This window comes from Monodelphis domestica, chromosome X (genome assembly GCF_027887165.1).
Source record: "Monodelphis domestica isolate mMonDom1 chromosome X, mMonDom1.pri, whole genome shotgun sequence".
Lineage (NCBI taxonomy): Eukaryota > Metazoa > Chordata > Mammalia > Didelphimorphia > Didelphidae > Monodelphis > Monodelphis domestica.
In genome coordinates this window covers 38,697,536-38,768,479 of record NC_077235.1, presented here as the reverse complement: position 1 = coordinate 38,768,479, position 70,944 = coordinate 38,697,536, and the positions used below count along the sequence as shown (strand labels likewise).

At 44.2% G+C, this 70,944-nt stretch overlaps 2 protein-coding genes and 1 long non-coding RNA gene across 4 annotated transcripts; 1 reads left to right on the top strand and 2 right to left on the bottom strand.

Moving 5' to 3' along the window:
• Window positions 1–3,359: 3,359 nt before the first annotated feature.
• On the bottom strand, window positions 3,360–4,913 carry LOC130456179 (nucleolar protein 58-like). The gene is made up of 2 exons (XM_056809799.1): window positions 4,586–4,913; window positions 3,360–3,910 (listed from the first exon to the last, which is right to left on the bottom strand). Exon 2 carries the CDS (start codon window positions 3,877–3,879, stop codon window positions 3,382–3,384), a length of 498 nt encoding a protein of 165 aa, XP_056665777.1. The 5' UTR covers window positions 3,880–3,910; window positions 4,586–4,913; the 3' UTR covers window positions 3,360–3,381.
• A 12,170-nt stretch (window positions 4,914–17,083) lies between these two features.
• Window positions 17,084–18,455, bottom strand: LOC130456096 (GATA zinc finger domain-containing protein 10-like). 2 transcript variants are annotated; one of them, XM_056808837.1, is made up of 3 exons: window positions 18,310–18,455; window positions 18,074–18,234; window positions 17,084–17,611 (listed from the first exon to the last, which is right to left on the bottom strand). In XM_056808837.1, the coding sequence occupies exons 2-3, from the start codon at window positions 18,179–18,181 to the stop codon at window positions 17,105–17,107; spliced, it is 615 nt and encodes a 204-aa protein (XP_056664815.1). In that variant the 5' UTR covers window positions 18,182–18,234; window positions 18,310–18,455; the 3' UTR covers window positions 17,084–17,104. The 2 variants fall into 2 exon arrangements, with proteins under 2 accessions (XP_056664815.1, XP_056664816.1); XM_056808838.1 differs by having other exon boundaries at window positions 18,140–18,234.
• Window positions 18,456–22,020: 3,565 nt separating this feature from the next.
• Window positions 22,021–57,589, top strand: LOC103105948 (uncharacterized). The gene is made up of 11 exons (XR_008914622.1): window positions 22,021–22,435; window positions 22,935–23,008; window positions 23,708–23,778; window positions 24,269–24,339; window positions 25,022–25,092; window positions 25,590–25,663; window positions 26,382–28,603; window positions 29,049–37,657; window positions 52,291–52,355; window positions 52,531–52,634; window positions 57,360–57,589. It is a non-coding gene; the product is annotated as an uncharacterized LOC103105948 (long non-coding RNA).
• Window positions 57,590–70,944: the final 13,355 nt, after the last annotated feature.

Genomic DNA, 70,944 nt, shown 5'->3' with positions numbered 1-70,944 from the left:
GTGTGGTGTGTGTGTGGTGTATGGTGTGTATTTGTGTGTTCTGTGTTGCGGTATAGGGGTATGGTGTGGAGGGTATGTGTGTGGGGTGTATGGATGTGTGTCTGGGGTGGGTAGGGTGTGTGTATGTGGGGGGTTGTTAAGTGTGTGTGTGGTGTGTGTTGCTTGTGTATGTGTGGGGGTGTCTGGTTGTGTGTTCTGGCCCTCATCCCCCCCTACAAATGGGGTGTGTGCAGCGTCTGCCCTCTGCGATCCTTGGCCGGAGGAGAGATCTCTGGCTGTCCTCCTGTAGGTGCGGCCTAAGCCATGGGCCACCCCCAGAGCCTGTTTCAGCTTCCTCCTCTGGAGAACGGAGATCCGGAGAGCACCTACCTTGCAGTAGGGTGGCATGGCGGACGGAGAGAGATAGGAATAGGAAAGGGCTTAACAAGCCTTAAAGCCCTTCTAAGTGCTAGCTGGGCTGGTGAGGATCAGAAGTAGCTAATGCGGGCTGCGCTGCCTGCACTGCTCGCAGTGCCCCCGAACCTGATGGAAATGCCATTAGGAGAGGTTCCACACAAGGCAGACACCCCGAACACGCACAGACAGCGCCGCAGGTAAAGCCAAGTCACTCCCAGCCCCCTGGGGTCCCTGCATTTGCCTCGGGGCCCCATCTCCCTCTCCCTCTCTCTGTGGTGAACAGCACTGATGAGAGTGATGGCTGTGGTGCTAGCAGCTCCAGAAGCCCCTTTGGTGGAGCAGGGGGCTAGGCGAAGCTCAGAAAACTTCCCACCCAGACTAGTATAGGGCGAGGATTGGAGGCCCTTACGCAGTCACGTGGTTCTGTTCAGTGCCGCTGAGGACAGAGGAGAGCGCTCTCTCATCCAGTATGGACACAATTGAAAGAGGCAAAGCCTATGAATGGGCAGAAGCAAAGGTATCCTAATTAGGGATAAAGCCTTTGGGAGCAAGTTTTAAAAATTAACATTTGGAAGTGCAACTGGCTCGCTCTCTCTCTGTCTCTCTGTCTCTCTGTCTCTCTCTCTCCCTCCCTCTCTCCTTCCCTATCTCTTTCTTTCTCTTCCTCCTTCCCCCACCCCTTTCCCCTTTCCCCTTCCCTCTCTCCCTCTCCCTCTTTCTCTCTCTCTCTCTCTCTCTCTCTCTCTCTCTCTCTCTCTCTCTCTCTCTCTCTCTCTCTCTCCCTCCCTCTCTCTCTCCCTCTCTCTTCTTCTCCATCTCCCTCTCTCTCCCTCTCTCTCTCCCTCCCTCTCTCTCTCCCTCTCTCTTCTTCTCCATCTCCCTCTCTCTCCTTCTTCCTCTCCCTCCCTCCCTCCCCCCACATCTCTCTCCCTCCTTTTCTCTCTCTCTGCCTCTGTGTCTCTCTCTTTCTGTCTCTGTCTCCCTTTCTCCCTGTCAATCTCTCGCTCCCTCTCTCTCCTTCAGCTGCTGAGGTCCTCCTGGCTTCTTTGGCTTCTTTCTTTCCTTTTAGTTTTTTAATCTGATTTTTTCTCAGTTTCATTTCTGAATCACACAGAAACAAAACCAGTTCGTGTCTGTTTGGGAGAATGGTCCTACTGGTCAAGCATGTTGAAGAAGTGGGCCCCTGAAGAAGGGGGTAGATGAAACTCTGCCATCTGTTCCCAGTTCGTCGGATATGCCCACCACTTGGTTGGCCTGCATCGTGTGTCAGCCATAAGTGTTCAGGCTTATAGTTGTGTGTGAGAATTCCCTTCACAAGTACAAAATGGAGGCAGCTTGCTAAGATCTGTTGAGGGACTGTATGAGAAGGTATGTGGGGGGCACCATTATTGGAGATCTTCAAGCTAAGGCAGGATGGGCACCCATTTCTGTCTGTTCCTTCTCAACAAGGCCAGGTTGCATTCTGCTCACTAATCTTTGCTTCAAAGGATGTATGATTTATGAGGAATAAAGTGGTCTCAACCAATCGGCCATTGTCATCCCTTAGACTTTTGTCAAGAGTCCAAAGGTACCTTTGCTGCCATGCAGCCCAAACCCCTCCCCAGAGCAGGAACCCCTTTTGGACCCTTCCTAGGAGGTCGGCCCCCTGCTTAAAATAGCTCACCTCCCATTCCCCCCTTATCCACAGGGCTCCTCTGGCTGCCAAATATGCACTTGTTGCATTTGTTCTTTGGGGAAATAGCAGATGACTATGTGTCACTCCCCTCCCATGTTTTGACAGACATGGCATTTTCTTTTCTTGAAATTGATAATCACTCGAGCCCCTGTAAGTGATATGAGGCGGCTGTAATCACAGATGTCCTTTATCCTTCTCATTTCCCAGAATAGTATCATTGATCAGGTTTCATCACGAACCAGTTACTGTTGAGCCTTTGTGTTTTCAAAGCCTCATTATTCAAAGAGAGCCCATCTGCATTCTCTAAACTCAGATTTTCACCAAGTGCCTGGATTTGTTAGATCCGAGCTCATTTCATTTGTTTGGATCCCCACATAGATTTGGGGCTCTGAGTTTCAGGTTGAGACTCGCAGCTGTCTCTGGACTCCCAGCCTTTTTCCTCACATACAGTGGATAGAACATGATATTTGAAGTCAGGAAGGCCTGAATTCAAACCTTGTCTCAGACACTTGTGAGCTGTATGTGACAGGTGGGAATTCAGTGCTCCAGAGAGAGAGGAATAATAGTAAAGGAAGTAGAGGCAGACTCATTAGCAGTCCCTGGCTGTGACTGGCCCACTGAGCCCTTTCCAAGGCCTTCACGAATCAGATTCTGCTACAGAAAGTAGGCCAGCAGGCAAGGCCAGGGAAAGAAGCTGGCATGTCAAGTCATGCCTTTACAGGGATACCACTTTTCTCTATAATTTGGGTCCCTTTTCTTTCTCATCTCAAATTATAAAATATAGATGCTTGCTAAGAAAGTGTCTTTTCTTGTTGCCTTGCCCCTTGTCTTAGGCCCATGTGGGGCCCAGGACAAGGTCAGGCATTGTAGTTACCAATTACATTTGAAAGGAAGTTTGCAGGCAGGGACTGTTTCTGCCTCCTGTGGTAGCCCCAGCACTTAGCCCATCATCTGGTACAAAGTAGGCCATTACTAGGTGCTTGATCACCTGACTGCCCACCCAGCAAGCCAACATACCACAGACACTGATCTTGTCCCTCAGAACTGACACCTCTTATTCAGTATTTCTTTAAAAAAGGGCTTTCACTGGGAAAGATGACCAGATTTCTGCAGGGGTGTGTGTGTGTGTGTGTGTGTGTGTGTGTGTGTGTGTGTGTGTGTGTGTGTGTGTGTGTGTGTGTGTGTGTGTGTGTATGTGTTGGGAATAGCCTAAAATTCCCTTAATCTAAGAAATAGTAAACCCGCCCCCCCGCCCCCCCCCAGGGAAAAAATCCACTGGGCCTAAGCAGACATTTCACTACCCCTTCATTTTATTGTCCATCCATAGAAGCTTGGCTACAGATAGACAAAAGGCAATGAATTCCCAGAAGCTTTTCATTTGTTCTGCCAGTTTCTGCTGTGGTGACCAATGGGGTTTTCATCTCCTTCCTCTCTGCCTCTTTCAGCTCCATCTTCTCCTTCATTTCCTCTTTCTCTTTTGCCTCCTCTTTTGCCTCTTCTACCTTCTCCTTCTTCCTCTCCTCCTCTTCTTCCTTCTCTGCTTCTTTCTTTACCTTCTCTTTTCCCCTCTCCTCCTCCTTGACTTCCTTCCCTTCGACCTTCTCTTCCTTTTCTTTTTCCTCCTTTTTCTTTTTCTCCTCCTTCTCCTCCTCCTCCCTCTCCTCCTCCTCCTCCTTCTCCTCCTCCTTCTTCTTCTTCTCCTCCTTCTCCTCCTCCTCCTCCTTCATCTTCATCTTCATCTTCATCTTCATCTTCTTCTCCTTCTTCTGATTCTTCTTCTTCTTCTCCTTTTTCTTTCTCTTCTTCATTTCCTTCTCTGCCTTCTTGCTGTCTCGGAACCTAGTATTGGGAGGTAAACCTGGAGTCCAGATTTTTATGGCAGGCCCCTACCCCCATGCTAGTGTATGAACACGGGACATGTCAAATAGAGGAGTACCCATGAAAGTTGGCTAGGTTGGAGCATTCTACACTATCGCCACCAGGTCCAGCTTCACTTAAGATATGAATGAAGCACTTACTTTTGGTTTCCTTGATAGCTGTACTCCTCTACATTGGTACTCCCAGAAGCCCAACCTGTCCAACTTTCATGGGTCTTTAGTGTTTATCATGGGTCCTTACCATTTATAATCTGTGAGAGGTGATTGTGCAGAGCCTCTCTGAATAGCCCCCACATAGGGTAGACGTCACCTGAAAGATGACAGCCCTCAAGATGACCTGTTTGACATTCTGGCTGGCTATGACTAAACCATAATGAGTCCACTGAACTGCTTGATTTAAAGTCTTGGGCAACTCATTCCTCAGTTGACCCAAGGAATTGCTAGGTACCACCCCCCCTCCACCCAAGCTGAGTTCATCAGCAAACAAAAGATTCCAGAGAATAGATAAGGTCCCTCTACTACATAGGGTCTCCTGCACAGCCTGGTGTATGGGAACCAATTGCTCCACTGGGAGCTTCTGGGACAATACACAGATCAACCCCCTACCTGCCTGTAATCTTCTATGCCCCAAACCTACCATAACAGTAAAAAATATGGAGGTCAGATGAATCCGGATTACAGCAACACATAGTCGTAAGATGTTGAGTTTGGCCCAGAGCATCTGGAATAAGCAGTATGCCAGGAACACTAGACATGAGACAGCTGATATTTCCCATGGATCTGGCTCCATTTGGTTGGACAGGAAATGTGGGCTCTTAGGCTATTCACTGCCCACAGTTTGGTTTGTGATCGTCCCACCTAGACTTCAGCTTCCGACTCATACAAGTCAGATATATAGAACTGCCTCACTAGTAAACATTCTGGGCAGTTGCCTGACAACCAATGACTTCACAAAGGGCTGATATAACAGAAAAATCAGCTAGCCATCTGTAATTGCTTTTAGGAGTAGTTATGGGGATGGCTTTAGAAATGGACTTTCTTGTTTTGTGAGATCATCTGTTGTTTATTTTTGTTGTTAGGATGCAATATAGTCAGACCTGAGATCTCTTCTTGGAAATTCTAATGATAATTTATTGAAGACAATACATTGAACATAATATAAAAACATACCAACATCAGACTCTAACATATTTTTAGGGTAAAACCTTTCTTTTCCTCTGCTGTCATGATATGTTCATCCCAAATTGGCAAATCATTCAGTAGGGTCACAGATCTGTTAGAGGTCATCTTTATTTAAGCAGGTTGTCACATTGGCCAAGAACCAATCTGAGCAACCCCCAAACAGGAGACAGCTTAGCTGAAAGCCAGAAGCCCCCAATATGACCTGAGAGACATTCTGGCAGGCAATGGCTAGGTCTCAATGAGCTCATTGAATAGAACAATATAAATAAAGCCTTGCCAATTCATTCCTCAGTTGCTCCAGCAGCCCCTGGGTCCCCCTCCAAGCTTCTCCTGATAGGTAGGAACTTGAGAGATGTATTGGGTCAAAGGTCCCAACAAACTGATGGAATTGACTTGCTACAAAACTCTAACCAGTGTGTGACCCAAATTAGCATTTTAGCCCTCACAAGAAACCGGAGTGCCTTATCTACCTAGGTTGTTTCTATTAGGAGGCAGTGCAGTGGAGTAGAGAAAGTGTTAGCCCCAGTAATATGTTCATGAAGTGCCAGGAAAATAAAGCATGATCTTTTGGCATTTCCTATCTACAGTACTAATATAAACCAATAAGGAAATCCCTGTGACATTCTCTCTCTCTCTCTCTTTCTCTTTCTTCTTCTTCTTCTTCTTCTTCTTCTTCTTCTTCTTCTTCTTCTTCTTCTTCTTCTTCTTCTTCTTCTTCTACTTCTTCTACTTCTTCTTCTTCTTCTCTCTCCCTCTCTCCACCCTCCATCCCTCCTCAGTATCTCTCTCTCTGTCACTGTCTTCTCTCTGTCTCTTTATTCAGTTTATTGAGAATAGTTTAAATAATTTCTCAAAGCTAGCTTATAGATAGATTTAACTTAGACAGGAACACCTACAATTTCAAGGCCCTCAAGGCCTTGTAACAGATGCTACATAGGAAAGGCTTTATGGTACAGAATTCTTGATTTGGATTTTGTTGCCTTAACCAATCTTCTTGGCACTGGGGAAAAGAAATGAAAAAACAACATAAAACTGCTAGCCCAGATTTGTGGTTTTGAATAAATAACTAGGGCTGGAAACTGGACCATGGGTACCAGGCTAAATCCCATAAAGCCTCAGGGCACATATAAAGGGATTTTAGACTTGGGGGTTTGGAATTTTAGCCAAGTTACTGTGTGAAAATCAAATAGTCCTCATAGGGACTGGTTGACAAAAGTTTAACAGTATGTGAGGTTCCTTCCCCCTCCCCAAACCAACAACATAGGGCTGTTAACATTTTAAAGAAACAATCACAAAAAGGAAAAAAAAAGTAATCACTTGAAGCCAAAACAGCCTAGGCCCACTTTGGGCAATAAATCAAGTGAATGACTTGGTATTCTGTGGCAAAATTTATTCTTTATTCTTATTAAGTTACTTTTGGGGATGCCTCAAAGATTTAATTTAATCCTCCTTTTTATTCTTGAAGCCAATGGAAACTGATTTGCCTTATTGATTAGAAGCATTAGCTTCATTCTGCCCTTTTGGGTGGGAGAGGCAGAGCCTGTTCTATTCTCTCTCCAGTTTTTTGCTCTTCTTCCAGGCCTACAGTTATGGCATGCAAAAAGACAATACCATCTTCACCTCCTACTCACCTGGCTTCTCTTTTTCCTATGCCTACCTATCCCTTGTCTCCAGCTTTCTGGCTCATCCAACCCACCCCATGGCCAAAATCTGTTATCTAATGGGAAAAGAGAGCCCTGGGTCAGTTGGGGATTAAAGCATTTGGTATATGTTGATAGCCTTGGCTATGTATACAAAGCTAATGTGAGCAGAATATTGAATATGTGAAACACAGTGGACCTAATTCATACAAATGGCCAGTCTGGCTAGGTCAAGGCCAAGCTAAATATTTAACCCAGTGAAGAAAAGGTAGAGACTCTGGGCCTGCATGATCTTCATAATTATCTAAAACTTTGTTTTTGTTCCCCATATAAGCAGTGTCTAGCTGTGTCTAATTATATATCACCATCTTACCAAGAGGAATTCTTCTTAATTGAAATGAAGATTTTTATGGGATGAAATTTAAATGGAAACTATTTGTTTATGCATAGTTCACATTTTTAGGCATCTTCACTGCCATTCCAGTGACATAGGTAGAAAGACTTGGCGTTTATGAGCCCATCCATTGTTGGTGATAGTTCTGTCCACCAGTGCAGAAGAAGACCATAGGCCATCTCATTCTGTGTGATTCTTCCTTGTAACCTGTGATAAATCCTCCAGAGGATCCAGCTAAGGGGCTGAAGACATCTCTAGTGTTTCTTTAACTTCCCATGTCTACCTCTTTCTCGCCCTATGAGTGGCCCATCTCCTTTCTTTGTCACAAATCTCTTGATCCATCTGTAGCTTAGGCCACTTCTTTTCACTAGGAAGAGAAAGCAGTTTTTCCTGCAAAATAGCTGGTAAAGAAAAGAAGGATTCAGTAGAAATTCCAAAAAGCTGATTTCTTACAGATTTAAAATTAATAGTAACTTATATCCATATGAACTTGCTAATACATTTATTTGATCTTTGGAATTCTGCTGTAATTAGTGGATGGAGAAATAGTAGGAAACAGACAGCTATGAGAGTCCCAGGTAATTTCCATCTTCCTGTGAAATGTTACTTCTCAGCACATGTTATTATTGGCCAACTAATGAAGGACAATATTTTGTTTGGGATTTGTGTTCTGAATTTGCCCTCCAATGAGTAAATACCCACTGAAGTTGGCAGAACCACTTGGCTCAGAAAAATGTGGGTAACTTGCTCATGATGGGTGTTTTCAAAGGATACTTGAATGAACCCTATTGGTGTGTTTTTAAAATGCCTAAGTTTCCTTTACCCTTCTCAGTGGAAAATGTTGCAGTTCCCACCTACTGCTGCTTCTCAGACCTAGGCCAAGCTAGTCAAAGCTAAGATCTCCTGACCCTCCAATATATGCTGCTCTACATCTCAGGGGCCAGAAGAGAGGGGAGAAAATGGGTGACTTGACAGAGCTGAATGGTACACGTATCCTCATTTCCTCATGCCATTGCTTGTTTATCTGTTATCTGTGAGCCAAACAGAAACAGACTTAAGAAGTGTGCAGCCCTTGTTCTCTTCTTGGAGAAATAGAATTTGATTATTTTTCTCTCATTTTGTATTCTTAAATAGCGATTTTTAGACATATGAAAGCTTTTGTAACATGTAAAGACACTAAACATTAATCATTTGAAAAGATTACTAGACTTGATATTAGAGAGACTTGGGTTCACTCCAGCACTTGCTTTCAGTATGATTTGGGGCAAATAATTTTTCCTCGCCGAGACTCCATCAGTTTAATGGGGATGCTGCATACTTCTGCATTTTGTGAATTGCCAGTCGATGTAAAGAACTGTTCTATCCAAAGCATTGCTATATTCTGGGTGTGAATTTCAGAGTAGATCTATGATTTGGTAAGTTACAGGACCTTCCAATAAAGAACTCCCTCTAGCTATGCCATTAGCACCTTATGATTTAGTCTTTAAGACAGGCCTAACCCTATGGGGTCAAACTCAAATAGAAAGGAGGCCCCTAAACCATACAGAAAGATCCCTGCAAGCTACAAAGTGCCTTAGAAGACCACATTATCCACATTCTGTTGTTTTTTATTTATTTTGTTAAATATTGCCCAGTGAAGGCCACATGTAGGCCCATGGGCCATGTTTGACACCTCTAGCCTAGAAAACTGAGATATTAATCTACTTGCCTAGGTCACAGAGCTAATATGTATCAGAGGTAAGATCTGCACCCAGGTCTTCCTGTTGTCGATTCACTCTGCCATATTGCCTAATACATTTCTATAGGTGTCCGTGTGTGTAATGGCATTCCATGCACATACATTTATTTTGGCAAATGCCTACATGGGAGTTATTGTATGTGGTACACATGACATGGCGTGGCATGTGTATGTACTCCTTGTTATAGCACACTCATATATAGACATACACACAAAATCATCTGGGTATGCATATGAGTATAGATATATGGGGAGTTATTGTGTCAGAGTATGTTATAGCATAGACATTACCCAGAGAGAAAAAGATAGGCCATACAATGGCAAGTAAATATGTGTGTATGCTATGGCATATGTACACACAGAAGCCATCCCTCATACTTCTTTTCAAATCTATATGAATCATTTGCAGATTATCTGATTAAGTTCTCCCTAGAATATTTGAGGGAGCTGACTGCCAAAACCCCGAAAGACTCTTTATTCCCCAATGAATTTAACTAATTTAAGATGTGGGGGGAGACTGTGCAGTTACTAGACCCTGTGCTTAGGCAGAGACTCCATACAAAGGTCTCCCTCCAGTATATTGCTTTAGCCATCTAAACCCAGAGGCTCCATGGCCCTTGTACCATTTCTTCAGTTAATCTCTCATTGTTAGGCACTGGCCCCAGAGGCTTCTGTTAGGTTGCCTTGGAAACCCTGAAACAGAATTCTGTGTAGTGTCACAGACTGGTCTCAAGGATCAGCAGAGGAATTCTCTGGAAGCCTAGAGAAACTAGAGTTTCCAAGAGGATCATGGGAACCCCTGTTCACAAAGTAGCAGCCACCTAGTAGCCATCCTGTCATAAAGTAAAGAATTCAATATTATCTTGGGTCAAAACAAGCACTTTCAGAAGTCTACCTAGTCCAATAATGGGATGGATATTGGAAGAGATTAGAAAATATAAATCAATGGATGTCACATTATTCATCTTTGGCTTATAGGTTAGGCTAGCCTAGAACTTTTAGCCAGATTGAAACTACTGGAACAACACACATGTGCACAGACAAGCGCATCCCTGTAGACATCCATCTCTGCACATATCCTTATTCTGTGTCATGGAGATATCTCAATATCAGCATATCCCACACAGAATTTATACACACGTTCTCTTGCTGTCTCTGTCATTAGAGTATAACCTCCTCCTGGGAGGGAACTGTTTCATCCGTGTCTCCCCAATGCGTAGCATGTTGCCTCGAACACACTAAGCATTTAAATCTCAAATTGTTAGTGAATGAAAACTTTAGGAAGTAGATTTTCTCACAGAGCTTCCAGCTAACAAGAGTCGTAACATAAAACTTACCAAGGCTTTATTTTTGTCCAAGTTGAATGCTACTTATCATATCATAATGGAAAGGATGATCCTACTTGCATATATCCAAACTATTGGAAAGTATCATAATGGCATGGCCACTGCAACAGTCAGTAGCAAGCCTTACTTAACACCTGGGGAATAGCTGGCTTCCCCGGATAACACTAATGCTGCTTTAATGTACAGGTTCATTTGCACAACATTAAAGAAGATGATGACACAAGGTTAGAAAAACTAGTAGAAGGGAAAAATGGAAAACAAGACCATAGAAAGCCAAGTAAGAAACAATATCAGGAGCAGTTTTAGATGATACCAGGACAACAAAAAGATATTGTATTTCTCTGAAATTTGATTATTATGATTAGAGACAATGGAATCCTTGCATTTGAACTCTAATGCCTCGCTGTCCTCCCTATCCTGGGCAAGGGTGGGACAGAATCACGGAATTTCAGAGTTGGCAGGAGGCTTGGCATCCATCCAGTCTGAAAAAGCCATACCAGAAAAAGAATCATCACTCTAACACATGTGATAAGTGGTTAAATGAGTCTTTGCTTGAAACCTGATTGTAAACCTTTTGTTGCCTCCCAAGGCACTCCATTCCACCAATGTGATAGATATAAATCATTAGCATTACCATTGTACCTAATACCATAACAGCAACAGTAATAATGATAACTAGTATATAGCACTTTACACATGTTTCATTCTGGGGGATAGATGCATCTACAGATGAGGAAACTGAGTCTACCTGAGGCTAAGTGATTTGTCCAGGATCACACAGCTACTTAGTATCTGAGATTTTTTTGAACTTAGGTATTTCTGATTCCCGGTCTTATGCTCTATTACACTGGCACCACCTAGCTGGAGGATTTCATGTCCTGGCTGGGATCAAGTATCCTCCAAACCAGGCATATGCTCTAGTATGGGCATAAAATTTAGTCACTTCCTCTGTCCTCTGTTAGGTGTTGCCTACAGGTAAAATAGGCCTGAATTTAGAGACTCTCATGTTGGAAAAGTTACTAACATCAACTCCGTTGAGGGGAATATGTAAGATTTGGGGGGTGCCAAATTTAAGAAGCAAGAGGGAATGCCTAACTGAGAAGCTAGGGCAGGAGCTGAGGGGGGGCACTTGAGAATAACCCACTCATACTGGGCATCCTTACATCTTGATCATAACATTTCTGTAACACTCTAAGTAAGGTCTGTGAAGCTCTTCACATAAATTACGTCATTTGATCCTTATACAACCCCCTTAGACCTGAAAAGTTAAATGATTCTGCCTGTTTTACACATGAGACAAAATAAGGCTCAAAGGAAAGTTGAATGGCTTGCTCAGGGTCATAGAAGTATCGGAGAAAGGGTTGGGGGTGAGGAATGTGGCACATCACTGCTTTAGCTGCCATGTAAATGGAACTCCGGTGTATGGAGGTGCTTTCTAACTAGATCATAATTTCAGGATCTGGGGAGTGGAGCACAAGCTCAGACAGGTTTTCAAGACAGACCCAGTGATGAAATATCTTATCAGAGCCCCAACTATGTTGGGAGTTGGCTCTGTAATGTGAATTGTTCATCTACTGTCACTCTCTTAGACTTTCTATGAAGTCATAAAGGCATTACAATCTTCCTGATGGAGGGTACCCCCCCAACAAAATTCCTGCTTCTGGAAGGTGTCTCAGATGAGGAAAATGAGGCCCAAAGAGAGTGTCAGAGTTGCCTAGCCATGATCTCAGTCCTAAATGAATTAAGACTCAAACTCATGTTTCCTGACATCTTAGTAGTTTCTATTCTGTAGGCCATGTTACCTCTCATAATTTTGCCATCAAACCTACTTTAGCCACAATTGGCATGTCCCAACTCCTTTATCACTCTCCCTTCACCCCATCTTCCTTCTTCCCCCTGGCCACAAGGGAACACCAGAGGTCTCTGACATACTCTAGGCATATCCACAGTTGTCCTGTATTAATCCACACTGGAAAGCAGGAGAGAAAGGGTGAAAAGGAATCCTCTTCTTCAACCTAATCTATAATTAAATAAATTAGGATAATTGTAAGAACTTGGGATGCCAGGAAACTCAACTAGACCCCGGCTTGACTTTCTGGATACTCTTATGAGAAATGCCCTACAGTAGGGCATGAGGACAGAGGAAACTTTGCTTGATAGTGATGTTTATTCATATGCACATGTGGTCATTTTAAAGAATGAAACATAGACAGAATGGCCCTGCAGGTTGTCCTTTTATCTCTAGATGACAAGGCTGAAATGAGACCCTTAGGCTCTGCTGAGCAGAGTTGGGCTTAGCTCAGGCCTTAGGTCCTCATCTAGTTCCAGACCCAGCTGACAGTGGCACAGAAGAAGGCCAGGATGTGGTATATCTGGACCAGGATGCCCACACAGGACTCCTACACACCATCCTTCAGAACAGCTCCTTTCCTGTTTGCAGGCAAAATATACTACACCATGCTGAAACTGATTGCAAAGATGGAGAGGCAGTAGGGATCCATGACCAGTGAGAGGCCTTCTTCCATAGCATTTTGATTTTCCTCCTCAAGGCTCTGGAGTGAGAAAGGCCAGGCTGTCTGTGAAATAATTGCCAACTTCTAAGGTTTGGGTCCTAGGGGACATCAATCACCCTCTTGGTTGGAGGAAGTAGCTGAACCCTTTCATAGTATCCAAGCTTTTTTTAGCAGACAAGGCTGGTTTCAGCCTACCATCATGCTGCTGAATCGATAATGAATTACTGAAATAAGCAATCCTACAGCTTTTCTTACTGGTGATGGAAAATGGGTCCCTCCTCTTGAACTACCCCTCTCTCATTTCTGTCTCCCTTTAATTCTCAGACTAGACCTAGGCACTTACAACACTGGCACAGCCTTTCCCTAAACATTCATTGCCAGGCATCTTTGAATTTCTGTTCAGTCTGCCCTTCATAACAATAGTTTCATCTCCAAAGCCCTTGTGATATGATTCAGAAGGACTTTGGAGGCATCTACCTAGTGTTGTGAGATTACCATGACAAAATGGAACATCATTAGTATTGCTCTTTTCTGCCCCTCCTCGTTCTGACCCTTAGAACCTATATGAATTTAGGCAATCACTTCACTCATCTCTTTGGACCTCAGTTTCTTCAAATGTAAAATGAGCAGCTTGTTAATGAATTGAAATCCTTTCTGAAAAAATGGCCAAGTGTTTGGGAGATTTCCTTCAAGATTGTGATTTATTGCCATTCTATTATTATTATTATTATTTTATCTTACAAGTATAGACCAGCAATAGACATTTCACTTGGTTTGGGGATTATTATTTGTCATGAAATATTTGATCTTTCACATTTCTTGGAGTTATTCAGCTAGAAGTTAGATTTTCTGATGAAATGATTTCCCCCCCCCCTTCATTTTCCTTTTAAAAAAAGACCAACAGACTGTAGATAAAAATTACTGACTGTAGATAAAAAATACTTTCTGTTAATGGATTATACTCGAGGTTTGGAGAAAAGGGATCTTCAGAGACCTGAGGTTACCCTTCTCTCAAAGCTGTCTTAGGAAAAAACCAACTTGTTCATGTTGGCATCTCTCCACCCCCTACCTTTTTTAGATCAACTTTAATGGTAGATTTTGCTTTTACATTGTACTCATTTCCCATATATACTTCTGATTGTTGCAATATCCCTCTCTTTGCAAGAGTATCTCCTGGGAGATGCTGAAAGGAACAACTGGGGGTGTAACATTTTTAATAACTTGCACTTTCATTGACAAGTCCTCTGGCTGGTTGGGAGATATGGAGCTTGGCTTTGAAGTGTGTCAAGGCAGCTAGGTGGCTCAGTGGATCGAGAACCAGGCCTAGAGACAAGAGGTCCTTGGGTTCGAATCTGTCCTCAAATATTTCCTCACTGTGTGACTCTGGGCAAGTCATTTAAGCCCAGTTACCTAGCCTTCTACCTTGGAACCAATGCTTAGTATCAATTTTAAGATAGAAAGGAGAGAGAGAGAGAGAGAGAGAGAGAGAGAGAGAGAGAGAGAGAGAGAGAGAGAGAGAGAGAGAGAGAGAGAGAATGGAAGCCTCCTAGTATGTGTTGAGAGGCTTACTTGGAGCAAGGTCCAGCCCCTAGAAACCCTCTGGTCCCAATAAGAATAAATGGCTTGATGGCCATAAAGGCTGATGACAGTTCACACAGCAGGATATTTTCCCCTTTTTGGAATCCAATCATTCACTATCCCTGCCTCCTTCTCCCTCCCCCAGCCATGTCCTATCAATTTTATGAGTAGTAGACACTGATGACAGATCCATCCTAGGCAGTTCCTTGTGCCACTTCCAGCTTCCAGGTCACTACTTTGCCTTAAATCACTTGCAATTTTTCCATCAGAGATTTAAACCTTGCTCATGGACTTATACGTTGTGTCTTTGCCTTTCCCCCTCTGTGAGTGATGCTTTGGGCTGTCTGCATTTTAATCCCCTTTGATTTTTTGTTTTTAAAAGAGATCAAGATGGCCCTCCATACACCCCGTCCAGGTGTCCAGGTTAGTGGTGGAGTCATTCAGCCCAGTCGTGTGCTTAAACTTAAAATAAAGGTTTTAGGAAGGTGGTGGGAAGTAGGGCTTTCTGTCTTGTCTCTATATTTATTCAGATGCACAGTATGGAAGACAAAGGAAATGGGATAGATTATCAAGAAGTTCCCTAATTTTGTAAATTGGGAGGAGATAATCTCAGTCCCTTTGAAATTTGCTGGCCCAGAATCTCAGATGGTAGCACTCAGGACCAGATTCCAGGGCATTGAGAAGTAAGTGAAGGGGTTTAATGGGGGAAGTCCTGATTTTAACACTATTATTACATCGTGTATGAGAGGAACTTCACTTTACTTAATGGGCCCTTGACTAACCCAGTTTCTCCAGTTTCAAAAGGAAGGGAAGAGTTAAATGGAACCTTGAGGAGATATCTTCCTACATGAACATTCTGTAAGGGGATAGAAGGCTCTTTAAAAGTCTGGCAGTTAAACAATCCCCTTAGGTCACTGTGGTGGTGGGGGAGGGTCAGGGCAGAGGAAGTGAGCTGCCTATAACAGAATAAAATTAGTTTGGGTTGGTTTTTTGCAGACCTCTCGGCCTCTCTGGGCAAGCAACTGAAGAGACCAAGAGAGAACAAAGCCTGAGGAGTTAATAACATAATAAATTCAGGATGGGAGAAAAGCAGGATCTTAGGGGACCCTCAACTCACAGACTATTCTCTCTACTCTTTCCATTGCCCCATCCAATGCAACTTGAAAAAAAATCTTCATTAAGTGCTTACTGTGTTCCAGCTGGTTGTGCCAGGGAACACATGGCACCCATTGGTTCCCTGAGCTGCTTTGTGTCCAAGGAAGGTGCTTCTACCATACAGATGTAATGATTAGATCCTAATGGGAATCAGGAAGACCAGGAAGGACTGAATCCTATGGCAGACACAATGACTGGACAAATCACCTCCTTAGTCTCTTCTAGTCTTAGTTGCTTTATCTTAAAAAAATGATTTGCAGTAACTGCCCCTCCCTACTCTGCCTTCATTGTGAGACACAAAGGAGTGGCTAGCTTAGAAAATGCTTCCACACATCTTACCACCATGGTTTATGAATGTCATGTCAGTATGTGTTGTTTTCCCTGAGTGAGGGGATGGGGGCAAGCACCACATAAACACAGGGCAGCATAAGAATAGAAAGTCAGAAGCATGGGGGCAAAGCCTTACTTGAGGGATATCTTGAGAGGGGGAAGAACACTTTTGGGGGCAGTATGAGGATGGGGTAGGGTGGCATCTGATAGGGATTTAAAGGGAGAGGTGAGTTCTAGAAGGGGGACATTCCAGGAACAAGAAAAGTAAGCCTGGTACCTAGACTGGTGCCAAGCTCTACATCTTGCCAATGCTGACTGTCATCATCTGGACTTGGGAGGCCATTCTATAGTCTGACTCTGGGAGCCCAAAGAAATGCCCACTTTCTGGGTGTTAGGCTTCAGACATTGTTGGTAGTGATCACCAGACAAAGGAGTTAGATAGGACTACCTAGGTAGTCCTTAAAAATCCTTGGGAAAGTCTCCCTTGGTTTCCAGATTTAAAGTCAACCTTGATCTCCTATGAAGTCAGTTATTCATTTGCTGTCATGCCACTGGGTGTGTTCCTGATATCTCCCCATATACATACATACAATAGGATTTGTGCATACATGGCAGACATGGGATCCAGCTAGGCTAGAACAACATGAATATGACTGAAATTAGGCACCTCGGTCAATCATGTGACCATTGGGAATAGGTCAGAGTAGTCAGTCACTGAAAGAAGTTTGGGGCATTGGGACCAGGATAACCTAACCTATCATGGCTTTGTTTTGAGATAGGACCTCTCTTCCCTCCTTTTACCCAGTTCTTAAAGCTGTTGAAGTATATCATGTGACCCTCATCATCTTTTAGACCTGGGAAGGGTCCATAGCATATCTAACCCATGACATTTTGTCAGACTGGACACTCTCTTGGGTGTCACACAAAACTCCATAGCACTATGCCCCAGTTTAGGCACCTTCCCTATGAATCTTCTCCTGAATCTCCCTTAGCAGGAAGCACCCCCTTAATCTCTCATATGAACTTTTCAATCCTAAGAAAAGGGATTCCTCTGACCACTATACCCATTTAACTACCTCCCATTGTCTAGAGCAATTCAAAGTCCAATATGAAGTGTGAAAAGACATTTTTCATTACCAGGAGGGCCAATAAGGGAAGGCTATGTGGACTTAGGGGGCATTTTCATTTGGGATTGAAAGGATCTTGGGTTACTCTAGTGGTCTCTCAACTAGGAAATAAACATCACAAGGAGTCTCAGGGCCATTTCACACCTGGTCACTTTATTTGGTGACTTCAAAGTACAGGAGGGCAATGTATATCAAGAATATCACAAAGGTGGCCACACAGATGTTACGGATTTGTAGGTAGTGGTCTTGCCTGGGGGCCTGAATGGTCTCCCTCCTTTTCACTCTGTCTATCATCCTGCTGCTTATTGGTATCCGAGTGGTGTGAATGTTATTGTACCTAGGTCTGATGTTCGAAGCCTGGAAAGTATGGTTTGTGATGGGATAGGCCTGAAAACGTCTCAGACGATGGAATGAATCTGGCTCAAAGTTGTATTCATGTTGCTGCTGCTGGTGTTGTTGCTGCTGCTCCTCCTGTGGTTGTGGCTGTTCTGGCTGTTGGTCTGGTGACTGTGGATGCCGAGGCTGCCACCGAGGCTGCTGCCACTGTAGCTGCGGCTGTTCTCCCCGCTCCAGCTCGTGTTGGTGATCCCCATGCTGCCTCTGCCGGATGTTATAGTTAGGTAGCCTTGGAAAATGAGGTTCAGCAGGGTTGCCTGGAAACTGAAATAGATTGGGTTCCGCTGGATTGATGTGGAAAAGCTGGATTGCCCAGTTTGGGGGAGAAAGTCTCCGCCGGAATCTGATACCATTTAGGTACTGATGACGCCCGGGACTCCAGGCCCTCCGTTGAAAATTATTTTCCCCGAGCCCCATCTGCTGTAGGCATCTCATCAGCTTAGCCCAGAACTTGTACAGGTGTATCATAATCAAGATAAAGAATAGGAGACAAATTATGGCCTTTAACACTATCTCATAACGGTTTTCTTGGTGAAAGAAGACCAGGCCATAATAGGCCCATTGTGTCCCATTAAGTATAGATAGTAAACGTTCATGTCTCAGGTTTCTTAAAAGATGGAAAATGAAACCTCGAGCCAAGGGAAGCACAATGTTAATAGTTGTTACAATACAGGTCTTCATCTTAAGTAGTATTTGGCACAGGGCCCATTGGGTGGGGTTAAATACCTGAGAAGAGAAATTCTGAGCTAAGGTAGATATCAATTCTCTGTTAGTTTGGAAAAAGTTGGAAACCTGAGCAGCCAAGATGTGCAGATGGTTGTAAACCGTGTCCATGATTCTCAGCAGGGTCGGCAGCAGCGTGATGTCAAATCTTCAAACCACAGGATCTAAAACAAAGAATAGAATCATGAATACTAGGCAAGGTAATGTGTGAGAAAGCCAAGGACTCAATGGAACATCACCTTTTGGCCAGGTGGAGGGCCTGGCTCCAGAGCTTCAGAGACCAAGGTCTGATCTCTAGCAGGGGCAAGGCGAGACTGTGGATAGCAACTCAGGAACCCCCAATGAATATAGCCTCAGTGATGTGCTAACAATGGGTGACATCACAAACTCTTGGGAGTGAGGTCATCGCAGGAGGAGGCATTTGTTGCCTTTCATAAAAGAGGTAAATGGCCTATGACCTTTGTGTCTTGTTATTTGGTACTTCCTCATTCTGGTTATCAGTTTATTTTTGTACAGTTGTTTTCCTCTGTAAAACAAGGGTCAGAAAACCAGATGATGAGGAAGATTATTTTGGACTGTAATATTCTCTAGTTCACTATCTTAAACCAAGCACACCCTTTGTTTGCCCCTGAAGTTGCCCCTCCTGACTTCTCCATTTATGTTTGGGGAATACCATTCCTCTAGTCCTCCACCCTTTACTTCTAGGTACCAAATCCTGTGGTTTCCCCTGCTAGAGCCTGGCTTACCTAAATCTCCCCATTCTTTCTTCCCCTCCCTTTATGTCCTACAATATTCTCCCTACCTATACAATGGGCAAAAGGTGTAGACAACATAGTCAGGGAAATAAAAGGTGATGTGCAAGAAAAGTGAGGGGAGAAGAAGATTTCAGGGAGAAAGTAAAAGAGAGACACAGAAAAAAGGAGAGTGAGAGATGGATGTAGGCAGGTGTGATGCAGGAAGAGAGGTGGGGGAGAGAAAGAACAAGGAAGGGAAATGGGGAAGAGAGAAGAATAGAAGAGTAGGACAGATGAAAAGTGGGGAAGACAATGAGTGGGAGAGAGACTTGGGGGGAGAAACAGTGTGAGAGGAGAAGAAAGAGAAGGAGAGTTCAGGGAGCAGAGGGAGAGATGAAGGATTAGAAAAGGGTAGGTAGGGACAAAAAGAGGTTGAGGGGGAGAGAGGGAGGTAGAAGAGAGAGAGAGAGAGAGAGAGAGAGAGAGAGAGAGAGAGAGAGAGAGAGAGAGAGAGAGAGAGAGAGAGAAGAGAACAACAAAGGTACTACCAGTGAGGGACAGATCAGTGAAGCCACTTGGTGAGTGGGAAAAGGGTTGGTGTATTTGAATACTGCAAATGGCCCATCTTCCCTCAAATGGGGAAGAAGGAAGAGTCTGGATATTGGAAGTATTGGTCTGGACTTCTCTCCTTCAAGATGCTAGAACACATCAAAGGAATAATAGAAACTACTGGTTACAAAAGGGCTGTGGAAACAATTAGCTTCACTAAGCACAGGTCCTTAAAAAGTAGCTCTTCCCTCCCAGGATTCCTTCAAGGCCCTGCTAAAATCTGAACTTCTACATTAACTTTTTATCAATGTAATTATCAATCCTTAGTATCATAATCTATGCAATATGCTACATTGATGACATTATAGGGAGACATGTCCATGAGAGTGGGTGAGGGAAGAGACAAAGAAGAGAAGAGGAAGAAAGTGGGGGAAGAGGGAAAGGGAGAGAGAGATGGAGGGGAGAGGAAGAGAAACATGAAGAGGGAGAGAGAAACAGAGAGAGATTGAGAAAATCAGCTAGGACCCAGTGAATTCAAGTCACTAGGTCTCCCTTAGCTCTTATCTAAGGGTAATAAATAAAGGAATAGGAAGATGGAACAGGCAAGACATTGCCAGCCAGGGGTGAATCAGTGAAAGCCCTTGGTGAGTGGGAAAGGGGGCCCTCTCCTACAATACTTCACCTGGCCCATTTTTCCTAAAAGGAGAAGATGGAAGAGAAGAGTCATTATATAAATCAGGGGACTTGATTTGTTTTTCTACCAAGATTCTGCAACACCATGATACAGGGGCCAAAAGAAGGGTGAGCAACATTAGCTTCATTAAGAAGAGGTCAGACCACAGTATACCTGCCCTCCCTGGCTTCCTTCAGGTCTCCACTGATGTTCTACAGGAGGTTTTCATCCCTGTGATTATCCATCATCAGTGTTATATCCTATGCAATTTAACTGCCTTTGTGCTATTATAGGAGACATTGGCATTTGAGTGGTGGTGAGAGATGAAGAAAAATAACTGGGAGTGAAGGAGAGGTGGATGACATTTGAGGGAAAGAAGTTAGAAGGAAGAGAGACAGAGGAGAGAGAGAGAGAGAGAGAGAGAGAGAGAGAGAGAGAGAGAGAGAGAGAGAGAGAGAGAGAGAGAGAGAAGCGAGCTACAGACTAGCTCTGACCTTCTTGGCTTCATTCAAGGTCCTGCTAAATTCAGGAAGTTTTCATCCTTATGATTATTAATCTTCAATCTTATAATCTATTCAACTTACTATCTTTTTACATTGTAGGAGACACTTCTATGAGAGTGGAGTGGGGAAGAGGGAGGGAGAGACAGACATACTGTCAGAGAGAGAGATACTGGGGATAAGAGAGATGGGTAAGCAGGAAGAGGGGAAGATAGTGGAAGAGAAACTATGACAAGAAAGAGTATGAGTGGGTAAGAGGAGGAGAAAGAAGAAAGAGAGAGAAGTACAAGTTTAAGGGAGAGGGAAAGAGAAGGGGAGACCAGAGGATAAGAGAGATGGTAGCAAAAAGAGGGAACAATAAGACAGGGAGAGGGAGAAGGAGGGAGAAGAGGGAGAGAGAGAGAGAGGAACAGAGAGAGAGAGAATCTAACAGGACTCAATGAATTGAAGTGACTAGATCTCCATGAGCTCTCTCTTCAGGGTAATGAAAGAATATGAAGATGGAACAGCCAAGTCAATGCCAGACAGAGATGGATCAGTGAAAGATCTTAGTGAGTGGGAAAGGGGGCCCTCTACTACAATACTTCCCATGGCCCATTTTTCTTAAAAGAGGAAGATGGAAGAGTAGAGTCATTATAAATCTGGGGAGCTGATTTGTTTTTCTACCAAGATTCAGAAATACTGTGATTCAGAGACCAAAAGGAAGTTGAGCATCCTTAGCTTCATTAAGCAGAGGTCAGACCAGAGTATCCCTGCCCTCCCTGACTTCCTTCAGATCCCTACTAAAATTTCATCATGTACAGGAAGTTTGCATCATCCCTGTGATTATCCATCATCAGTGTTATATCCTATGGAACTTAACTGTCTTTGTGCCATTATAGAATATATTTGTATTGTGGAGCAGGGCAGAACAGAGACCACTGGAAGGGAAGGAAAAGGGGGAAGACAGTGGAGGAAGAGAGTTTAAGAGGAGGAGAGAGGGAGAAGGAGGGAGAGAGAGAGAGAGAAAACACCAGTGATTTCTCATCACCAGACCTGGGTGAACTCTCTTCTCAAGTTACTGAAAGAAGAATAGGCAGAATGTACAGCCAAGGCACTACCAGTGAGGGATGGATCAGTGAAGCCACTTGGTGAGTGGGAAAGGGGGTGGTGTATTGGAATACTACAAATGGCCATTTTCCCTCAAATGGAAAAGGAAGAATCTGTATATTAAAAACCAACTGGCTGGACTTCCCACTCCCTCAGAATTCTAGAGCACATAAAGGAAGTTATGGAAACTACTGGTCACACAGGGTGGGTGAGCATAGTGACGTTCAACTTGCACAGGTCATGACAGACTAGCTCTGCCTTTCATAGATTCATTCCACGTCCTCCTATTAAATTCAGGAAGTTTTCATCCTTGTGATTATTAATCTTATAATCTATTCAACTTACTACCTTTTTACATTGTAGGAGACACTTGTATGAGAGTGGGGGAGAAGTGGGAGGGAGAGACAGACATACTATGAGAGAGAGAGAGAGAGAGAGAGAGAGAGAGAGAGGAGAGAGATGGGTAAGCAGAAAGAATGGGAAGATAGTTGAAGAGAAACTGTGACAAGAAAGAGTATGAGTGGGTAAGAGGAGGAGAAGGAAGAAGAAAGAAAGAAAAAAAGGAGTTTAAGGGGGAAGGAAAAAGAAGGGGAGACCAGAGGATGAGAAAGATATTAGAGAAAAGAGGGAGCAGAGAGAGAGGGAGAGGGAGATGGGGGAAGAGAGGGAAGGAGAGAGGAACAGAGAGAGAAAATGTAACAGGACTCAGTGAATTCAAGTGACTAGATCTCCATGAGCTCTATTTTCTGGGTAATGAAAGAATAGGAAGATGGAACAGCCAAGTCATTGCCAGCCAAGGGTAGATCAGTGCAAGACTTTGGTGAGTGGGAAAGGTGGCCCTCCACTACAATACTTCACCTGGCCCATTTTTCCTAAAAGAACAAGATATAAGAGTAGGGTCATTATAAATCTGGGGGGATGATTTGTTTTTCTACCAAGATTCAGGAGCACTGTGATCCAGGGGCCAAAAGGAGGGTGAGCATCCTTAGCTTTATTAAGGAAATGCCACACCAGAGGGCCCCTGCCCTCCCTGGCTTCCTTCAGGTCCCTACTAAAATCTCATCTTCTACAGGAAGTTTGCATCATCCCTGTGATTATCCATCATCAGTGTTATATCCTATGCAACCTAACTGTCTTTGTGCCATTATAGAAGGCATTTATGTTGTGGAATGGGGCAGGACAGAGACCATTGGGAGGGAAGGAAAAGGGAAAAGACAGTGGAGGAAGAGAGTTTAAGAGGAAGAGAGGGAGAAGGAGGGAGAGAGACAGAGTACACCAGTGATTTCTCATCACCAGACCTGGGTGAACTCTCTTCTCAGGTTACTGAAAGAAGAATAGGAAGAATGTACAGCCAAGGCACTACCAGTGAGGGATGAATCAGTGAAGCCACTTGGTGAGTGGGAAAGGGGTTGGTGTATTGGAATACTGCAAATGGCCCATTTTCCCTCAAATGTGGAAGAAAAAGTGTCTAGATATTAAAACAATTCCCTGGACTTCCTTCTCCCTCAGGACTCGAGAGCACATAAAGATAGTAATGGAAACTACTGGTCACACAGGGTGGGTGAGCATAGTGAGCTTCAACATGCACAGGTCATGACAGACAAGTTCTGCCTTTCTTAGCCTCATTCAAGGTCCTGCTACTATTAAATTCAGGACGTTTTCATCCTTATTATTAATTTTCAATCTTACAATCTATTCAACTTATTAACTTTTTACGTTTTAAGAGACACTTGTATAAGAGTGGAGGGGGAAGAGGGAGGGAGAGACAAACATATCAGTGAGAGTGGGAATGAGAGAGCTGCATGAGCAGAAAGAAGGGAAAGATAGTGGAAGAGAAACTATGACATGAAATAGTATGAGTTGGGTATGAGGAGGAGAAGGAAGAAGAAAGAAAGAGAAATAGGAGTTTAAGGGAGAGGGAAAATGAAGGGGAGACCAGAGGATAAGAGAGATAGTAGAGAAAAGAGGGAGCAGTGAGAGAGGGAGAGGGAGAAGGGGGGAAGAGTAGGAGGGAGAGAGGACCACAGAGAGAGAGAATATAACAGGACTCAGTGAATTCAAGTGACTAGATCTCAATGAATTATCTTTTCAGGGAATTGAAATAATAGGAAGATGGAACAGCCAAGTAATTGCCAGCCAGGGATGGATTAGTGCAAGGCTTTGGTGAGTGGAAAAGGGGGCCCTCCACTATAATACTGGACCTGGCCCATTTTTCCAAATAGGAGAAGATAGAAGAGTAGAGTGATAAAAGAGAGTGGTTGATTTTTCTACCAAGATTCTGGGACACCTTGATCCAGGGGCCAATAGGTGGGTGAGCATCCTTAGTTTCATTAAGAGGTCAGACAAGAGTATCCCTGTTGTCCCTGGCTTCCTTCAGGTCCCTACTAAAATCTCATCTACTACAGGAAGATTGCATCAATCCCTGTGATTATCCATCATCAGTGCTATATCCTATGCAACTTAACTGTCTTTGTGCCATTATAGAAGACATTTGTACTGGGGAGTGGGGCAGGACAGAGACCATTGGGAGGGAAGGAAAAGGGGAAAGACAGAGGAGGAAGAGAGGTTAAGAGGAAGAGAGAGGGAGAAGGAGAGAGAGACAGAGAGCACTAGTGATTTCTCATCACCAGACCTGGGTGAACTCTCTTCTTAGGTTACTGAAAGAAAAGGCAGAATGTACAGCCAAGGCACTACCAGTGAGGGATGGATCAGTGAAGCCACTTGGTGAGTGGGAAAAGGGGTGGTGTATTTGAATACAACAAATGGACATTTTCCTTCAAATGAAGAAGAAGGAAGAGTCTGGATGTTAAAAACCAATTAGCTGGACTTCCCACTCCCTCACAATTCTAGAGCACATAAAGGTAGTTATGGAAACTACTGGTCACACAGGGCCTGGGTGAGCATAGTGAGCTTCATTGATTACAGGTCATGACAGACTAGCTCTGACCTTCTTGGCTTCATTCAAGGTCCTGCTAAATTCAGGAAGTTTTTTTCCTTGTGATTACTAATCTTTAATTTTACAATCTATTTAACTTAGTATCTTTTTACAATATAGTAGACACTTGTATGAGAGTGGAGGGGGGAAGAGGGAGAGAGAGAGAGAGTTTGTGGGGGATGAGAGAGCTGGGTAAGCAGGAAGAAGGGGAAGATAGTGGAAGAGAAACTATGACAAGAAAAAGATGAGTGGGTAAAAGGAGGAAAAGGAAGAAGAAATAGAGAGAGAAATAGTTTAAGGGAAAAAGAAGGGGAGACCAGAGGATAAGAGAGATAGTACAGAAGAGATTGAGCAATGAGAGAGGGAGAGGGAGAAGGGGTAAAGAGAGAGAGGGAGAGAGAAATAGAGAGAGAGAATCTAACAGGACTCAATCAATTCAAGTGACTAGATCTCCATGAGCTCTCTTTTCAGGGTAATGAAAGAATAGGAAGATGGAACAGCCAAGTCATTGCCAGCAATAAGTGGATCAGTGCAAGGCTTTGGTGAGTGGGAAAGGGGGACTTCACTACAATACTTCAGCTGGCCCATTTTTCCTAAAAGGAGAAGATAGAAGAGTAGAGTCTTTATAAATCTGGGGGACTGATTTATTTTTCTACCAAGATTCAGGAACACTGTGATCCAGGGGCCAAAAGGAGGGTGAGCATCCTTAGCTTCATTAAGGAGATGCCACACCAGAGGGTCCCTGCCCTCCCTGGCTTCCTTCAGGTCCCTACTAAAATCTCATCTACAGGAAGTTTGCATCATCCCTGTGATTATCCATCATCAGTGTTATATCCTATGCAACTTAACTGTCTTTATGCCATTATAGAAGACATTTGTACTGGGGAGTGGGGCAGGACAGAGACCATTGGGAGGGAAGGAAAAGGGGAAAGACAGTGGAGGGAGAGAGTTTAAGAGGAAGAGAGAGGGGGAAGGAGGGAGAGAGAGAGAGAACAACAGTGATTTCTCATCAACAGACTTGGGTGAACTCTCTTCTCAGGTTACTGAAAAAAGAATAGGAAGAAAGGACAACCATGGCATTACCAGTGAGGGATGGATCAGTGAAGCCACTTGGTGAGTGGGAAAACGGGTGGTGTATTTGAATACAACAAATGGACATTTTCCCTCAAATGAAGAAGAAGGAAGAGTCTGGATGTTAAAAACCAATTAGCTGGACTTCCCACTCCCTCAGAATTCTAGAGCACATAAAGGTAGTTATGGAAACTACTGGTCACACAGGGTGGGTGAGCATAGTGAGCTTCATTGATTACAGGTCATGACAGACTAGCTCTGCCTGTCTTGGCTTCATTCAGTGTCCTACTAAATTCAGGAAGTTTTTATCCTTATGATTATTAATCTTTAATTTTACAATCTATTTAACTTAGTATCTTTTTACAATGTAGTAGACACTTGTATGAGAGTGGAGTGGGGAAGAGGGAGAGAGAGACAGATATAATGTCAGAGAGATAGAGAGTGAGAGAGTGTGGGGATGAGAGTCCTGGGTAAGAAGGAAGAAGGGGAAGACAGTGGAAGAGAAACTATGACAAGAAAGAGTTTATGAGTGTGTAAGAGGAGGAGAAGGAAGAAGAAAGAGAGAGGAAATAGGACTTTAAGGAAGAGGGGAAAAGAAGGGGAGACAAGAGGATAAGAAAGATAGTAGAGAAAAGATTGAGCAATGAGAAAGGGAGAGGGAGAAAGGGTGAACAGAGAGAGGGAGAGAGGAATAGAGAGAGAGAATCTAACAGGACTCAATTAATTCAAGTGACTAGATCTCCATGAACTCTCTTTTCAGGGTAATGAAAGAATAGGAAGATGGAACAGCCAAGTCATTGCCAGCAAGGAGTGGATCAGTGCAAGGCTTTGATGAGTCGGAAAGGGGGCCCTCCACTACAGTACTTTACCTGGCCCATTTTTCCTTAAAAGAAGAATATAAAAGAGTAGAATCATTATAAAATAGGGGGATTTATTTGTTTTTGTACCAAGGTTCTGGGACACCTTTATCCAGGGGCCAAAAGGAGGGTAAGCATCCTTAGCTTCATTAAGCAGATGTCAGACCAGAAGCCCCCCCTGACTTCCTGCAGGTCCTTACTAATGTCTCATCTTCTACAGGAAGTTTGTATCAATCCCTGTGATTATCCATCATCAGTTTTATATCCTATGCAACTTTACTGTTTTTATGCCATTATAGAAGACATTTGTACTGGGGAGTGGGGCAGGACAGAGACCATTGGGAGGGAAGGAAAAGGGGAAAGTCAGTGGAGGAAGAGAGTTTAAGAAGAAGAGAGAGGGAGAAGGAGAGAGAGAGACAGAGAGCACCAGTGATTTCTCATCACCAGATCTGAGAGAACTCTCTTCTCAGGTTACTGAAAGAAGAATAGGAAGAATGTACAGCCAAGGCACTACCAGTGAGGGATGGATCAGTGAAAGACCTTGGTGAGTGGGAAAGGGGGTGGTGTATTGGAATACTGGAAATGGCCATTTTCCCCTCTAATGGAGAAGAAGGAAGAGTCTGTATATTAAAAACCAACTGGCTGGACTTCCCACTCCCTCAGGATTCTAGAGCACATAAAGGTAGTTATGGAAACTACTGGTCACACAGGGTGGGTGAGCATAGTGAGCTTCAACATGCACAGGTCATGACAGAGAAGCTCTGCCTTTCCAGGTCCTGCTATTATATTCTGAAGTTTTCATACTTGTGATTATTAATCTTCAATCTTATAATCTTTTCAACTTACTATCTTTTTACATTTTAGGAGACACTTGTATGAGAGTGGAGGGGGGAAGAGGGAGGGAGAGACAGACATACTATCAGAGACAGAGAGAGAGAGAGTGGAGAGGAGAGAGCTGGGTAAGCAGAAAGAAGGGAAAGATAGTAGAAGAGAAACTATGACAAGAAAGAGTATGAGTTGGGTAAGAGGAGGAGAAGGAAGAAGAATGTAAGGCAGAGAAATAGGTGTTTAAGGATAGGGAAAAAGAAGTGGAGACCAGAGGATAAGAGAGATAGTAGAGAAAGGAGTGAACAGTGAGAGAGGGAGAGGGAGAAGGGGGGAAGAGAGGGAGGGAGAGAGGAACAAAGAGAGAATCTAACAGGACTCAGTGAATTCAAGTGACTAGATCTCCATGAGTTTCTCTTTTCAGGGTATTGAAAGAATCAGAAGATGGAACAGCCAAGTTATTGCCAGCCAGGGGTGGATTAGTGCAAGACTTTAGTGAGTGGGAAAGGGGGCTCTCCACTATAATACTTCACCTGGCCCATTTTTCCTAAAAGGAGAAGATAGAAGAGTAAAGTCTTTATAAAAAAGGGTGGTTGATTTGTTTTTCTACAAAGGTTCTGGGACACCTTGATCCAGGGGCCAATAGGTGGGTGAGCATCCTTAGTTTCATTAAGAAGAGGTCAGACAAGAGTATCCCTGTTGTCCCTGGCTTCCTTCAGGTCCCTACTAAAATCTCATCTACTACAGGAAGATTGCATCAATCCCTGTGATTATCCATCATCAGTATTATATCCTATGCAACTTAACTGTCTTTGTGCCATTATAGAAGACATTTGTACTGGGGAGTGGGGCAGGACAGACCATTGGGAGGGAAATAAAAGGGGAAAGACAGAGGAGGAAGAGAGGTCAAGAGGGAGAATGAAAGAGAGAGAGAGACAGAGAGTACCAGTGATTTCTCATCACTAGATATGGGTGAAATCTCTTCTTAGGTTACTGAAAGAAAAGGCAGAATGTACAGCCAAGGCACTACCAGTGAGAGATGAATCAGTGAAGCCACTTGGTGAGTGGGAAAAGGGGTGGTGTATTTGAATACAACAAATGGACATTTTCCCTCAAATGAAGAAGAAGGAAGAGTCTGGATGTTAAAAACCAATTAGCTGGACTTCCCACTCCCTCACAATTCTAGAGCACATAAAGGTAGTTATGGAAACTACTGGTCACACAGGGTGGGTGAGCATAGTGAGCTTCATTGATTACAGGTCATGACAGACTAGCTCTGACCTTCTTGGCTTCATTCAAGGTCCTGCTAAATTCAGGAAGTTTTTATCCTTGTGATTACTAATCTTTAATTTTACAATCTATTTAACTTAGTATCTTTTTACAATGTAGTAGACACTTGTATGAGAGTGGAGTGGGGAAGAGGGAGAGAGAAAGAGAGAGAGTGTGTGGGGGATGAGAGAGCTGGGTAAGCAGGAAGAAGGGGAAGATAGTGGAAGAGAAACTATGACAAGAAAAAGATGAATGGGTAAAAGGAGGAAAAGGAAGAAGAAATAGAGAGAGAAATAGTTTAAGGGAAAAAGAAGGGGAGACCAGAGGATAAGAGAGATAGTACAGAAGAGATTGAGCAATGAGAGAGGGAGAGGGAGAAAGGGGTAAAGAGAGAGAGGGAGAGAGGAATAGAAAGAGGGAATCTAACAGGACTCAATCAATTCAAGTGACTAGATCTCCATGAGCTCTCTTTTCAGGGTAATGAAAGAATAGGAAGATGGAACAGCCAAGTCATTGCCAGCAATAAGTGGATCAGTGCAAGGCTTTGGTGAGTGGGAAAGGGGGACTTCCACTACAATACTTCAGCTGGCCCATTTTTCCTAAAAGGAGAAGATAGAAGAGTAGAGTCTTTATAAATCTGGGGAACTGATTTGTTTTTCTACCAAGATTCAGGAACACTGTGATCCAGGGGCCAAAAGGAGGGTGGGCATCCTCAGCTTCATTAAGGAGAGGCCACACCAGAGGGTCCCTGCCCTCCCTGACTTCCTTCAGATCCCTATTAAAATCTCATCTTGTACAGGAAGTTTGCATCATCCCTGTGATTATCCATCATCAGTGTTATATCCTATGCAACTTAACTGTCTTTATGTTATTATAGAAGACATTTATACTGGGGAGTGGGGCAGGACAGAGACCATTGGGAGGGAAGGAAAAGGAAAGGCAGTGGAGGGAGAGAGTTTAAGAGGAAGAGAGAGGGAGAAGGAGAGAGAGACAGAGAGAGCACCAGTGATTTCTCATCACCAGATCTGGGAGAACTCTCTTCTCAGGTTACTGAAAGAATAGAAAGAATGTACAGCCAAGGCACTACCAGTGAGGGATGGATCAGTGAAAGACCTTGGTGAGTGGGAAAAGGGGTTGGTGTTTTGGAATACTGCAAATAGTCATTTTCCCCTCTAATGGAGAAGAAGGAAGAGTCTGTATATTAAAAACTAACTGGCTGGACTTCCCTCTCACTCAGGATTCTAGAGCACATAAAGGTAGTTATAGAAACTACTGGTCACACAGTGGATGAGCATAGTGAGCTTTATTGAGTACAGGCCATGACACACTAACCTGCCTTTCTTGGCCTCATTCAAGTTCCTACTATAAACAGAACTTCTACAGGAACATTTCATTCTTGTGATTATTAATGCTCAGTGTTATTATCTACATAGCTCATTACATTTGGGAGGAACAGACACACTCACACAGTCACACAGAGACAGAGAGAATGGGGAGTTGAAGGGAGAAAGGAAAGAGGAAGACAGAAGGTAGGAGAATGACATAAATAACAGCAGAGAAGGGGTAGCACGGAAACAGAAAAAGGAGGGAGAGTTAAAGAGAGAGACACACACAAAGATTCTTTCAGGACTCAGTGAATTCAAATACTTAGTCCTGGGTGAGCAACCTTCTCAAATTAATGGAAGACTAGAAAAATGGATAGCATGAATCACTGCCAGCAAAGGATGGTTCTCTGAAACACAATCAGGATATGGGAAAAGGAAAGAATGCTGCAATGGGTCTCTTTTTGGCTAAAAAGGGGAAGAGGGACGAGTCTGGACATTATAAGCCAGTGACCTTGATTTCTTTCTCTTCCAGGAATCAAGAACACATTCAACAAGTTATAGAAGGCACAGAACTGAAAGGGATCTGGGTGGGCATAGTTAGCATCATTAAGCAGAAGTTAGACCAGAGTATCCCTGCCCTCCCTGGCTCACTTCAGGTCCCTACTGATCTTGGAAACAGGAAGTTTTCATCCCTGTGATTATTAATGATTTGTGTTATATCCTATGCAACTTAATGGCCTTTGTGCCATTATAGGAGATGTTCCCATTTGAGTGGTGGGGAGAGATGAAGAAAGAGCATTGGTAGAGAAGGAGAAAGGAGGAAGCCATTTGGGGGGGAGAGAAGTTGGGAGGAAGAAAATATGAGGGAGAAAGAAGATGGAGGGAGAGGAGAAAACAGAGAGAGGGAGAGGGAAAAAGAGAGAGAAGGAAAGAGGGGAGAGGGAGAGAGAGGGAGAGGGCACGTACTTGGCAGTATTTAATGAATTCTTATCACCAGCCCTAGGTCAAGTCTCTTAGCAGGTTAATGAAAGAATACGTAGAAAGGACAGCCATGGCACTACCAGTGAGGGATGTATCAGTGAAACAACTTGGTGAGTGGGATAGGGGGCACAGGGCCAGATAGAATACTGCAAATGGCCCATTTGTCCTCAAATGTGGAAGAAGGAAGAATCTGGATATTAAGCCAATTGGCTAGACTTCCCTCTCCCTCAGCATTCTAGAGCACATAAAGGTAGTTATGGAAACTACTGGTCACACAGGGTGGTGGGTAGCATAGTGAGCTTCAACAAGCATATTTCATGACAGATTGGTGGGTAGCATAGTGAGCTTCAACAAGTACATTTCATGACAGACTAGCTCTGCCCTTATTGGCTTCATTCAGGGTCCTGCTAAATTCAAGAAGTTTTCATCCCTGTGATTATTAATCTTCAATCTTATAATCTATTCAACTTACTATCTTTTTACATTGTAGGCAACACTTGTATGAGAGTGGAGGGGGGATGAGGGAGGGAGAGACAGATATACTGTCAGAGAGAGAGAGAGGCTGGGTATGAGAGAGATGGGTAAGTAGGAAGAGGGGAAGATAGTGGAAGAGGAACTATGACAAGAAAGGGTCTGAGTGGGTAAGAGGAGGAGAAGGAGGAAGAGAGAAAAATAGGAGTTTAAGGTTGAGGGAAAGAGAAGGGGAGACCAGAGGGTAAGAGAGATAGTAGAGAAAGGAGTGAGCAGTGAGAGAGGGAGAGGGAGAAGGGGTGAAGAGAGGAAGGGAGAGAGGAACAGAGAGAGAGAATCCAACAAGACTCAGTGAATTCAAGTGACTAGATCTCCATGAGCTCTCTTTTCAGGGTAATGACAGAATAGAAAGATGGAATAACCAAGTTATTGACAGCCAGGGATGGAGCAGTGAAAGACCTTGGTGAGTGGGAAAGGGGGCCCTCCACTACAATACTTCACCTGATCCATTTTTCATAAAAGGAGAAATGGAAGAGTAGAGTCATTTTAAATCAGGAGGGCTGATTTGTTTTTTCTACCAAGATTCTGGGACACCTTGATCCAGGGGCCAAAAGAAGGGTGAGCAACATTAGCTTCATTAAATAGAGGTCAGACCAGAGGGTCCCTGCCCTCCCTGGCTTCCTTCAGGTCTCTACTGATCTTCTACAGGAAGTTTTTTCATCCCTGTGATTATCCATCACCAGTGTTATATTCTATGCAACTTAATTGTCTTTGTGACATTATAGGAGACATTGGCATCTGAGTGGTGGTGAGAGATAAACAAAAGGCATTGGAAGTGAAGGGAGAAGGTGGAAGACATTTAGGGGAAAGAAGTTAGGAGGAGGAGAGAGGGAGAGAGACAGAGACAGAGACAGAGAGAGACAGAGAGAGCACCAGTGATTTCTCATCACCAGACCTGGGTGAAGTCTCTTCTCGGGTTACTGAAAGAAGAATAGGTAGAATGTACAGCCAAGGCACTACCAGTGAGAGATGAATCAGTGAAGCCACTTGCTGAGTGGGAAAGGGGGTGGTGTATTTGAATACTACAAATGGCCACTTTCCCTCAAATGGAGAAGGAAGAATCTGGATATTAAAAACCAACTGGCTGGACTTCCCTCTCACTCAGGATTCTAGAGCACATAAAGGTAGTTATAGAAGCTACTGGTCACACAGGGTGGGTGAGCATAGTGAGCTTCGTTGATTACAGGTCATGACAGATTAACCTGCCCTTCTTGGCTTCATTCAAGTTCCTGCTAAAAACAGAACTTCTACAGGAACATTTCATCCTTGTAATTATTAATGCTCAGTGTTATTATCTTCCCAGCTTATTACATTTGGGAGGAACACACACACACACACACACACACACACACAGAATGGGGGGTTGAAGGGAGAAAGAAAAGAGGAAGACAGAAAGGAGGAGAATGACATAAAAAACAGCAGAGAAAGGGTAGCACAGAAACAGAAAGGGAGGGAGAATTAAAGAGAGAGACACACAGAGAAAGATTCTTTCAGGACTCAGTGAATTCAAATACTTAGTCCTGGGTGAGCAACCTTCTCAAATTAATGGAAGACTAGAAAAATGGATAGCATGAATCACTGCCAGCAAAGGATGGTTCTCTGAAACACAATCAGGATATGGGAAAAGGAAAGAATGCTGCAATGGGTCTCTTTTTGGCTAAAAAGGGGAAGAGGGACGAGTCTGGACATTATAAGCCAGTGACCTTGATTTCTTTCTCTTCCAGGAATCAAGAACACATTCAACAAGTTATAGAAGGCACAGAACTGAAAGGGATCTGGGTGGGCATAGTTAGCTTCATTAAGCAGAAGTCAGACCAGAGTATCCCTGCCCTCCCTGGCTTCTTTCAGGTCCCTACTGATCTTCGAAACAGCTTTCATCCCTGAGGTTATCATTGATTTGTGTTATATTCTATGCAACTTAATGGCCTTTGTGCCATTATAGGAGATGTTCCCATTTGAGTGGTGGGGAGAGATGAAGAAAGAGCATTGGTAGAGAAGGAGAAAAGGAGGAAGCCATTTGGGGGAGAGAAGTTGGGAGGAAGAAAATATGAGGGAGAAAGAAGATGGAGGGAGAGGAGAAAACAGAGAGAGGGAGAGAGAAAAAGAGAGAAGGAAAGAGATGAGAAGAAAGAGGGGAGAGGGAGAGAGAGTGAGTGGGCACGCACTTGGCAGTATTTAATGAATTCTTATCACCAGACTTGGGTGAACTCTCTTCTCAGGGTACTGAAAGAATAGACATAAAGGACAGCCATGGCACTACCAGTGAGGGATGGATCAGTGAAGCCACTTGATGAGTGAGAAAGGGTTGGTGTATTGTAATACTGCAAGTGGCCCATTTGTCCTCAAATGTGGACGAAGGAAGAGTCTGGATATTAAGCCAATTGGCTAGACTTCCCTCTCCCTCAGCATTCTAGAGCACATAAAGGTAGTTATGGAAACTACTGGTCACACAGGGTGGGTGAGCATAGTGAGGTTCATTGATTACAGGTCATGACAGACTAGCTCTGCCTTTCTTGGCTTCATTCAAGGTCCTGCTAAATTCAGGAAGTTTTCATTTTTGTGATTATATTAACCTTCAGTCTTATAATCTATTCAACTTACTATCTTTTTACATTGTAGGAGACACTTGTATGAGAGTGGAGGAGGGAAGAGGGGGTGAGAGAGAGAGAGAGAGAGAGAGAGAGAGAGAGAGAGAGAGAGAGAGAGAGAGAGAGAATAATAGAGTTTGGTAAGCAGTAAGAAGGGGAAGATAGTGGGAGAGAGACTATGACAGGACAGAGTATGAGTGGGTAAGTGGAGAAGGAACAAGAAAGAGAGGAGCAAGGAGTTTAAATGAGAGGGAGAGATAAACAAGAGCAAAAAATAAGAAAGAAGTAGAGAATAGAGGGAGAGAAAGAGAATCTAACAGGACTCAGTGAATTGAAATTACTAGATCTCCATGAATTCTCTTTTCAGGGTAATGAAAGAATAGAAAGATGAACAGTCAAGTCATTGCCAGCAGGGGTGGATCAGTACAAGACTTTAGTGAGTGGGAAATGGGGCCCTCCACTACAATGCTTCCCATGGCCCATTTTTCATAAAAGGAGAAATGGAAGAGTAGAGTCATTATAAATCATGGTGGTTGATTTTTTTTTACCAAGATTCTGAATACCTTGATCTAGGGGCTAAAAGGAGGGTGAGCATCCTTAGCTTCATTAAACAGAGGTCAGGCCAGAGTATCCCTGCCCTCCCTGGTTTACTTCAGGTCCCTACTAAAATCTCATCTTCTACAGGAAGTTTGCATCATCCCTGTGATTATCAGTGATCAGTCTTATATCCTATGCAACTTACTATCTTTTTGCCATTAGAGGAGATATTTGTATTGGGGGGCACGTTACAAGAGAGATCCTTGGTATTGAAGGAAAAAAGGGGAAGACAGTGGAGGGAGAGAGGTTACGAGAAGAGAGGGAGAAGGAGAGGCAGGCAGAAAGAGAGAGCACCAGTGATTTCTCACCACCAGACCTGGGTGAACTCTCTTCTTAGGTTACTGAAAGAAAAGGCAAAATGTACACCCAAGGCACTACCAGTGAGGGATGCATCAGTGAAGCCACTTGGTCAGTGGGAAAGGGGTTGGTGTATTTGAATACTGCAAATGGCTCATTTTTCCTCAAATGTGGAAGAAGGAAGAGTCTGGATATTAAACTTATAGGCTGGGCTTTCCTCTCCTTCAGGATTCTAGAGCACATGAAGGTAGTTATGGAAACTATTGGTCACACCAAGAAGGTGAGCATCATGAGCTTCATTAAGCACAGGTCTAACCCTTCCATAGCTAGGTTCCTTCAAACCATTGCTCAAATAAGACCCACAGGAACTTTTGATCAGTATGATTATTAGTAGTCAGCATTATAATCTAGTCAACATACCCTCTTTTTGACCTCATATGACACATGTGTATGAGGGAATTTGAGAGAGAGGGCATGGGAAAGAGGAGAGGAGGAGGGAGTAGTGGAGATAATCAGTGGGAGAAAGATTGGGGAAAGAAAGAGTATTGGGGGGTGGAAAAGAAGATGGGGGGGTGAAAGAGGCATAAAGATGTGGGTAGAAGAGAGAAAATGTGACAAGGGGGGAGAGTAGGGGGAAAGAGGGAGACTAGAAAAAAGAGGGAATAATGAAAAACAAAGAAAGCTAGAGTGAGAATATAACAGGACTTATTGAATTCAAGTCACTTGTCCTGGTTGAGCTCCCTTCTCGGGTTAATGGAAGAATAGAAAGATGGGACAACAATAATCAATACCATTGAGGGATTTAGAATTGAAACACCTTGCTGAATGGGAAAGGAGGGGGCCCAGGGCAGGAATAAAGCAAATGGCTCATTGTTGCTAAAATTAGAAGTGGGGAGAATTTGAATATTATAAGCCAGTAAACTTGATTTCTTTCTCTGCCAAGTTCCTTATGAAGCATTAAATGGGTTCTACATGGTAATGGTCCCAAATGAAGGATGAACAGAGTTATCTCCATTAAGCACAAGTCAGACGAGAGTATCCCTGCCCTCCCTGGCTTCCTCCAGATCTCTACTAAAATCTGATCTTCTACAGGAAGCTTTAAGCCCTGTGTTAATTCATCATTAGTATTAGATTTTATGCAATTTAGTACCTTTGTAACGCTGTAGGAGACATTTGTATGAAACTGGGGGAGAGAGAGAACATTGGCAAGGAGGCAGAAGGAGGAAGAAAGTAATGGCAGGGAGGTTGGGGAAGACAAAAGTATGAGGGAGGAAGAAATAGTGAGGGAGAGAAGAGGAAGGGTTGAAAGTTGAGTGAAGAAAGGGAGAGAGAAAGGAAGACCAGGGCAAAAGGGAGAGTAAAGATGAAAAGGAGGAGTGGTGAGAGAAAGGCAATGGGGAGAATATGAGGGAACTCAGTGAATTCAAGTCACTAGGCCTTGGTGGACTCCCTTCTTAGGTTAATGAAAGAATCTGTAGAATGCACAGCCAAGCCAATGCTACCTTGGTGAGTGAGAAGGTGGGCCCTTAGAGGGAATAATGCAAATTGATTCTTGTTCCTAAAAAGAGAGGAAGAGGGAAAAGTCTGCTTATTATTAACTGATGAACTTGTCCTCCTTTTCTCTCTGTCTCTCTCTCTTAGAACATATAAAAGGAAATATCAAGAAAAGGAGCTATGGAAACTACTGGTCACACCAGCATAGTGAGCATAGTGAGCTTCATTAAGCACAAGTCATGACAGACTAGCCCTGCCCCCTCCCTCTATTACTTTTAAGTCCCTTCTGAAATCTCAATTTCTACAGAATGCTTTTATTAGTGGTCTCATCATTCCTCAATGTCGGTATCTCTGCAACCTTTGTGACTTTATATGGATCATTTATATGAGAAGAAAGGGGAAGAGAGAGAGGGAGAAGGGGGGAAGAGAGAGGTAGAAGAGAAAGGGCAAATAGAGAGGGAAGGCAAGTGGGAGAGAGACAGACAGAAAAGGAGAGGGAAGAAAGACGGAGAGAAGTATAGAAGAGAGCTCCTGGAAGAGATGGAGGGTGAAGGGAGAGCAAGGTAGGGAACAGAACAAGGGAGAATAGGAGAAGAAAGGGAGGAAGAAAGGGAGAGGGAGAGTGGGGAAAATGTGGTGGGGCAAGAGTAAGATAGAAAATAAAAAGGTACTAGAGAGAGGGAGATAAAAAGGAAGAGGAGAAGGAAGAGAAAGGAGTAGAAGAGAGAAAAACAAATAGAAAGAGGAAGTAAAAAATTGGGGGAGGGATTGTAAAGAGAAAGGAGTGAGAGAGAGAAGGCTGAAGAAGACAGAGCCAGGGAAAATGAGAGCACCAGCAGGGAACAATGAATTTAAGTGTGAGCACTGTCTCAGGGTAGCTTCTACCTCCTTAACATGGTTCTCATCTATTTTTTCTCCCACAGCCTTTATGTTCCTGTTGCTGTCTCTTCCACTTCCCCTGCCTACAGAACTAGTAAAATGTGTAGAATAATGTAGTAGTGAAGATAGGAGATGGTGACAGAAGAGAGACAGAGACAGAAAGAGAAAGAGACAGAGAGAAAGAGAAAGAGACCCAGAGGAGAGAGAGAGAGAGAGAGAGAGAGAGAGAGAGAGAGAGAGAGAGAGAGAGAGAGAGAGAGAGAGAGAGAACTTGACAGGACTCAGTGAATTGATAATTGATCTGAGTGAACTCTCTTCTGAGGTTAGTGAATGAATAGGCAGAAAGGACAGCCAAGTCACTGGCATTGTGGGACTGATGAGCACAACTCCCTGGTGAGTGGGAAAGGGGGCCCTGGGCAACAATTCTGCAAATGGCTTATTTTTTTCCTAAAACAGGAAAGAGGTAGGTATTTGAAGATTATAAGCCAGTGGGCTCAACTTCTTTCTCCCATGATTCTAGAACACATTACAGGAGTTATAGCAAGTACTGTTCCTCAAGAGGGTCAGCATAGTTAGCTGTGTTGCCAAAGTAGCCCTGCCCTGCCTTGCCTGGATTCAAGTCTTTTCCACAATCTGAATTTCGACAGGAAACTTTTCATGAGTGTTATCAGTCCTTGGTGTTCCATTCAAGACAACTTCCTAACTTTATGACCTAATATGAGTCACTTATATTAGAGCTAGAGTCTGGAAGAGAGAGAGAGAGGAGGAATAGAAGAAGAGAGATAGAGAGGAGGAACAAAGCGGAGAGGGGAGGAAGAGGGAGTTGAAAGGTGGAGGGAGGAAGGCGAACAGTGAAGAGAGGCAAGGGCAAGGTAGAAAAAGTGGGAATGGGGAAGTGAAGGAAGAGAAGGCAAGAACAGTGGGAGGGGGAAGAGGAGAGAGGAAAAGGAGGGGGAGAGAAGAGTGGTAAGGAGGATTAGGAGAAAGTGAGATGGAAGAGGGGTGAAGAGGGAGGGAAGGATGGGGAGAAGAGAGTAGACAGGACACATGAGAGAGAGGGGAAGAGTAATAGGTTAAGGGAAGGTAGAGATGGGAGAGAGGGAAAGATGGAGAAAAAAGAGGTGCAAGGAAGAGAGGAATAGATGTCAGGGGGAAGAGTGAAAGGGGGAGAGAGAAGACTCAGTGAGGTCACTTTACCAGGCCTGGGAGAACTTCTTCTCAGGATACCCAAAGAATAGGCAGGGTAGACATCGGAGCCACTTGCAGGGAAGAGCTGCTCTGGGAAAGTCCTTGGTTGGTGAGAAAGTGGCCTGGACTAGAACACTGCAAATGGCTCATTCTTCCTAAAAGGGAGCAGACTACAGTAGAGTCTGGATGGGAGAATCCAACAAGCTTGACTTTCCTTTCCTCTCATGGTTCAAAAACACAACTAAAAGAATGATGGTAAGGATGAGGTCCACAGGTAGGATGAGCACTTGGCCCAATGAAGGATGGTCATGCCAGAGTAATCCAGCCCGCCCTGGCTTCCAGGTCCCTGGGAAAGATCTGCACTTCTGGAGGCAACATGGCTTCAGGGTTACGAGTCTGCATGGTTCTAGCTACACAACTTTTGACCACGTGGGGGACATTGAGATACTTGTGTGATGGAGAGGAGACAAAAGAGGAAGAGGGGGGAACAGGTAGGAAGGGGGCAAGGGAGAGGGCAAAGTAGTGAGGGGGAAGAGAAAGGGATGCAGAAAAGAGATGTGGGAGAGGGTCAGGGCACTAGAGGGGTGGGAGAAGGGAGAGGAAAATGGAGGGGGAAGATGAGGCAAAAACAGGAAGAGGGGAAGAAAAGAAGGGCAGAAGGAGAATAGATGGGAAGAAGAGAAAGATGGAGGGGAAGAGGAAAATGAAGGATGAAGAGGGAGAGACAGAGGAGGGAGACAGATGGAGACAAATAATGATGGAGACAGAGGGAGAGAAGAGATAGACAAATGGAGAGAGGGAGAGGAGAGAGACAAGGAGAAGGAGAGAATGAGAGACAGAGGGACAGAAATAGAGGAGAGAGGGAGAGAAGAGAGTGAGAGGGACAGAGACAGAGGGAGAAGACAAATAGGGAGAGACAGACAAAAGGAGAGAGGAAGGAGACAGGGACAGAGATGGTAACTGAAATAAAGGGGGAGAAAGACAAAGGGAGAGAGACAGAAAGAGGGAGAGACAGGAGAGGGGGAGAGGGACAGGGAATGGGAGACAGGAGAGACAGATAAATGGAGAAAGAGGAGGGAGACAGAAGGAAATAAGGCAAGGAGAGACAGGAGAGAGACAGTGACAGAGATTGATGGAGAGAGAGGGAGAGGAGAGATGGAGATAGAAAGAGAGACAGTGAAAGACAGAGATGGGGAGAGAGAAACGGACAAAGGGAGAGAGGAGGGAGGCAAATTGGGGACAGAGATGTAGACAGACAGGGATGAAAGGAGTGAGCAATGGAGAGACACAAAGAGGGAGAGATGGAGACAGGGAGAGAGAAACAAAGGGAGAGGGCAGAGATGAAGAGAGACAGGGAGAGATAAAGAGAGGAAAGAGATGGAGAGACAGAAATAGATGGAGAGAAAGGAAGAGACAGGCAGAGAGACAGAAGGAAATAAGAGAGTGAGAGACAGAGATGGAGAGGAGAGACAGGAGGGACAGAGAGAGATGGAGACAGAGAGACAGACAGAGACTGAGGGAGGGAAAGAGACCCAAAGAGGGAGAGACACAAATGGACAAAAGAGAGATGGAGAACAGGGAGAGACAGAGGCAAAGAGAAGAGTCAGAAAGGGAGAGATACAGACAAGAAAAGAGGGAGACAGAGGGAGAGACAGGAGTGGGAGAGAAACACATGGGAGAGGGAGACAGAAGGAAATAAGAGACAGGGAGAAACAGAGAAGAGACAGGGACAGAGAAGAGAGACAGAGACAAAGGAGAGAGAAGCAAATGGAAAGGAGACAAAAGGAGAGAAACAGGCAAATGGATAGACAGGGACAGAGGGAGAGAAATGTAGAGGAGAGATAGAGAGAAATGGAGAGAGGGAGAAAATGAGGGAGAGAGGGACATAGATGGAGACTGGAAGAGAGGGAGAAAGACAAATGGAGAAAGATAGGGAGAGAGGAACAAAGTGAGAGAACGAGGAACAGGTAGATAGATGGAGAGACAGAAGGATGACAAATGGAAGGGAGAGGAGGGAGACAGGGACAAGAGAGATGGAGACAAGGACAGACTGAGAGGAGAGATGGAGACAAAGAGGAGAGGGAGAGAGATGGAGACAGAGATGGAGAGACAAATAGGGAAAGAGAGACAGAAGAGCGGGTAAAAGGAAGATGGAGGATCAGAGGGATGGAGGGAGACAGACAAGAGGGAGGGACAGTGATAGAGAGGGGTAGAGACAGGGACTGGGAGTGAGAGGGAAAGAGAAAGAGGGAGAAGACAGATGGACAGATGGAGCCAGAGGGAGAGACAGAAATGGAGAGACAGGGACAGGGAGTGTGAGAGAGATGGAAATGAACTGAGAGACAGATGAAGACAGGGAGAGAGATAGGAGAGAAAGAGACATAGGGAGAGGCACAGATAGAGAGAGAGAGGCATAGAGACAAAGAAAGAGGAGAGGGAGAGAGGAACAGAGGGAGAGAAGTGGCAGGAGAGAAACAGAGGGAGAGAGACAAAGACAGGTAGAGACAGACACACACAGGGAGAGAATCAGGAACAGGGAGGGGGGAGACAAGACAGGGAGGGAGAGACAAGAGACAAAGATGGAGAGAATGAGGGAAATAGACAGGAACAGATGGAGGCAGAGGGAAAGAGACAGGCAGAGAAAGGAGAAACAGACACAGCAACAGGAGAGAGACACATGGAGACACAGGCAGAGAGAGGGAGACAAAGAGGAACAGAGACAAAGATAGTGAGGGAGAGATAGGCAGGGAAAGAGGGAGTGAGAGAATGATGGAGAACAGATGGAGAGGAGAGACATGGAGACAGAGGAGAAAGATGGAGAGACAAATAGGGAGGGAGAGCAAGAGACCTAAAAATGGAGAGAGACAGGAACATAGGGAGAGAGAATAAGAAACAGGGACAGAGGGAGAGAAAGACACAAAGGGGGAGACAAGCAGAGATACAAAGAGGAGAGACGGAAAGAGAAATGGAGAGATACAGAGGGAGAAAGGGAGACAAAGGAAGAAAGATAGAGAGACAGAAAGACAGGAGAGAATAGGAGACAGATGGAGACAGAGACAAAGGAGAGATAGAAGGAGGGAAACAGGGACAAAGATAGGGAAAGATGAAAGGCAGGAAAGAGAGGGAGAGACAGGGACAAAAGGAGTGAGAGACAGATGGAGACAGAGGAGAGAGACATGGAGATAGACACACAGAGGGAGAGACATGGAGAAAGACAGGAACAGGGAGAGGAGGTAGAGACAGGGAGAGATAGAGGAGAGACAAATAGAGGGAGAGATGGAGAAAGGGAGAGAAATAGAGATAGGGAAAGAGACAAGAGAGAAGGAAGGGAGACCAACAAGAGGAGGGACAGAGATAGGGGGATACAGGAACAGGGAGTGAGACAAAGGGAGAGAGACAGATGGAGAGAAGGAGGAACAGATAGAGACATAGGGAGAGAAGACAAGGAGAGATAGAAATGGAGAGACATAGGGACAGGAAGTGTGAGAGATGGAGAACAGAGAGAGACAGAGACAGGGAGAGATACAGACAGACAGGGAGAGACAGGCATAGAGAGGGACAGAGGCAGAGAGACAAAAAGGAGGGAGAGAGACAGACAGGTGGACAGAGACAAAGGAGAGGGAGAGAAGGAGGGAAACGGACAGAGATAGGGAAAGATGAAGAAAGACAGAAAAGAGAAAGAGGGAGAGACAGGGACAAAAGGAGTGAGGGACAGAGGAGAGGGATGGAGATAGATACAGAGAGGGAGAGACATGGAGAAAGACAGGAACAGAGAGAGGTAGAGACAGGAATAGGTGGAGACAGGGAGAGATAGAGGGAGGGATGGAGATGGGGAGAGAAACAGATAGGGAAAGAGACAAGAGAGGAAGGGAGACCAACAAGAGGGGGGACAGAGACAAGAACAGGGAGTGAGACAAAGGGAAAGAGACAGATGGAGAGACAGAGGAACAGATAAAGACATAGGGAGAGAAGACAAGGAAAGATAGAAATGGAGAGACAGGGACAGGAAGTGTGAGAGATGGAGACAGGGAGAAGGAGAGATACAGACATAGGGAGAGACAGGGAGAGGCAGAGAGACAAAAAAGGAGGGAGGGAGAGACGGACAGAGACAAAGGAGAGGGAGAGAAACAGGGACAGAGAGGGAAAGATGAAGACAGACAGGAAAGAGAGGGAGAGACAGGGACAAAAGGAGAGACATGGAGAAAGACAGGAACAGGAAGAGAAGGTAGAGACAGAGGGATAGGTGGAGACGGGGAGAGAAACAAATAGAGATAGGGAAATAGACAAGGGAGAAGGGAGACCAACAAGAGGAGGGGCAGAGACAGAGGGATAGAGACAGGAATAGGGAGTGAGACAAAGGGAAAGAGACAGAGGAACAGATAGAGACATAGGGAGAGAAGACAAGGAGAGATAGAAATGGAGAGACATAGGGACAGGAAGTGTGAGAGATGAAGAGAGTGAGAGACAGGTGGAGACAGGGAGAGAGTCAGAAGGAGAGATACAGACAGACATAGGGAGAGAGGCAGAGAGATAAAAAGTAAGAGAGTGAGACAGGTGGACAGAGACAAAGAGGGAGAGAAGGAGGGAAATGGGGACAGAGATAGGTAAAGATGAAGAAAGACAGGAAAGAGAAAGAGGGAGAGACAGGGACAAAAGGAGTGAGAGACAGATGGAGACAGAGGAGAGAGAGATGGAGATAGACACACAGGGAGAGACAGAAACAAAGGGAGAGACATGGAGAAAGACAGGAACAGGGAGAGGTAGAGACAGAGGAGAGACAAATAGAGGGAGAGATGGAGAAAGGGAGAGAAACAAATACAGAGGGAAAGAGACGAGAGAAGGAAGGGAGACCAACAAGAGGAGGGATAGAGAAAGGGACAGGGAGTGAAACAAAGGGAAAGAGACAGATGGAGAGACAGAGGGACAGATAGAGACATAGGGAGAGAAGACATGGAGAGACATAGGGACAGGAAGTGTGAGAGATGGAGAACAGAGTGAGAGACAGATGGGAGACAGGGAGAGAGACAGACAGACATAGGGACAGACAGGCATAGAGGCAGGGAGACAAAAAAGAGGGAGAGACAGTGAGATAGGTGGACAGAGACAAAGGAGGGAGAGAAACAGGGACAGAGATAGGGAAAGATGAAGAAAGACAGGAAAGAGAGAGGAGAGAGAGATGGAGATAGACATACGGAGGGAGAGACAGAAACAAAGGGAGAGACATGGAGAAAGACAGGAACAGGGAGAGGAAGTAGAGACAGAGAAATAGGTGAAGACAGGGAGAGGTAGAGGAGAGACAAATAGAAGGAGAGATGGAGACAGGGAGAGAAACAGAGATAGGGAAAGAGACAAGAGAGAAGGGAGTCCAACAAGAGGAGGGACAGAGACAGAGGGATAGAGACAGGAACAGGGAGTGAAACAAAGGGAAAGAGACAGATGGAGAGACAGAGGGACAGGAAGTGTGAGAGATGGAGAACAGAGTGGGAGACAGAGTGAGAGACAGGAGAGAGACATAGGGACAGACAGGGAGAGAGGCAGAGAGACAAAACAAGGGAGGGAGAGAGAGACAGTGAGACAGGTGGACAGAGACAAAGGAGAGGGAGAGAGAAGGAGGGAAACGGGGACAGAGATAGGGAAAGATGAAGACAGACAGGAAAGAGGGAGAGACAGGGACAAAAGGAGTGAGACACAGAGGGGAGAGACAGAAAGGGAGAGACATGGAGAAAGACAGGAACAGGGAGAGGAGGTAGAGACAGAGGGAGAGATGGAAATGGAGAGAAACAAATACAGATAGGGAAAGAAGACCAACAAGAAGAGGGATAGAGACAGGAACAGGGAGTGAGACAAAGGGAAAGAGACAGATGGAAAGACAGAGGGACAGATAGAGACAGGGAGAGAAGACAAGGAGAGATAGAAATGGAGAGACATAGGGACAGGAAGTGTGAGAGATGGAGAACAGAGTGAGAGACAGATGGGAGACAGGAGAGATACAGACAGACATAGGGAGAGACAGGCATAGAGGCAGAGAGACAAAAAAGGAGGGAGAGAGAGGCAGTGAGATAGGTGGACAGAGACAAAGGAGAGGGAGAGAAACAGGGACAGAGATAGGGAAAGATGAAGAAAGACAGGAAAGAGAAAAGGAGAGACAGAGGAGAGAGAGATGGAGATAGACACACAGAAGGAAAGACAGGAACAGGGAGAGGAAGTAGAGACAGAAATAGGTGGAGACAGGGAGAGATAGAGGAGAGACAAATAGAGGGAGAGATGGAGACAGGGAGAGAAACAAATAGAGATAGGGAAAGAGACAAGAGGGAAGGGAGTCCAACAAGAGGAGGGACAGAGACAGAGGGATAGAGACAGGAACAGGGAGTGAAACAAAGGGAAAGAGACAGATGGAGAGACAGAGGGACAGATAGAGACATAGGGAGAGAAGACATGGAGAGACATAGGGACAGGAAGTGTGAGAGATGGAGAACAGAGTGGGAGACAGAGTGAGACAGGAGAGATACAGACAGACATAGGGACAGACAGGCATAGAGGCAGGGAGAGAGGCAGAGAGACAAAACAAGGGAGGGAGAGATAGACAGACAGGCGGATAGAGACAGGAGAGGGAGAGAAGGAGGGAAATAGGGACAGAGATAGGGAAAGATGAATAAAGACAGACAGAAAAGAGAAAGAGGGAGAGACAGGGACAAAAGGAGTGAGGAACAGATGGAGACAGGAGAGAGAGATGGAGATAGACACACAGAGGGAGAGACAGAAACAAAGGGAAAGAGACAGATGGAGAGACAGAGGGACAGATAGAGACATAGGGACAGGAAGTGTGAGAGATGGAGAACAGATGGGAGACAGGGAGAGAGACAGACAGACATAGGGACAGACAGGCATAGAGGCAGAGACAAAAGGGAGGGAGAGAGAGACAGTGAGACAGGTGGACAGAGACAAAGGAGAGGGAGAGAAGGAGGGAAATAGGGACAAAGATAGGGAAAGATAAAGAGACAGTAAAGAGAAAGGGAGAGAGTGACAAAAGGAGTGAGGGACAGATGGAGGCAGAGGAGAAAGATGGAGATAGGCACACAGAGGGAGAGACAGAAACAAAGGGAGAGACATGGAGAAAGACAGGAACAGGGAGAGGAAGTAGAGACAGAGAAATAGGTGGAAACAGGGAGAGATAGAAGAGACAAATAGAGGGAGAGATGGAGACAGGGAGAGAAACAAATTGAGATAGGGAAAGAGACAGGGAGACCAACAAGCGGAGGGATAAGAGACAGGAACAGGGAGTGAGACAAAGGGAAAGAGACAGATGGAAAGACAGAGGAACAGATAGAGACATAGGAAGAGAAGACAAGGAGAGATAGAAATGGAGAGACATAGGGACAGGAAGTGTGAGAGGTGGAGAACAGTGAGACAGATGGAGACAGGAGAGATACAGACAGACAGGGAAAGAGGCAGAGAGACAAAAAAGGGAGGGAGAGGGAGAGAGACAGTGAGACAGGTGGACAGAGACAAAGGAGAGGGAGAGAAACAGGGACAGAGATAGGGAAAGAGGAAGAAAGACAGAAAAGAGAAAGAGGGAGAGAGGGACAAAAGGAGTGAGAGACAGATGGAGACAGAGAGCGATGGAGATAGACACACAGAGGGAGAGACAGAATCTACAAAGGGAGAGACATGGAGAAAGACAGGAACAGGGAGAGGAGGTAGAGACAGAGGGATAGGGAAAGCTAGAGGAGAGACAAATAGAGGGAGAGATGGAGACAGGGAAAGAAACAGAGATAGGGAAAGAGACAAGAGAGAAGGGAGACCAACAAGAGGAGGGACAGAGACAGGAACAGGGAGTGAGACAAAGGGAAAGAGACAGATGGAGAGACATAGGGAGAGAAGACAAGGAGAGATACAGACATAGGGAGAGACACAGAGATAAAGAGGGAGAGACAGGCATAGAGACAGGGAGAGAGGCAGAGGGACAAAAAGGGAGGGAGAGAGAGACAGTGAGACAAGTGGGCAGAGACAAAGAGGGAGAGACAGATGGAGAGAGATGGAGATAGATAAAGACAGAGAAGTAGAGGGAGAGATTGTTAAGATGAAGAGTGACAAAGGGGAGAGAATGGGGGAAACAGAGACAGGGTCAGATGGAGACAGGGAGAGGTAGAGAGAGACAGGGAGAGAGATAAAAAGAGAAAGGGGAAGAGACAGACGGACAGAGGCAGGAAGAGAGAGGGGAAAGAGACAAAGGCAAAGAGGAGAGACAGACAGGAACAGGAGAGAGTTGGAGACACAGGCAGAGAGGGAGACAGACAAAGAGGAAGAGGGAGAGAAACGAACAAATAGGGAGCGACAAAGGTGGAGAGACAGACAAAGAAATTGAGGGAGAGACAAGGACAGAGGGAGTGAATGAGAAAATGATGGAGAGAAGAAGACATAGAGACAGAGGAGAGAAAGAGATGGAGAGACAGAAATAGGGAGAGAGGGGAGACCCAAAAATAGTGAAAGACAGACAAGAACAGAGGGAGAGAGAAACAGAATGAGGAACAGAGCAGACAGGGCAGAGAGGAGAGAGAGATGGAAATGGGGAAAGAGACAAAGGGAGAGATAGGCAGGACACAAGAGAGACGGGAGAGGGAAAAGATGGAGAGAGACAGAGACAGAAAGTAGCAGGGAGAGAATGAGACAGAGGGACAGAGATGGAGATAGAGGGAGAAACAGGAGAGACAGGGACAGAGGCAGAAGGAGTGAGAGAGGGAGAGAGTCAGGGAGAATAACAGGAATAGAGAGATGGAGACATATTGAGAAACAGGGAGAGGAGAGACATGGAGAACAGAGAAGAGAAAGAAATAGGGGGAGAGATGGAGAGACTGATAGAGATCAGAGGCAGAGAGACAAAGACAGTGAGGGAGAGATAGCAAGACAGAGAAACCTGGAGAGAGAGGGAGAGACAGATGGAGGGCTTGACTTCCATTTCAAGGCTCTAGGACAATTTTAAGGGAGTTCATGGAAAGTCCTGACCACACAAGGAGACCCAAGCCTTGCCACAATAACCCTGTCCTCCCTGGCTTCTTTTGAGTCCTCTGCTAAAATCTAGTCCTCTACAAGAAACCATCCATTGGGGTTCTTGTAGGTCTTCAATCTTACAATCTCTGCAATTTGCTACCATTGTGACCTTACACGAGTCATTTATATGAGAGGGAGAGAGGCTTGGGAGCAGGGAGAAGAAAGAGTGAGGCAAGGGAGGAGATGGGTGAGATGGAGAAAAGTGGGAGAGAGAGGAGTAAAAGATGGGGACAAGATAAGTCGACAAAGGGGAATGCAGAGAGAGAGAGAGGAGTAAAAGCAGTAGAGGGGAGGAAGGAGGAGAGGGTCAAGGCAATGAGGAAAGTGGAAAATGAAGCGAAATGGGGGAAGGGGGAGACAGAGTCGAGGAAGAGAGGGAGACAGAATTGGGAAGAGAAAGGTTGAGAAGAAGGGAGGAACAGAGAAATGGGAAAAGAGGGAAAGAGGGCTGGGGAGGGGAAGGAGTTGGGAAGGAAGAGAGAGGGGGTGGGGAAGAGGGAGGGGAAAAGGGAGCACTAGAAGAGTGGGTGGGGAAGTGTGGGAGGAAAGGAGAGAGGGAGGGAATAGAGAAAGAAATGGAAGATCAGAGAAAAGGGGAATAGGAGCAAGAGAAATAGGGAAAGAGTGATGGGGGAATAGAGATTAGGGAGAAGAGAATAGGAGGGGGAAGAAAAAGTGAGGAAAGAATAAAGGGAGAGAGGAGGGAAGAGACAGGACTTGTTACCTGACAGGAAATCAGTGAATTCAAGTCACCAGGCCTGGGATAGGAAGCTCCTCTTCAGCATAATGAAATAGGCAGAGGAGACAGTCAACTCACTGCTAGTGAGGGAAGCATCACTGAAATGCTTTGGTGCCTGGGAAAGAGGACACTGGGCCACATTGGTGCAAGAGGCCCATTTTTCTGGCCATTGCAAGCCAATGGGCTTGACTTCTCCCTCCCCTGTGATTCTAGAATACATTGAAGTTCTAGCAAGTACTGGTTCCAAAAGAAAGGATGACTAGCTTCATTGTGACAGATCTTGCCAGATTATTCCTGCTCTTTGTGGCTTCCTTCAAATCCCTGCTAAAATGTGGATTTCGGCAGGAAAATATTCTTATCAGTCAGGGTTCCCATCAATGCATTACTAACTTTGTGACTTTGTATGAGTCACTTCTATGAGAGGAAGAAGGGGGAAGAGAGAGATGGAGGGAAGAAGAGAGTAAGTAGAAAATAAAGGGAAAGTGGGAGGGGGAGAGAAGGAGAGAGGGGTCAAAAAGAGTAGAGAAGAGAGGGAAGGAGGACAGGAAGAAAAAAGGGAGAGGAGGATAGATGGGGAAGAGGAGAATATAGGAGACAGAAGGAGAAGGGAGGTTAGAAAACAAAAGGGAAAAGCAGAAGAGGAGAAATAGGGTGGTAAGGAGGTTGGGGAAGGAAAAGATGAGAGAAGAGAGATGTAGAAACAGATGGAAGAGAGAAGGATGTGAAAGAGATGGCAAGGAAAGGAGAAAAAGAAGACTGAATTAATGTCACCATCAGGTTAATGAAAGCACAAATGGCATCAGTGAGGGATGGAGCAATGAAACTCTTAGGTAAGCAGAGATGGAGGATCTGGGCTAGAATGCTACAAATGATTCATTTTCCTAAAATGGGGAAAGGAGAAGAGTCTAGATATTCTGAGAGAAAAGACAAGAGCAAGGGGTAGAAAAGAGCAATGTAGAGAAGACATAGAGACGGGAGGACAAGTAGAGATGGAGAGGGTGAGAGCAAAGGAGTCTGGATATTATCTAAGCCAGTGGGCTAGATTTCCCTCTCAAGACTCTAGAATGCACTAAAGAAGTTATGGAATGTACCAATCACCAAAGCACAGGTCATGCCAGAGTATCCATTCATGCCCTCCATGGCTTTAAGGCCCTGCTAACAATTTGACATTATATATATATATATATATATATATATATATATATATATATATATATAATCACTATACAACTTACACTTGTGACCTCAGATGACACAGAGAGGGGGAAAGAGAGAGGGTTGGGATAGAAGGAGGGAAAGAACCCAGGGTCCTGGGAGGGAGGAAAGAATGAGAGAAGAATGGTAGAGGGAGAGAGAGGAATGTGATAGGGAAAGAGTGAGGGAAGAAGGGATGAAGGAGAAGACAGGGAAAGAGATGAGGGATAGAAGATGGGAAGAAGAGAGTAGGTGGGAAACAAAGAGGAAGATAGAGAAGGAAGAGGGAGAGAAAAGTCAGAAGGGTTAGGGGAAAGGGAGAAGAGAGGAAGAGAAGTGGGTAGAAAAAATGGGAGAGAAGGATGGGAAGAAAGATAAACTAGAAAGTAGAGTGAAAGAGGGGGGAAGGGAGAGAGGAGGTGTAGGAAAAGAAAAAAGTGTGGGGAAGAGGGAAAGAAAGTGAAAGGAAGAGAGGAGAGGCTAAAAGAAAGGGAAGGAGAGATAGTGTAGCTGGAGGGAAGGGGGAAAGGAAGAGTGAGGCAACCTAGAGGAAGAGAATGAAAGAAGTCATAGGGAAAAGGAATAGATGAAGGAAGAGAGTGGAAGGAAGAGAGTAAGGGAGAGGGAAGAGAAGAGTTGAAGGGGGACAAGGGGAGTCTGGGAGGACAAGCAAGAGAAAGAGTGGGAGGGCAAATAGAGATGTAGGAAAAGAGTGGGATAGAGGGAGGATGAGAGAATAAAGGAATAGGGTAGGATAGGGGTGGAAGCAAGGTCAAAGATGAGTATAAAAGAGAAGAGAGCATAAGAGAGCCAGGGTGGGAGGGAAGAGAGAATTAGGGGAAGAGGGAGAGGGAGGACTAGGAGTGAAGAGACTGAGGGTGATGAGAAAGGAGAGAGGGGGAAGAAATTAGCTAGGAGAGAAGATGAGGAAGGGGAAGAGAGAGGGAAAGGGAGGACACTCAGGAAGGACCCAGTGAATTCCTGTAATCAAGTTCCAGCAAACTTCCTTGGGTTAATGAAAGAATGGACAGATGGGTTAGTGCCAGAGAGGGATCTAGCAATGAAACACTGGTGAGTAGGAAAGGGGACCCTGAACTAGAACAGTGCAATATGTACTCTGTTATTGTAGCCAGACAGAGCTCGTTATCCTAGGCTGCATTAAAAGAGCCGTGGTGACTTGTGAAGGGCTAATCAGACTTCTAGGAAGGACAAAGACAGGTGAGGGGTGCTTCTGGGATAGCAAGAGGCCAGCTGAGGCCTAGAAAAACTGCAGATGGTCAGCCCAAAGAAGAAATGATTGCTATCTGCGGAAAGGCTGGGATGTGGAAGAAGGCTTAGGCTGTTCTACTCTGCTGGAGAGGCCAGAAGTAGTAGGAGCAATGGGTCAGGGGGAGAGAGAGAAACCAGTCACTCCATGCCAAGAGAAACTTCCTCCAAGTGTGCCAAGACACATTGAGAGAGATCCAAAAGGTTCCAATGGGCAGCCTGATTTGGAAAAGAGTGAGCTCCTTCTTCATGGTGGTCTTCAAGCAGGGGATGTATAAGCCCTTGTTCAGAAGTCATTTCAATTCTCCTAACATTTGTTAATGCTCGCCAGACTTGGCATTAGGCAATGGGGAGATTGGAGAAGTCATTTCTCCTTGGGTGTTTTGTTGCTCAGTCATTTCTGACTCTGACCCTATGGAGAAACCAGGCCCTTCTGTCCTTTACTGTCTCTCCCAGTCTGCCCAGGTTCGTGGTTGCTTCCCTGACTGACACCCTCTGTCGTTCCCTTCAGTCTTTCCCAACATCCAGGTCTTTTCCCATGAGTTCTGTCTTCTCATTATGTGGGTGGCCAAATTCAAGGTGTCCAAAGGAGAATGTAGCATTCTTTTTTCTCCAAGTTCTCTCCCCCTTTCTATCTTCTCCATATGACCCTGAGCAAGTCATGTAAGCTTGCCTCAGTTTCCTTAACTGTAAAATTGGGATAATTATGGGCACCTTATGGTTGTGAGGACCAAATGAGATATTTGTAATGCATTTAGCATAGCACCTGGCACATATGAGGTGCTATAGAAATGCTTATTCCCTTACCCCCTTTTGATTTTACTATGGAGGGTACTCCTCAAAGACTGACTTAGTAGCCTTCTGCTCAATTGCACTGGCTCTGATCTTTCCCCATTCCTCCCTGTAGCTGTAGAGCATGGATCTAACTGTATAAGTGCCTCCACTGGAAATTCCAGTGGTTCCCTGGTACCTCCTAGAACAAATTTTAAATTCTCTAGTTGTCTTTTAAAGTCCTTCACAAGCAGTCTCCTCCTTACCTTTCCACTGCCTTCCATGTATGCCTCAGTTTGCATACACTGATCTTTCTGTTCCTCAGATGTGACATTCTATCTCTTTACTCCACATCTCTTCTGCTGTCCTTCCTTCCTCACCTCCACCTCCTGGGTTCCTTGGCCTCTTTCAAGACTCACTTTAACTCCCTACTGTAGAAGGTTTTTCCTGGGGTCTTTCTACTCCCCACCCCACCCCTGCCAGAGCCTGCCAGAGCCTGCATTTCCTCTGAGATGACTTCCTATCTCCACTATGAACAGACATACAAGAGTATAGAACTAGTTCTGTACCCATTGTCTCCTCCTTTAGAATAGGAGCTCTTTGAGGGCAGGAACCATGCCTTTCATTGGATCCCTAGTACCTAGAAGAATACCTGGCACATAGTAGGTACTTAATAAATGCTTGGTGACTAACTGAAATGAGGGTTTGACTAGCTGACTTCTGAGGTCCCTTCTAGCTTGAGATTTCTGTGACTAGTGAACATAAAGGCTGTGTTGCGACAGTTAGATGTCGATTATAATAATGTGTTCTTAATTAAAAGGATACCTTTGGTGCATAACTAATGAAGAGAAGTCCAGAAGTTGTTCCAGCTCCAGAATTACAATGGTACTTGCAATTTTCATTTCATTATGTATGATATTCCTAACTTGAGTTATACCAAATTATTGTAATAATTGAAAGGAATCCCAAGTATTTGGCTCTTCCCCTACCCCTTTCCTACTCATTGGGTGCTCACTTTGTAGACTTCTCCATGCTCTGCCAATCTTTTTCACCTTCTCAGATTATATGTCGGAGGGAAGATGGGTCCATTTGCCCCAACATCATTACCCCTCTGGAGGAAAATTGGGCAAAGACTACCCTTCACTTCCATCTGTTTTGCCAAAGGTAAAGGCACCACCCATTTCTGCTCTCCATTTGTCTTTTTCAAAGTAATAAGCATATGCTGAGCCAGGCCTTCTCTTAATCAAGCATTATGGTAATCTTTGGGAAGACGAAGACAGAAAAAAAGCAGTCCTTTCCCCCTAGAGGCTTCCTTTTTACTGGAAGAGAACAACATATCCACCAGTAGGTGTATGTGTGTGCATGGTTATGTGATAAATGTGTGTCCATATATGTCTGCAAACATTCACACAGAAGCGGCTACGTGTATACTATATTAATAGATGTATAAGTGGTGGTTGCCTCTCCATGACCACTGTTTTGGGAAAGGCCTGCTAACATCATTCTCTCCTCTTCTGACATTGCTGCTGCTGCTTCTTCACCGCCACCACAGAGCCTTTCTTTCATCTACCAACCCCCCCCCCAGTTATAGAACCTCAAACCAGAATCCAAGAAACTCTGCCCTTGGTTGTGGATCGTGTTAATCTACTCCACCATGATCCTTCCTTCTCACCATCCCTATAATTTGCTAGAGCAAAGTAGCCCTCTCTGACTCTCACTCTCCTTCATGTCTTGTTCCCTCTGACTGAATATTAGCTCTTTGAGGTAGGGCTTCTCTGCATTGGTATATACAGCTCTGCTGCTTAACATAGTGCTTGTCATATAGTAAATGCTTAATAAATACTTTCCATTCATTCATATTCTAGATGAAATAGGAGAAATGATACTTTAGATCAGATGGTGGGAAACCTAACCTAAACTCAAATGTTTCAAAGATTTAGAATAATCAAACAGAAAATGACTCCATTAAACAATAAGTAATATTAAAATCAAATTAAAAGATTTAAATGGAAAAACCAAAAGAAATGTAAGGAATGCAATATAAAAAACTGATCTGTAAAACAGGTCAAGGAAAGAGATTCAAGGAATCATTGGGCTACTTGAAAAATCACACCATCCTCTCCCTAATAAAGCTTGGATACCATATTACGAGGAATCATGAAAGAGCTTGTAGAACCAGAGAGCAAAGTAAAAATAGAAAGAATTCACTGATCATCTCCTGAAAGAAATCACAAAATGCAAGCTCCCAGAAACACTATACCTCCAATTCAGAGCTTCCAGATGGAGGAAATAGCTAGTTTTTATATAGCTCCTTAAAATTTGCAAAATGCTTACATTAATTTGATCCTCAACCACAAGCCATTGAGGAAAGTGTTATAATGATTCCCATTTTACAGATGAGGAAACTGAGATTTTGATAGGTCAGGTCACTAGTTTAGAGTCACACAGCTAGAAAGCATTCCAACTAGAGCCTGATCCCAAATCTTCCTCACTCCGAGTCTAGCACTAGATTGCCAGTGCCAAACTAAGCTTTAATAATAATCTAAGAAAGCAGAGACAAGATGGCAGATTAGAGGCAAGTATTCACCTGAGATTTTCCCAATGCTCCCCTCTAAACAACTTTAAGATAATGCCCTAAATCAGATTCTAGAGTGGCAGAGCCAACAAAAGGTTGGTGCAAAATAACCTCCTAGTCCAAGACAATTTTGGAGGTGAGCAGTAAAGGTCTGTCACATTGAGATAGTATGTAGTTAACCCAGGAGCACAGTTCAGATTGAGCAGCAGCAGCAGCTTCAGGAGCTCTCAGCGTACAGATGGTGGCTTAGCAGTACCAGATCTCAAAGCATATTATAAAGCGGTAACTATCAAAACAATCTGGTACTGGTACAAGAAATAGAGTGGGAGATCAGTAAAAATAGATTAGGTGCAAAATACGCAGTAATAAATGTCCATTGTAATCTAGTGTTTGATAAACCCAAAGATCTAAGCTTTTTGGATAAGAACTCAATACTGTAGGACCTCATTTTACTAAACCACCATTCTAAGACTCTTCGCACAAGTTGAAAATTGTGCATAATGATGAAGCCCGTAATTTAATATATCTTATACAAACATACCTAGGCACATTCCAGCTTTTCTTAGGCTCATCAGAGCTACTGGCATGACTTATTTTGTACTTTGGGACCATTATTAATAGCCATACATAGCATTAATGAAATAAAGGGAAGCACTGCTCTGCTCTTATGCAAACACGAGTCCTTACAAGTGAGAACTCTGGACAAAAACTGATGAGGGAGCTAATGTTTGGCTTAAAACAATGTAATGACTCACACCAGTGCTTCTCAGAGCAAGAATGAGCGTGATTGGGCAAACAGATGTAAGACTTTAGCCTCTTGGAGAAAATGGCACAGATTTAGCATGTAATTACATTTTTAAGTTTTACATATTTTGCTGCCTTTATTTTTTCATTTGTCAGTTGCATATTTCTGATTTTGTGTGTGTTGAATTCGCATAAAATTAGGTCCTACAGTTTGACAAAAATTTCTGGGAAAATTGGCAAGATGTTTGGCGGAAACTAGGTATAGACCAACACCTCATACCATATACCAAGATACAGTCAAAATAGATACATGATTTAGAAATAAAGGGTGATGTCATAAGCAAATTAAGGAGCATGGAAAATTATGGATAAGGGAAGAGTTTATGATCAAATAATAGAGAAAGAACATTACAGGATAATCCAGAAGATATTTTTAATTACATTAAAAAGTGTTTCCACAAACAAAACCAATACAGTCAGGATTAGAATGAAAGCAGAAAGCTGGGGTGGGGTGGGGTTCTTTGAGCAAGTCTCTCTGATAAAGGTCTCATTTCTCAAATATATAGAGTAGTAAGTCAAATTGATAAGAAAATGAGCAACTAAGTAGCTCAGAGGATAGAGAGCCAAACCTGGAGATAGGAGGTCGTGGGTTCAAATATGTTCTCAGGCACTTCTAGCTGTGTGATCCTGGATAAGTCACTCCAACCCTAGTTGCCTAGCCCTTACTGCTGAACCAGTAGATGTCAGTTCTAAGACAAAAGGTAAGGGGTTTAAAAATTTATATGAATGCAAGTCATTCCCTAATTGATAAACAGTCAAAGGATATGAACAGGCAGTTTTCAGCCAAAGAAATCAAAACAATCTACAGTCATGAAAAAAAGCTCTTTCCTGGTGGCAAAGAATTGGCAATTGATGGAATGCCTGTCTTTTGAGGAATGACTGAATAAAATGTATATGATTATGGTGGAATATTGTTGTGCTATAAGATATGATGACATGGACTGCTTCCCCAAAATCCCCACCTAGAAGAACTTATATGAACTGATGCAAAGGGAAGTGAGCAGATGTAGAAAGTCATTGTACATAGTTACAGCAATATTGTAAAATGATCAGCTGTGAATAACTTAACTATTCAGATCAGTACAATGACCCAAAATAATTCTAAAGGACTTATGAAACATGCTGTCCACCTCCACAGAAAGAACTGATGGATCTGAATACAAATTGAAGCATTTTTCCCTCTTTTCCTCCCTCTATATCCCTCCCTCCCTTCCTCTCTCCTCTTCTTCCCTCCCTTCCTCCCTCCTTCCCTTCTTCCCTCCCTTCCTTCCTCCATTCTTCTCTCCCTCCCTCCCTCCCTCCCTTCTTCCCTCCCTCCTTCTTTCCCTTCCTCCTTCCTTCCCTTCCTCCATCCCTTCCTTCTTCCTTCCATCCCTCCCTCCCTCCCTTCCTTTCTTCCTTTTTTACTTCCTTCTTTCTTGTTTTGTAACATGACTAATATGGAAATGTTTTGCATGACTTCACATGTATAATCTATATTAAATTGATTGCTTTCTCAAAGAGAGGGGAGAAGAGTGGGAGAGGAAGAGTATTTAGAGTTCAAAAATTAAAAAAAATAATCATACATCACATAATTGAAAAATATTTAATGAAGTAAATGAAAATATATTGGAGAAACTAAAATGCACTAACCCACCAGAAAAAGAATTGTCTTGTCTAACACCCTAATTTAACAGATAAAGAACTTGTGACCCATTGAAGACACATGATTTATCCAAGGTCACACTAACTAAGTTACTATCAGAGCTGGGCCTGAGCACTGTGGGAAAAACCTGCATGGTGGCAGTAAATGCAGCCTGGGGAATTAAGTAGCCAGCATTCTGCTCCTGACTGTGCTTTGAACTCACTGTAGGACCTTGTACAAGCAAATTCTTTCCTTTCTCTGGGCCCCAGTCTTCTCCCTGTATCAAAAAGGGTGATAGATTCCGTGGTGTCTGAGACTCTCCTAGGACTTGCCATGTCAGCGAGCAATACGTTCAGTTGTGAAGATGGTTATGATGGCCAGATTAGTCGTGTCCCAGTTCGCAGATTGAAAAATAGACCCAAGCTGTGCCTATATAATGTCAAAACATCCAGTCAGCATGCTCATTTCTATTCAACAATGGCAGGAGCAGGTGAACTGGTAATCCCGTGTCTTGTAAACAACAACCAAAGGTTGTTTTTACTGCATTTTCACTTGTCCGTTGACTGGCTTTGAATGCTGTGCCCAAAGCTATGTTCTGGGCAGCTCATCCAGTGTGATACACCAAGTCTGGGAGACAGAAAACCCGAGTTTTAACCTTGGCTATGTCACCACCCTACTGTGTACACGTGGCTAAGCAAGTCTGCCTCCTGTGGCCTCAGTTCCCTCAACTGCAAAGGGAGTTGGACTAGATGATCCTTGAGGTTCTTTCTAGCCCCTTGACTCTATTATCTGGCAGTGACTTCCCCATGATCTATCTCGTTAAATAAATTGTCCTCAAAAGCCAAAGCCATCAGGCCTGCCTCACACTGATTGGCTCTTGTCTTAGTTTTCAGGAACATCTTGCTTTCGACTATGTGGACTTTGGCCCTCCCATCTGGTATTGATGTCCTCTAGACTCCTAGTGCACACTGTTTCTGGCTTGTTATTAGCTGTGAGCCCTCTAGATGGCCTTGTCTGAGTGGTCTCTTCTGTTCTTTCTGCCTGCTCTTGTTTGGAACCCAATTCAGTGCTTCTTCCTTCCTTCCTTAATAAAAAGCATGATCTCCCTTGCTGTAACTCTAGCTCTTTGCCTCATCTCTGTGACTCTGGAACACCAGCCTCACCTATTTGAACTTCAGGAAGGAAGTCAGTGAGTAAGCCATGTGTGAGACACTACACTGAGGGCTAGATAGGCAAAGAAAGGCAAAATTTACAGGAGCCCTCAGTCTAATGGGGGAGACAATACCTTCTTGATCCCTAGAAATCCATCAATGGCACATGATAAGACTCAAGTCTATACCAGTGATGGAGAATCTATGGTAAGGGTGCCAAAGATGGCACACAGAGCACTCTCTGTGGGCATGTGGCCACCCCCCCACACACACACTTTGTTACTAGAAAGGTAGAGGGCAGAGGGTGGAACTGCTCTCTTCCCCCTCTCCACTGTGCCTGATGACATTTTTTACATCCCCTGCCCCTCCACCCAGCAGCCAATGGGAGAACTTCCTCCCTCCCCTGTGTGGAGTAAGGTAGGGAGCAGGGCGTGCCTGGCACACATGGTGGGGAGGGGCATGGCATTCCATCTTGAGGGGGCTGACACTCTGTCTCTAAAAGGTTCACCATCACTGGTCTATACAAATGAGGTTCAATTAAACCCACAGTAAACAAGCAAATTTCATATGCCTTACCCAGATTGTACATGCTGGACATCAGTTCTATTATCGCCCTAGCAAAATAAAGATGCGTTCTACATGAGCTAAGGGGTTCCATTATTCTCATTTAGTTCCTTTTTACTTTGAACTAGATTTGGAACCTAAAATAATCTTAAGGAGGACCATTTGTGAAAAGAACAGATTTCAGGGCTTCTAGATGTCTATTTCTCTGTGACCACTCACCTCCATTTGCACAGGATTCATGGTAAGATTTGGGGGGCAGAGTGGAGGAGGGAGAGCGTAACTTGTTAGAGTTCATAACCCCAGGCAGCATGTCAGCAGGCATTTATTATCCAGGCTTTGGTAATCTCCTGATAAGTCCTCTTGCCCCTCATACTCCATTACTCACCCCTTTCTCTTCAGTTGGAGTAGCTAATAACCCAAGCAGAGGTACTCTTGTGAGAAGCAACCGGTTTGTTTTCACATAGATCTGCTGTTAATTTGTCATTTTTATAACCTTGAGCAAGTCATTGTCCTCCTCTAAAGACTGAATGTTTTGCTGACTCACCAAGACTTTCACCAGCTTTCAAGTAAGCCAACTCGATTGACAACTTTGAGGGAATATGCTGTGTCATGTGGTACAGTTGAGAGAAGCGGGATTCTGTCCCTTCTCTCCCTCTCTCACAGGGTCACTTGAGATGAATTCATTCATCTCTTTATGCCTCAGTTTCACCTTGTTGTTTTTAGTCATATACAACTCTACGGGACCCCATTTTGGGGGTTTTCCTGGCAAAGATACTGGAATGGTTTGTCATTTCCTACTCCAGCACGTTTTACAGAAAAGGGAAACTGAGACCAACAGGGTTAAGTGACTCACCCTGGGTCACATAATTAGTAAGTGTCTGAGGCTGGTTTTAAACTCAAATTGAGAAGTCTTCCTGATTCCAACCCCAGTGCTCTATCCATTGTACCACCTAGCCTACTCTATGCCTCAGTTTAACAATCTGTACGGACAGCAAATTGGATTGGATTACCTCCAAGCTCCTTCTGCTACTGTACATTCTATAGATTTTTTCCCTAAGTAATGTTTGAGGCAGCAGATGGAGCCAGTGGATGGAGCAGTGTGCTTAGAGTCAGAAAGACCTCAGTTCAAATCTCCCCTTAGATACTTACAAGTTGTGTTACTTTGGGCAAGTCACCTAATCTCTGTGCCTCATTTCCACAACTGTAAAATGGGAATAATAACATCTCCCTCACAAGGTTGTTATGAGGATCAAATGAGATAATATTTCTAGAAGTTTAGCATAGTTCCTGGAACATAGTGGGGTCTGTCTATCTATCTATCTATCTATCTATCTATCTATCTATCTATCTATCTATCTATCTATCTTATCTATCTATCTATCTATCTATCTATCTATCTATCTGTAATAACAATGAGAACTATCACTTATATTTATAGCCTTTTGTATCATGCAGTGTGTTAAGTGCCTTATAGTTATTATCTCATTGGATTTTCCCAATGACATCTAAAAAGCTCTATTAATTCTTCTTCTTCTTTCTTCTCCTCCTCCTCCTGTTCTTCTTCCTCCTCAATCTTCTTCTTCTTCTTCTTCTTTTCTTCTTCTTCTTCTTCTTCTTCTTCTTCTTCTTCTTCTTCTTCTTCTTCTTCTTCTTCTTCTTCTTCTTCTTCTCCTTCCCCTTCCCCTTCCCATGCTTTTGAAGGAATAGGGTTTTTGTATGAATTGAATGAGTTTTTCTTTCATTGGAAGCCTCATTCTAGCATAGAGGTGGCCTTCTGTCCTCAGAGGCTATGCCTGTGGAACATAAACTACTGGTGGTCGTACCACTCTAAAAAAGGTTTTCCCAGTAAGCCTTGGTGACAGACTGTGAGTGTGCTTAATTTGGGGGGGGACAAGACTATATGACTGTCTAATAAACTTAAAAAGGCTGCAATCGGCATCCGTGGAGGGAAAACCACTCTAATAAAATCACAGTCCTGAAATAATGAAGTAACCCATTCGTACCTGAGCCTTGAAATGTATTAACTATTAGTGCTTAAACCTCTGTTTCCACATTGCCTTTACTCTTGTCTTCCCATTAGAATATAGGCAGGATGATCTGAGGTCTGGGAATTCTGTAGACTTCTCATTCGCTCTCGAAAGAGAACTCTTCATTTCTTTTAAGAACAATGCCCCATCCTCAGGTTATTACTGATGCAAAGGAAGCTTGATTAGTTTTCAAGGCACACACCTCACCATCCAAGGGCAGCTCCTCACAAGGACTTTCAATAAAGGCTGATCCTGGCTGTCCTCCAGGAGCTGAGCTGCCATCAATTTCTTCCCCAGAGTCCTTTCTAGCTTCCCCCCAAAGTAAGAGATCACCCTGGTACAGATCTTTGAGAAAACGGAGACACACTCGAGGAAAGTCCAGAGAGGCCTAAGGTGAAGGAGCAGGGGTCCAACTCAATACTGTTTATGAATGAATCCTACAACCGTTCTGGTGTAATGGACCAATAGAACCATCCATTCTGGGGGTTCCTAACCTGTTTGGTTTCCTGGAACCATCTGGCAATCAGGTGAAGGCTGTGGAGCCCTTCTTTGATAATTACTTTAAATAGATAAAATAAACTCAATATGGTTATAATCATATGGAAGCACAGTCATCAAAAGAGAGATGCTTTCTAAATCTCTCACACTCTGGGTTAAGAACTTCTGATCCAGTCTATCCTTTCTTTTTAATAGAGAAAGAAACTGAGACCTGAGATGACACCACTGAGCAAATGACTGAACCAGTAAGACCGTATCCTGGGCCCCATCCCCATCCCCAATCACTTGTTAGTACTCTTATAAGTACCATGTTTGTACTTATCCATGTAAATAGCCAAGCTAAATGCAATAATAACTGACAGGATTATGGGGTTAGAGATTAGCTGGGGAGATCTTAAAGACCATCTAATCCAATCCTTATTTTATGGATGAAGATTTTCAGGTCCTTTAGACTGGAAGCTCCTTGAGAGTAAGGATTGATTTTTGCCTTCCCACGTTTGGCATTGTGCTTGGCAGTTAGTAAGCATTTAATGGATGCTTTTTGTCTATTCAAAGTAATTTGTCCAGGGGCAACTGGGTGGCTTAGTGGTTGGAGAGCCAGGCCTAGAGACAGGAGGTCCTGAGTTCCAGTCTGGCCTCAGAGACTCCTAGCTGGGTGACCCTGGGCAAGTCATTTCACCCCCATTGCCTAGCCCTTACCGCTCTTCTGCCTTAGATTCTAAGATAGAAGGTAAAGGGTTTTTTGTTAAGTAACTTGTCTAAGATCACACAGGAATTACGTGGCAGTTTTTGACCCTGGACCTTTGACTCCAAATCTAGCAATTGTTTCCTTACATCATGCTGATGTTACCTCACCCATACTCCCAGTAGAATATAAGCTCCTTGAGGGCAGACTGTTTTGACTTTAGGTCTTTGGGTCCACAGTGCCTAGACATAGTAGGTGTTTAATGCCTGATTGTTGAATTGAATTAAATTCAGTTGAATTGAGCCCAGGTCTTTGCTATCCTCAACCTGGTGTTATTTCTACTGCACTAAACCTAGTTATTATTATTATTTGAGATCCCCCATCATCCTCCCTAAAAGATGAGAAATGGGAAAGGTGCTGATGGAAGTTGAGATGACTCAGCATCTGACATTACTACCAAACAGATCCCCCTATCCTCACCCCTCCCCTCAGCACCCCCGAATGCATCCTTGGAATTGAAATTTCTCCCAGGGTTGCCATGAGTGTAAATCAAATGCATAGAATTCGGGACTGAGGATTTGCAATTTTACCTTTTTCTATCGTAAATCTTCCACTCTGTTATAGCAAATACATAGAGCTTATAGTTCCCTAACGGTGCCTTTGTCAGAAGTTCTCTCCCCTTGGCCCAGAGGAAAATATTGTTCCTTCAACAATAAGACCAATTCGTAGTATTATTCTTGTCATTACTGGCATCAGCCTGTGATTGGATGGGGTAATGACCGTGTCTTGAGTTTTCCAAAGGACCTTGGGTAGGAGAGACTGGGGCTGGAGGGGCGGAGAAAAAGGGGGAAAAGGAAGAGAGAGCGTTGAACAAAAGCTCTGCCTAGATTGCTCCTTGAGTTCTGCTTTCTGGAGGTCATTTCTGATCCCGTCCAGCCTTGGCGCCTTGACCCCCTGATCCAGAGTCACTTAGACTGTTTCCAAGGCCAGCCTTAAGACTGGTCTGTAATTTCCACTTGTGTATTAGATGGTCTTTGTGGAACATCCCTGTCAATAATGCTTGAATATGCTAAAAGGCCTTCCTGCTCTGGATATCCCCTCCATCTCCTGAGTCCAGTTTTTAAAGCCTCTTCTGGAGCTCAGGGAATTTCCCAAGAACCACCAGGATGCCTCTTCAGGTCACTTTGTACATCAATTATCCTATCAAAGAGCTGGGGTTTCTTCTAATCTCTTTGTAACTCTCTTCCCTAGACCACACCTCCTGGGGCCAATGTGTGTTGGGAAATGTGGATTACTTCCAATGGGCTATTCATCACCATTGGCAGAGACAATGGGGATGGTTACTTTCCTGGAGCCTTTAAAGGGCTATCGTCCAGTAAATGGCACTTAAGACCCTGGTTGAGGAATGATGCTTGACAGATACCTCTGCGGTTCTCTAATTGCCCGAAGAAGCCTTAGTGCCACTGGTCATGGAAGAGCACTTCCTAACAAGCCCATAATAAGGTCTCCATTGTATTTCGGAGCCCCAGAGCCTCTGATTGGAAGTCGGAGAACCTGAGATGGAATCCCAGCACTCAGCACCTGCCTGGCACATGGTATGCACTTAACAAATGTTTATAGAATTGCATTGAGTCTTGGCCCTAGCATTTATTTATCTGTACTACCTTGATCAACTCACTTCACTTTTCCTAGACCCATTTTCGTCTCAAAAATGAGGAAATTGGGCTAGATGCCCTTGAAGATCTCCATAGCATTGTAGATTTGGAACTGGAAGGGACCTTAGAAAACATCTAGTCCAACCCCTTCACTTTGCCAAGTGAACCACCTACTGCCTGGACAGGTTCAGTGACTTGCCCAAGGTCACCCAGTCAGTAAAGTCCAGATGTGGAATTTAAACCAAAGTCCTCTCATTTCAGTGTCTTAAATGGAACGTTTTCTGCCTACATTCTATAGATAAGGGAACTGCAGTTCAGCAAAGGAGAGGGACATGTCCAGGGTCACATATCTAATAAATGGAAGGGCTGATATTTGGACCAAAGTCTTTTGACTCCAAGCCACTATGATGCAGAGAAAAGGACGGATCTGGAGTCAGACCATCTGTGTCCAAATGCCAACTTATTTATTCACTGTTTGACCTTGAATATGTCACTTACGTCTATGGACTAAGATGAATGAGTTCAGACCTCTCAGATCCCTTCTAGTACACAGTTGCCTAATGCTATAGCATATTGTATAATAGCATGATGGGCTTAGAAAATTCTTCTATGCTGGATGAAGTATCTGGAAAGGGAATTCTGATTCTTTTTTTTAAACTCTCACCTTCCATCTTAGAATCAGTACTGTGTATTGGCTCCAAGGTAGAAGAGTGGTCAGGGCCAGGCAATGGGGGTTAAGTGTTGCCCAGGGTCACACAGCTGGGAAGTGTCTGAGGCCAGATTTGAACCCAGGACCTCCCGTCTCTAGGCCTAGCTCTCAATCCACTGAGCTACCCAGCTGCCCCTGGAATTCTGATTCTGATATGATGGCTTAGATGGCTTCTGAGGTCCCTTCCTCCCAGCTCAGTGTTTCTGTTGTCTGTCTTTCTCTCTGTCTCTCTGCCTCTCTCTGTATCTCTCTGTCTGTCCATCTCTGTCTCTGTCTCTCTGTCTTTCTCTGTTTCTCTTCCTCTTTCTCCCTCTCTCCTCTTTCCCTCTTCTCTGTCTTTCTGTCTTTCTGTCTCTCTCTGTCTCTGTCTCTGTCTGTCTCTCTTTGAGATGTCATCCTGAAAAAAAATAGTCATTGAGCTTTAAAATATTCCAGAGGGGAGCCTTCTGATGTCCGCTGGTATGGCATTTCTGTGCCTCTCCACACTGACAGTAAATTCTCTGTAAAGCCAGCCCTAAATCCCTTCTCCTCCATTTGCAGCTCATGGCTCCTGCTCTGAGCTCAGGGGCGATGCTGTCTGGTTTTTATTCCCCTGCAGAATTTGCTACCATTAGGGTCTCTCGGAGACGCTGCTCTAGGGAATTTGTTCTTGGAAATAACAAAAGTACTTTATTTTCATTTTGTCGGGTTAGAGGTAGTCGTTGCCTTTGTTTCTGTTGGATTTCTCAGTTCTAATTTTCTCTCACTATGACTTATTCTTCCCCTGTCCCTGTTACCATTGATCTCGTGCTGGCTCTCAGCAGTTTATAGCTTCCTGTTTGGCCCTCATACTTCAGGCTCTTTTCCTTTCTGGTCCATCATTTACCTTTTCTGCCAGAATATGATTGCTAGGTTCCCTCCCCTCTCTCTACTGCAGGATTCTAGATAAGGAGCTTTACCTCTGTTGGCCTTAATTTCGCCATCTGTAGAATGGGGAAAATAACAACACCTAATTTTCACGGAATGATGAATCAGATGAAATCACTATGGAAACCTCTTTTCCAGTGGCTCTCTATGGCCTGTGAGATCAAGTCCAAATTACTGAGCTTAGCATTCAAGAAGGGGAAGAAGAGAATACGCTTGTATATAGCACCTGTGGGGATGGCTTGGTGGTGCAGTCGATAGAGTGCTGGTCCTAGAGTCAGGAGAACCTGAATTCAAATTCCACCTCATGGGCAGCTGGGTAGCTCAGTGGATTAAGAGCCAGGCCTAGAGATGGGAGGTCCTGGGTTCAAATATGGCCTCAGACACTTCCCAGCTGTGTGACCCTGGGTAAACCATTTCCAACCCCCCTACCCCCCCCCCCCCCATTGCTTAGTCCTTACCATTCTTCCTTGGAACCAATACACAGTATTGATTCCAAGACAGAAGGTAAAGGTTTAAAATGAAAAAAAAACTCAAATCCCACCTCAGATAGTATATGTATGACCCTGGGCAAGTCACCTAAACCTAGGCCTCAGTTTCCTCATCTATAAAATGAGTCAGAAAAAGAAATGGCAAACCACTCCAGTATCTTTGCCAAGAAAATCCCAAATGGGATCACGACTTAAAATGACTAAACATCAAATAACACCTCCTGTGTGCCAGGTACTGGGCTAAGTGCTTTTCAAATAGTATCTCATTTGATCCTTTGCAAGATAGGTGCTATTATTATCCTTATTTCACATTGAAGGAAACTGAGGCAAACAGAGGTTACATGACTTGGCCAGGTACACACAGCTAATAAGTACCTGAAGCAGAATTTGTACTCAATTCTTTCAGACTTTGGCTCCATTGTATCTCTCTCTATCTAGAAGCCTCTAGATGGCAGTTACATGGAAAACATTTGGAAGATGGAGAGTGAGCACAATTAAAAAGCTATTGCAAGAATCCCAGTGAGACGTGATGAGGGCCTGAACTAGGGTGTTGGCCATTTCAGTGGGGAAACAATGCTTGCTTTGCCCGGTAGGCAGCCCATCATCTTGGCCTGTGTAATATTTATTTTTATATAATATTTAGGTGAATTTGTAATTTTGATAAACCTATCTATCACACGATATCCTGAGCCAAACATTTCTTCACTGCCGGCTGCCATAGCCCTCAAGATTATTTTTGCTTTGGGAATCCTTTGCTAGATATAGACAATGAGCTCTGAAGTTCATCCCAAGAAGCAATGGGGCCTAGTGGGCGGAGGACTGGGCTTCGAATCGGGAAGACTTGGATTTGAACTTTGCTCCTAACATTTGGCTGTGTGAACCTAGGTAGGTCACTTAACCTCAATCCATTTCACTTGCCTCATTTGTATATTCTCACAGGGCTGTTGGGATGGTTAAGTGCAGATGTGCCAAACATGCCTCAAAAGATTGCACAGAGTTTGGCCTGAAGCAGATTAAAATATTACTGGGAAATATTTAACAAAAGACAATGAAACACAGCTAATCAATATGGCCTCTCAAACCCGAGGCCATAGGAGGCCCCCGTTTCTATTTGAGCCTGATAGCACTGCTCTGCTGTGTACCATGTACTCAGAAAGCCTCGAAGAGCCATATAATGTCCGTATTATTATTACTTCATTGCTGCCATCATTATTCTTATCATCACCTTCATGGGAACATCTCAGCAGAATCACAAAATGTTCTGTTCTCCGAGCATTGATTGTTAGCTTCAGTATCAGCCTCATTTCATCTCTGGTGGAAAACTGCCTTTCCCACTAGCCCCTAATAGAAGCAAGGCCTGAAAGTCGGTTTCCTGAGCGAATGCTAAGCCCCGGGTCTTGATTAAAACGTGTGTTTCTCTCTGTGTCCTTGATATTCCCTATTATCTCTCCACAGCCTGAGCTGGCTACGTAGCTTCACTAGGGATTTCAGCAAAACCAAGGAAATTACCGAAGTACACATGCGGTCTGTAAGAAAGAGACCTGAAAGGGAGGTCAGCAGGAAGAACGGAAAAACATTCGTTAAGGACTTTACTGTGTGCCAAGCCCTGTGCTAAGCACTGGAGAGGTGAATGTCAGAAATGAAGCACGGGGGCAGCTGGGTGGCTTAGTGAATTCAAATGTGGCCTCAGACACTTTCTAACTGTGTGACCCTGGGCAAGTCACTTCATTCCCATTGCCTGGCCCTTATGGCTCTTCTACGTGGGAACCAATATACACTATTGATTCTATGATGGAAGGTGAAGGTTTAAAAAAAAAGAAAGAAATAGAGAATATTGGGGGCAGCTGGATGACTCATTGGATTGAGAGCCAGGCCTAGGAGAGGTCCTGGGTTCAAATGTGGCCTCAGACACTTCCTAGCTGGGTGACCCTGGGCAAGTCACTTGACCCCCATTGCCTAGCCCTTACCACTCTTCTTTCTTCTTCTTTCTTACCCATACTACACAGTATTGGTAAGTTTTTTTAAATTTAAAAAAAACAAAGCAGCTGGGTAGTACAGTGGATAGAGCACCAGACCTGGAGTCAGGAGGACCTGGGTTCAAATGTAGCCTCAGACACTTACTAGTTATATGACGCTGGGCAAGTCACTTAATAACTCCCATTGCCTGGCCCTTACCCCTCTTCTGCCTTGGAACCAACACATAGTATTGATTCTATGGTAGAAGGTAGGGGTTTAAACAAAAGAAAGAAATAAAGAATAGTGGGGGAAGTTGAGTGACTCAGTGGATTGAGAGCCAGGCCTAGAGTCAGGAGGACCCCCAGGGTTCAAATGTGGCCACAGACTTTCCTAGCTGTGTGACCCTGGGCAAGTCACTTAACCCTCTTTTGCCAAACCCTTGCTACTTTTCTGTCTTGGAATTGGTGGAAGGGTAAGGGCTTAAAAAATGAGGCATAGTCCCTGCCTTTAGTAATAAAGACAATCAGGGTGGGAGGAGGGCCATGCCCAGGCAAGGGAGACCCAAAGAATGTGAAGAAAAGTTTGTGGTTTTTTTTCCAGGGAGGGGATAAGAGTGGGAGGAGAGAAAGGCAGAAAATAGAAGAAGAGCCTGGGTGAAGATGGGGCTGTGTTGTCTTGGGGGGAGTGAAGAGCTGAGTGGCCTGGCTCTTCCATGACATGGTTTCCAGTCCTGGTTTTACCAGTTTCCGCCCAGGGTAAATCATTTCATTTTTCTGGGCTTCAGTTTTCTCATCTATTACCTAATAGTTTCCTTTTAGACTATACTTTGCAATGTCTACAGTCAGTAAGCAGTTATTAAGCTCCTGCTGTATTCCAGGCACTAGGGCCATAAGGGAAGACAAAAGACAGTGAGGTAGAAGGTGCAAATGATGAGTCCAAAGGGCCCTGGATTTGCACTCTGAGCTTTCCGGTTTACAATCTGAAAGTCACTACCTTCCTGGGATTCAGTTTCCTCATCAGCAAACTGAAAGGGTTACTCTGGCCAAAGTCCAATGCCCCATCTGGCTCTAATCAGTCAATCTGTCTGGTGCCGGGCATTGTGCTACGCCTTGGAGGTAAAAGTAAAAAGCAAACATTGTGGCTGCCCTCAAAGAGCTTGCATTCTGACAAAAGGAGACAATAGGTGTAGAAGTAGGTAAATGATACAATGCATACAGAGTAGAAGGAAGGTAACCCTAGAAAAACTGAGTGAAAGCAGATTATCAAAATATTCGCTCTAGAGTCTTAGGACCCAAATTCAAATCCCACCTCTCACACCATTTGTGTGGCTTTGGGCAAGTCACTTTATTTCCCTTGACCTCAGTTTCCTCATCTGTCAAATGCAGAGGTCAGACTAGATGGATTAAGATTTTCAGAGTTTGCAAAGCACTTGCCTCTCAACATTCCTGTGATGAAGGTGATACAACTTTGGCTTTCATCTCCATTTAACAGAGACCCAAAGAGATTCAACCCAAATTCATCTTCAGAAAAAGTTTGCCTAAGGAGTTGCATTATGTGACTCCAAGTCCAGTTGGTACTGGCTCCGCCATGGGAAGGAGGTGCCCCTTGTCATCCCTGGAGCACTTCTTGAAGAAGATAGTCACCGATAGGCCATCTCTGGCCTGGCTTGCCAGTTGACATGAACTTTGGGCGGAATTGTGTGTGTGAATGCCTATTGAATGGACCCGCTAAATGCTTCATGCTTTAAGGTCTTAAGTATGCATCTCCCAGAAGAGTCTAATAGTGTACTGTCCTACATTTCTATTTCATGTTTAGGTCTCTGTTGGCGATGCACAGTTGTGAATCCTTTGTGTTCCAGGAGTATAGCTTGAGTGGAGGAGAAATAGCTTTCCTATGCCCGATCTACATTGTTCATGGATTACCATTCTCTTCCTCTTGGGGTGGGGGGGGGGGAAGAGCCTAAATCCGAGCCTGGTTTCTGGGTCACTTTACCTCCAGCTCTGGCTGAAATGCTGTTGAGTTACATTAAGTATCTTTTCCTTTGGTGGGGGATTGAATCATTGGGGAAAATTGAGTTTTTGCATCATCGATGGAAAGACATCAGCCTCTATGTTGTGCAGTAAATTTCTCAACTCACAAGAAAAACACTTCTCTTTGTAGATGTCTGTTTTTGTCTTTTGTCAGACAATGAAAGCTATTGAGTTCATCCTCTTCCCCCATTGCCTTTGCTGCCAGGAAACATAGAGCAAAATTCAGTGGCCGTATCAGGACCCTAAAATAGCTGCTTCCTCCAGATAGCTCCTGCTTAGTTAATTTTCTCTTGGTGTGCCTTCTCTTGGATTCTGCTTCAGTTGATAAGCAGATGAGTTCATTGGGAACTGGAGAGGCTAAAAAGTTGAAATCGGTCAGATAACATTCTTTGTCTGGCTCTGTTCTTTCACCAATGGTTTGCTTCATTTTGTACCCACCATGGCGTGTTTTATCCACTCTGATTTACTTCAGCAACTCCATGTTTCCACCTTCTGGAAGCATTCCCTAGAACAATGAGTTCTATGTTGAGAATGACTTGCCATTAGAGTCATCTCCAAATGGAATGAGCTGCCTCATTAGTTAGTGAGTTTCCCATGACTAGAGGTATTCAGAGGCCTAATGACACAGGGATATGGTGGCGAGCATTTGTCCTTCAGGTCAAGGCTGAACTGTATGCTATCCAAAGTCTCTTCTAGCATTGGATCTATGGATTCCACCATTTTAATTTCTGCTTGCCCTGGGTGTGACAATTATTGAATTGTTCTTACCTGGTCAAATCTGCCCCCCCTAATTCTGGGAGAAGCCAAAGATGGGATGGACAATCATCTTTAACAAATAAGATCCCTTCTTGCTTCTGCATTGTTTTTTATTTATCTGCATTTCTAGACTGACACATACATCTCTACGTAAAATGTACTTCCTACCAGAATCTCTTGATTCATAGTGTCCAAGATTTCATTTGAGCAGAGGTATGAGAAGGAATCGCTGTCAATTCATCCTTCTGGCAGGTTTGTTATATTTAAGAAAACATGTAAGTATTATATAGGAAAGAAATTTTTACAAAATGAAATACTGGGAGCACAATTAAGGCTGGTTCTGTTACATGGCTGGAAATGGGCCCCAGCTAGTCCATCTACTATGCACTAAAGATGCTACTGGTACTTGTGGGCCCCGATCCATCTTTGGTTTTTTTTTCCTGCCCTAGCCTCTTTTTAAAAATTATTTATTTTTAAGTATTTTTCCACGGCTACATGGTTCATGTTCTCTTCCTCCCCTTTTCCCTCCTCCCTCCCAGGGCCAACAAGCAATTCCACTGGGTTATTTACATGTGTTATCACTTGCTGCCCATTTCCATATTTTTATTCATTTTGGTAATAGAGTCATCTTTTAAAACCAAAACCCCAAATCACATACCCATATAAACTAGTGATAAATCATGTTTTCTGTCTGTGTTTCTACTCCCACGGTTCTTTCTCTTGATGTGGTAGATCCATTTCTGTTTAAGGCAGTAGTGTATTATTGGCATTGGATGCCTCCAATGGGCATTCCTTGCTTCAATGGCTAACCTGTGAAGGCTAGCAAGGACCTTGTGGGATTGGAGGTTTTCATTGTGTGTTGATGGCAGAATTACAAGTCATTTTGCTCTTTTGCAACCCATCCTCCTAGGATAGGCAATTAGTTTCTGTTTTGTAATTAATTATTAAAATCAGATGATGGAACCTTTTAAAAAAAACAGCAGAAACCCTGTGTAAATGGCTAGAATTTCCTTTCATCTGCAAGCTTTTTAAAGGGTTTTTATAAG

Coding starts and splice junctions, on each gene's coding strand:
- LOC130456096 (XM_056808837.1), bottom strand. CDS start 18,181: ATGGACACGGTTTACAACCATCTGCACATCTTGGCTGCTCAGGTTTCC. Junction 17,612..18,073: donor CTCAGAATTTCTCTTCTCAG/GTATTTAACCCC, acceptor AATCTATTTCAG/TTTCCAGGCAACCCTGCTGA.
- LOC130456179 (XM_056809799.1), bottom strand. CDS start 3,879: ATGAAGAAGAGAAAGAAAAAGGAGAAGAAGAAGAAGAATCAGAAGAAG.